Source organism: Apium graveolens, chromosome 2 (assembly GCF_009905375.1).
Source record: "Apium graveolens cultivar Ventura chromosome 2, ASM990537v1, whole genome shotgun sequence".
NCBI lineage: Eukaryota > Viridiplantae > Streptophyta > Magnoliopsida > Apiales > Apiaceae > Apium > Apium graveolens.
The window spans coordinates 224,518,429-224,590,517 of record NC_133648.1 but is presented as its reverse complement, the minus strand read 5'-3'; the positions used below and the strand labels follow the sequence as shown (position 1 = coordinate 224,590,517).

The 72,089-nt window shown below is 34.1% G+C and overlaps 1 protein-coding gene across 1 annotated transcript; it reads right to left on the bottom strand.

The window, feature by feature from the left end:
• Nucleotides 1-38,514: 38,514 nt before the first annotated feature.
• Nucleotides 38,515-42,829, bottom strand: LOC141708131 (glucan endo-1,3-beta-glucosidase 14). The gene is made up of 4 exons (XM_074511613.1): nucleotides 42,644-42,829; nucleotides 40,988-42,030; nucleotides 40,775-40,877; nucleotides 38,515-38,852 (listed from the first exon to the last, which is right to left on the bottom strand). Exons 1-3 carry the CDS (start codon nucleotides 42,687-42,689, stop codon nucleotides 40,818-40,820), a joined length of 1,149 nt encoding a protein of 382 aa, XP_074367714.1. The 5' UTR covers nucleotides 42,690-42,829; the 3' UTR covers nucleotides 38,515-38,852; nucleotides 40,775-40,817.
• Between the last annotated feature and the right edge of the window lie 29,260 nt (nucleotides 42,830-72,089).

Below are 72,089 nucleotides of genomic sequence, written 5' to 3'. Positions count from 1 at the left end.
GCATCCAGTTCTAGAGAAAACATTCCATCTGCAAGGAAGTGGACAAAATCACATACACCTGATTTGATAATTGGAAATCCTGATGCAGGTGTCAGAACTAGAACAGGTACTTCAAATGAGTGTCTATACAATTCTTTTCTCTCTCAGACTGAGCCAAAGAAAGTAGAAGAAGCTCTTCAAGATGCTGATTGGGTGCAAGCAATGCAGGAAGAGTTGAATGAATTTGAAAGAAACAAAGTCTGGACCCTAGTGCCAAGACCAAAGAATAGATCTGTTGTTGGTACAAAGTGGGTATTCAGAAACAAAACTGATAGTGATGGCATAATTACAAGAAATAAGGCAAGGCTGGTTGCAAAAGGATATTCTCAACAGGAGGGAATTGATTATGATGAAACATTTGCACCAGTTGCTAGGTTAGAAGCCATAAGGATATTTTTGGCTTATGCTGCTCACAAAAAGTTTACTGTCTTTCAAATGGATGTGAAAAGTGCTTTTCTCAATGGAGAATTGGAGGAAGAGGTATATGTTGAACAACCTCCAGGTTTTGTAGATACCAAACATTCAGATTATGTCTACAGGCTTGATAAAGCACTTTATGGACTTAAGCAAGCTCCTAGAGCATGGTATGAGACTTTAGCTCAGTTTCTTCTGGAAAGTGGATTCAACAGAGGGACAATAGACAAAACACTGTTCTACCTCAACCATGGAAAGGACTTACTTCTGGTCCAGATTTATGTTGATGATATCATTTTTGGATCTACAAATGACAAACTTTGCAAGAAGTTTGCCAAACTAATGCAGTCAAGATATCAGATGAGTATGATTGGGGAACTTAGCTATTTTCTGGGCCTTCAAGTCAAGCAGAATGAGGAAGGCACTTTTATTTGTCAAACCAAGTACACCAGAAACTTGCTAAAGAAATTTGGAATGCAAGATTGTTGAAGTGCATCCACTCCAATGGCCACTGCAACAAAACTGGATAAGGATACCGGTAAATCAGTAGATATTACTGACTACAGAGGTATGATTGGCTCTCTACTCTATCTAACTGCTAGTAGACCTGATATCATGTATGCTGCCTGTCTTTGTGCAAGATTTCAAGCAGATCCAAGAGAACCTCACTTAACAGCTGTAAAAAGAATCTTTAAGTATCTTAAAGGAACAGCTGCTCTGGGATTATGGTATCCTAGAGAATCAGATTTTAAACTAATAGGTTACTCAGATGCAGATTTTGCAGGTTGCAAAATTGACAGGAAAAGCACAAGTGGAAGCTGCCAATTTCTTGGAGGCAGATTGGTTTCTTGGTACAACAAGAAACAAAAGTCAATTTCCACATCAACTGCAGAAGCAGAGTATATTGCTGCAGGAAGCTGTTGTGCACAGATTCTTTGGATGAAGAATCAATTACTGGATTATGGGTTAACATATTTCAAAATCCCTATTTACTGTGATAATCAAAGTGCTATTGCTATGACAGGTAATCCAGTTCAACACTCAATGACAAAACACATCAGCATCAGGTATCACTTCATCAGGGAACATGTGGATGAAGGTACAGTGGAATTGCATTTTGTTCCCACAGATCTACAGTTGGCAGATATCTTCACAAAACCATTATGTGAAGCTACTTTTACAAGATTGGTAAATGAACTTGGAATGGTTTCAGGTTCTTTCTTTAAATCTGCTTAGACTTGTTCTGTGTTATCAGACTTTATGCTCAGTATTTACAGAATTAATATCATTGTGTATTCTGTGCTTAATTGATAAATGTCTTTAAGTACTGACTGTTGTCTGATATATGTTTCTAAACTCTGATAAGTGATATGTTTGTTCTAGTACCTATTCAATCCTATGAGGATAACTGTGCTAGATACTGACCTAGTAATCTTCAATAAACAAATGACTCCATGGAAGAAGTAATTATTTCAATGGAAATCTTATGACACTAGCAAATTCTGATAACTGAGCTTAGTTAAGTTCACTTTGTATATCTTATTACTAAGTCACAAATTAGAATAATGCTACTCATCTATTAAGTTCTGATACTAGTTAAACTGCTGAATGTACTAAGTGCTGATAAACCTCCCTTATCAAAAGAAAAAGCAAAAAGATTAAAGAATAAAATCAGGTACTCCTTTGAGATCTAGAGTAAAAATGTGAAAGGGACGACCCAAGTGCATTGCTGGTATTAAGTAAATATGCATTAGAAAAGCAAAATATTTTCTTGGTGACTTTTCACACTCTATGATTACTGGAAAAATACTCTGATAATAGCATAAATTCTAATAAACAGTCGTGACTCACTTACACTGAGAAGCCACTGTAAAATAGAATTTCAAAAGATGCATAAAATGAGCACAAAACAGTTGAGGTGGACTCAAGCATGAACTCATTCATCAGTAGGTTTCAGGACAATGACAGATCTTTAGCAAAATTTTAGTTTTGCCTTATTTCTAAGATATACTGAAGTGAATCAGACTTTACTCTTTGTCTGTTTTTAGCTTAATGCACACACTAATCACTCCATCTGAATGATGAAAATTTCTGTGGTGGTCTATGTTATTTTAGATAAACAGTCATTGTGTCATTTTTGCACAAATTCTGAGGACAAGTTCTAGTTACACGTTCTGATGGTTAAGTTCTGACGTTCATAACTAAGAACTTGTATGAGGATTTACTAAGATGAGCATTCTTTTTTCGAGTTAAGAAATTATGTTCTGATGACTGTTAAGTTCTGGTATAGGTCTAAGTTCTGATTTCTCAGTCTAATCCTTTACTTGGCTTATCTTTGAATGAAATTTAATAACAGTCTCAGTTTGTACTCGCATATGTTGAAGTGGAAGATTAATAGTCACCATGATTAGGATTAATGGTTTTGTACTTGAACAGTCCACTGTTTCTTGTGTCTTGTGCGGTCTAGACCATGATTCCTCTTTCCAATGACTGTTATTCTTTTTCAAAGTCTAGGGAGACGAGGTAGAATTAATTCTACCTGTCAGCATTAAATATCTTTGCGTCTCTTGGCATTCTTTTGCCTATATAAACAACCACTTCACATCAGTCTTTCCATCACATTCTTCTCACACACTTATCCTCCATCTTCTGTCAAAAACACAATGGTTCGATACAACATGTTTTTGAACACACAAACCTTCACAATGGAGCTCAGTTGTGCCGACTGGCAGCAGGACTGGCATGTAACAGCCATTCCTGAGGAGATCTGGGACTCTGTCCCACAGGAGGTGCTGGCTCACCTTCTATTCTTCGAGATGGATTATCATCGCCATCTGGAGCGCCTGGAGGAGGAAAGGCGGGAAGCTATCCGTCAGCAAGAGCGAATCATACGACTCGCCATCTTGTTCGTCGAAGATAGGAAGAGGAAGATGACTTAATCTCGTCTTCTTCCTGTTCTTCTTCATCCTCAGCTTTGTCAGGCTTCTTAGCTAGGACTAAAGTTGTTGACGTTAGGATTAGAAGCTTAGGGAAAATCTTGTATTGATGTACTTTCTATTTCATATATGTATTGACTTGATATATTAATGAAAACTGTTTTTACTTCAAGATTTTGTCTCTGAGTTATTTTATCTTGTGTTGTTAAATCCTGCTTGATATTCTGATGACCATTTAAATTTTGTCTTTATTTAAGTTCTGATTCTTTGTCAGCACTTATTTCATCAAAATTATCTCGGTCATTTTTAACATGATTCATTTTCAGAATATTAATGTTGCAGTGAAAAATAATTCAATCAGTGCTAACGGTTTAAATTTTGAATTAAAACTGTGTCTCTTGATAAATGGAACGGTTTTTCCTTGAAACAAGGCAACTGGGTAAGTAATCATTCCTGTTTTCTCGAGCCCAGTAACTATCCGTTATTACTGCATGTCTGACAGGTGTCCAACGGTAACATTTTTTTTCAGAGTATAAGAACAACAGAGAGAAGATTTCTTTAATCTTTTATTTTCTTTATACTTTATCTCTCTTCTTACTTTTACTCTCTTTCTCATTCTTTCTCACGTTGGTTTTTCATACAGACATTATCTCAAACACCTAACAGGCATACTTGAATCTCAACATTTTTTCACATGGCACCAAAGGATTTAATCATTGATGGAGCAAAGTTTGTTCCAAACAACTATTCTGCAATTCTTGATCATGCTGAAGCTCCATCTGAATTGCACTTTGTGCAAGATCTTCTTGCACATAGTGAGGTTGGGTACGCCTTAACTCAGCCTGAATTATTTTCAAGTCAACAAGTTATGCGGTTCTGGAGGACTGGAGTTTTTGATGATGGTGGTAAACGAGGCACTCCCAGTATTATCTTCCAAGTGGGTGATTCATCCTATGTAGTCACTCCTGGTACATTACGAAGAGCATTACATCTTCCAGAAGATTGTACCTTCTCTATACCAGAGGAATCAGAACTTCGGGGGTTAATGACTGATTTGGGATATGAAAAGAGTCTGACAAAACTTGGACAGTTGAAACGGGCTAATATTAGAAGAGAATGGAGTTTCTTCTTCGATTGCATCACCAAGGCTTTTGGCAACAAGTGTTCAAATTTTGATGCTATTCCCATTATGAGTCAGCACATCGGGTATGCAATTATCAATCAAACTCATTTTGATTTTGCAACTGCTTTAATTGGTTTTATTGGGGATAGGATGACAGAGGATCGAGATGTTGTTTATTTTGCTAGATTCTGTCAACTTATTTACACTTATTGTACTGATGAACCTCAGTTAGTCAGCACCCAAACCCCACCTTTTAAGGTTGCAAAAAGGTACTTTAATGATCTAGTAAATGCTGATACTAAGAAGAAAATGGTTAGATCATTACAGATTCCTAAGTCTGTAAAACAGATCCTGGTAAATGCTGATCTTGATACCTATAGATCTGTTTACTCTGATGTTCAACCACCTCCAACCACCCAAAATCCATCAACCTCAGAACCTACCTCTCATTCTACTCAACCTACCCTCAGAACTTATCTCCAATCCTATCTCTCCACTTCACAGACTGCTCAACCTTCTTCTTCAGCACCTACTGTGAAGCCTACATCCTCTAATCCAAAGAGAACAAAGACTGTTCCTCACACACCTCAAAAGAGGAGGAGAATTACTTTGAGAGATGAATCAGATTTTGAGGATCAGATTCCTTCTTCAGAACCTGTGGTCAATGAAGCTGAGAAGGCAACTTCTCAGAAGGATTCTGCAATTGGGGGTTCTAGGCTTCTCAAGAGGCTTAGACATATGACGGTTCCTGAAACTCCCAAGGAATCCAAATCAACAAGGAAGTACAAGAAACAGAGGGCACAAAGGCCAGTTTCAGATGATGAGGAGGAAGCAGCTAAGGAAGGGGATCAGGAATCTCTGATCTCACAAGACAAGGAATTTGCTCCAATCACTTCTTCTCCATCAACTCCATCTCAGGAACCTGTATCTGACAAGGCTAATTCACCTTCTGTGTCTCTTGTTGATCCAGGCACAAGTGCTGAAATTGATATTCAGAACCTGGTTGTGCCTGAAATACTTTTCTTAGAAGCTCCAACAGCAAATAATCCTTCCACAACACCTGTTACTGATGATGTTCAAACTCCTGCGTTATCACTAACACCTTCTCTGCATCAAGATGCTGATGATCAGATTTTAGGTGAGCATCAGGATATGGCTGTTGATCAGAACTTAATATCAGATCAGCAATTAGAGGATGCTGAAGCCTCCATTGCTACTCACACTGTTGTCTTATCAGAAGATACTGATTCTCTAAGTTCTGATGCTGCAAATGTTGGAGATACTGGTGAGGCTGCTACAACTGTAGATGCTGATGAAGCAGGTCCTTCAGGACATACTCCTCCACTGACTCTTCCTAAGTCTGAACTGGTAAAGGAGTTTGTTATCAGGGATGCACCAGTACCTTGGAGTGAAACTCCTGCAGGTCAGGAGTGGACTAAGGAATGGAACTCAGTTTCCTGTGTTCCAAATGCTTTACATCTTGCTGAGCACTTGACTAAAGCTGATGAAATGTTACATTCTGATGATTTTAAAACCCAGCTTAGAGTCACTGCATTGAGTACTAAACATCTACAAGGTCTTTATTCTAACACTCATGCAGAGCTACACAAGATTCAGGAGAACTCTATCAAACAGGAACAAGTTTGGAAAATTGATAAGAAAAAGTTCTTCCAACCTACCATTGACAAGGTTGCTTATATTGAGAAAACTCAAGAGAAGCAACAAGCTCAGATTGATCAAATTCTGACAAATCAAGCTTCTCAGCAATCGCAACTTACTGAAATCCAGACCTCAGTGGAACTACTTATCTCTCTTTTATTACCTGCTGATGCCAAAAAGGGGGAGAAGGTAATTAAGTCCAAATGCAAAACTAACAAGACACTACAAGGAAAGGATGATGGAAAAGATGACCAAGGAAACTCTGGAATGGGTAGTGGTCATAGTCAAGGTAGAAGGTTTACATCAAGACAAGATAGTCACAGAACAAGTTCTGATACTGGGAAAAGAATAAGTTCTGCTGCTGGTAAAAGAATAAGTTCTGATGAACTTCTAGATCTTGATAAGGAAATGTTAAGACAGTTATTTCTTCAAGAAAATCCAGGGATGGACTTGGAAAGTTTAAAGGAAGAAGAAGCCAGACTTAAATCAGAGAAAGTCACATCTAAATCTGAAGCTTCTGGTAAAAAGTTACTTCCAAAACCTAAAGGCATTGTGATCAAAGAAAGGATACATACTGAAGAAACTTTGGCTAGATCACAACCACAGATAGATCCAAGATCCAAGGGTAAAGAAAAGGTTGGTGAACCTATCAAGCCTTATGTACCTCCTGAGGAAGAAGAAATTACTGATGGAAAAGATGATCTTGCTCTGACTTCAAGAAAAGTTCTTAAAACAACCTCTGACATGGCTCAAGTTGTTCAGAGTCAAGAAATTATAAGTTCTGATATTCAGAAGAAGCAAGTAACCTCTGACAGTGCTCAAGTTAACTTGATATCAGAAAATAGATCTAAAACACTCCTACCAGGATTCACTAAAGCAAAACAGACTCAATCTTTGAAGACTACTCCAAGTGGTTTTGAAGCAAGAGTAGTTACTGGAAAGGAAGCTAGAGATAAAACTGGATTGGGAAGTGTTGATGAAAGAAGAGTACACAACACTACCGATGATCCAACTTCCTTGAGTGAACCAGGTATTGGAGCAACTCCTGAGAGATTGAATCAACTAGAATCTGTACAGATGGTTTACCATACCTACTTGAAAGAATACATCATGTTGTATTTCATGACAGATGGTAGGGTTTATCATATAAGACAAAATGCCATTCCTTTGAAGTATTTTGAAGAATTGGAGCATGTACTTTTCTTACTTCAAGTGGATGACAGAATAACAGAGACTACTGCAAACTACTTAAAAGAACAGATTCAGAGACAGAAAAGGCTTTATTCTGTTAAGTCTGACAGCAGATATGTTCCAAAGTACAGAGATCACAATGGGGATATTGTTGATATGAAGCCTAATACTGCACAGATCAGAACGTATCTTGGTATTAAGGGACTTGAATTCAATCTTGAATCTGACAAAGCTTATGTCATAAGACTAGACCAGGAGTTAAGGAAAGCAAAGATTAATGATCTCAGAGCTGCAATCTTTCAAACTGGTGAAGATATTGCAGAGCTTAAAGGTGTTAAAAGGAGAATGATTGATGAACTAAGATATGCTGAGAAATGTTTGTTGAAGAACTATCTCAGAACAACTCCTGACATCAGAGAGATCAGAAGTTGATGAAGCCAAGTCGAAGATCTACAACTGCTTAAATTCTGATATTTATGCAGATTGAAGTTGTTATCAGAAGTTGAAATTGGTAAAACTTTAAGGACTGTAAGTTGTAGTTATCTAGTCTATTTCTCATGCATTTGTACTTAATGTTTTTGACATCATCAAATATCTGTTTAACTTGTATATTTTGTTAATTTACAAGTTGGGGGAGATTGTTAGATATATTTGATAATGTTATGGCTAATATGTCTTATGTTTAGCTTTCAGATCTTGTGTGAACAGGATAGATCAGTACTTAACTGTTGATCAGTACTTATACTGGAAGTCAGGACTTAAGGATATCAGTACTTATATTATCAGGAGATAATCATCAGAAGATAGATATCAGAACTTAAGTGCTGAAGGACGATCAGATAAGGACGGTAGCTGATTAAAGGAAAGAAGATAGATATAAAACATAAGAAGAGATATGCATGAAGAAGGAATTCCGTGAAAAATGGAATACTTGGAATAGAAGATATCTGATTGATATATTTTAGGAAGCAGAATTATATTCCATATCAATTAGCGATTATCTTGTAACTGTGTAGTATATAAACACAGGCATAGGGTTTACACTATGAGTGTTATCATTATCGAAGTTATTATTATATATAACCCTAGCAGCTCTCGTGATATTTGTTCATCACTGAGAGGTAACAGTTCCATATTGTAACAGAGTTTATTGTTTCAATAAAGTTTGTTTTCTGTTACTCAAGTTCTTTAAGTTCGATTTGAGTGTACTATACACTGTATTCACCCCCTCTACAGTGTGTGTGTGACCTAACACAAAGAAGAAACTCTTGAAAGGTGGTTGATCCAGGGTTTACGGGCAAGTGTAAGTTTTATTGTAAAAAGTTGTTTATATTATATTTTATTATAGTTTTGTATTTTATTTGGGCCTAGTATACTTCATTTCGAAGTTATACTAGTGGGTTTAGTTTTGAGTTGGAATTTATTGAAAAGAGTTTTAAAAGAAAGTGAAAAATTTATTGATGGAATTTGGATTTCTTGTTTCTATCACTGTAACCTTAAAAGATCTTGGAATGGTTTGGGGTCATTTATGATAATTATCTTCCGCTGGCATTTATTTATTGATTTAACAGGTTAATTTGGATTGAAGTTTTATAGTGACGACCAAATCCTCTCACCCCAGATTTGGGGGCGTTACATCACATGCAGGGGCATAGTGATAAAGTCAACCCTTTCTCTGATGGTTCTGTTCCTCTGTTCCAAGTGGATTGGTAGAGTCAACATAAACTTTCTGTTTGATCATCGGATAAATTTTGCCCTGTAATTTCAGTTCACTTAACAGTCTTGTATTTCTCACAAAGAGTGAAGATGGTGTTTGACTGGGCTATAGTTTAAACGCTTCATATTGAGTCGTTAGGATATCCATTCTATTTTCTTTGACCTCAGGAATACCTTCAATTAACAGATCAATTGTTTCCCACATTTTCTTTGCAATATTACTTCCTAGGACTTGATGACTCATATCTTTGTTAGTTGATTAAACTATTATAAGTTGAAGGTTTTTGTCCAAATTAATCAACTGCTCGTCAGAATCCGTACATTTAAACGGATCCCTGCGAATGGATGTCGAAAGATTTCTTCCACTAGAAGTAGTTGTTGATTCAGGAACTATATTCATCGGAACATAAGGACCATTCAGTAATATCCCAATGCATAATGGATTCGAAGCTTTCATGAACAACATCATCTTTTTCTTCCATTTTTAATTTTCTCGTTCAAATGGGAGAACTTTGATACTTTCGATCCTTTGGTTGTTTAACATCTTGGTGTAATAAAATTATTTAAGATTTAAAAATTTCAAGATCAAATATTTTTGAAAATTTAAAAATTTCAAGAAATTTTTTCATGAGCTTGTTTGATTTGGTTTCTTTCTCCGGATCTTGATTTGTATATGAATCAACATGCTTTGATACAAATTGTTAGTCCCAATGTATCGTAGAAGGGGGGTTGAATACGATAACTATAATTTTTTTGATTAATTTCAAGTTCTTCGCTAAAATTACAGAATAAAAAATAGGCACAAAATAATTCGAGTAATATATTATATTAATATAAACCTTGAGTTTGCTACACTCTAATAAATAATAATTAGCTACAACAAATTCAACAGCATAACGGTATGTTCATAAGCTTAATAAATATTATCTTCAATGGAGCTCTCGTAAAATATAATTGGTTGCTGAGGAATCGTAAAATACATTTGGTTACCGAGGAAGATGATTACTGAATTGAATACACAACAACTTCTTTTTGTGTAGTCTTTTACTTCCTTCGACACGTGGCACTTTGAGAGCCAAACATTCTTTAAAATGCTTATTTTCTTTCTATAAATTGACAGCAATAATAAATCCTGCAAATCGACAAGCTTCACTTTGATTTCTACAAATCGACAGTCTATTTTTAGAAGTCGATAATGTGATTTCTAAAAATCGACCGGGTCTTTTTCTCAGAAATAGACAAAGTTAATTCATGGAAATTGACAAAATAATGGTCGATTAGTAGAACTTGCAAATTGACACTTTAAGTTGTCGATCTGATCTCTTTCCTTGTCGATTACTAGTCTTCAACATGCAGATTGGGGCCTTGGGCTGAGATATATTTGGGCCTTAAAAATTTTTATCATAAAAAATTGCCTTTTAACAATTTCAGGATTTGTATATTTCTTTCGTTCTCTATTCTCTTCAACCCAAGTCCTATCTTTAACTGAATTCTTCTGATTTAAACTTAAAGAACCATTTCTTAATATGCCGACGCTTAGTGCACTGGTCTGGTTCACAAACGACTAACATTGAAGTGATTCTTTTTGTTTTTTTAACTCTTCAATTGATGTCTGTCATCTGTAGCTTTTTGAAATTTATCCACTGAAATCCTGAGATTTTAAATACTGTATATTAGTAGACTTCCTTATCACTCTATCCTTTGATATTCTATTCTTCACGGAGGCTTGGCCATATTGATGAACTTCCTTTTCATGACTTGGTTACGGACCTAGTGCATTAATTCCATATTTTGATTCTTTGTATTTATCCGATCTTCGTATTCTGGATTCTTGTGCTTCACAATTAATATTGTTTACCTATTTCTGGTTCATGTTGAGTTATACTCCCTCGGCTACATATTACTTGTTTTGAAAGACATGCATGTACTATAACAAGACTAAGTGAAATTGACAACCCTAAGTAAGTTTTATTGTAATCTAAGTTTGCATTTTGTATTGTAACACTTAAGTCTGTAAAAATATAAATGGAGCGGACTGGAGTCTTTTTCTGTAAACATTATCAAGCCTAAGAATTCTATCTGGAAGAAGATCAAGAAGATCATGCCTCAGAAGAATTATGAAGAAGCTTGGAGTTGAATAAATCTGTTTTGAGGAAAATGTTCTAAGTCAAGATCTCTACAAGTCACAGATTAAGTGTTATATTAGTGTCATTCGAGAACTCCAAAATGACTTATAGAGAAGTCAGGAAAGCTACTAGAGAACTCAGAGATATCGACAAGCCAAATTGAAGACATGAAGATTGGAAATATCGACAAGTCATTTCTTCACTAGAGAACTCTAGAGATAACGATAAGTCAAAATATCACTAGAGATCTTTGAGATATAAATAAGTCAAAATATCACTAGAGATCTCTGACATATTGACAAGTCAAAATATCACTAGAGATCTCTGAGATATCGATAAGTCAAAAAATCACTAGAGATCTCTGATATATCGTGTAAGAACCCAAATTTTTTACATCGGTAAAAGACCTTTATATATAGTAACCTTGCGGTTTAATAAAAACATTTGCGAACACACCATATATGAGTTTTTAATTTAAGATTCTGAGTTGATATTGTGATTATAAGTACCAAATGAGTGTATAACGCTATTAGTTTTCGAAGAAAATGAACTTTGAAAAACGACCGTATCTACGAACCATCAAGGTTTACGGAAATCACAATATAAATACAAATTCAAAATCCTACAAATTCAAATCCAAGTACGATACTTCAAAACATAAAGAACGTATAAGAAAGGATTTACACCGCGAACCGTTTACAAGAATTTATTACGAAAACAAATAAGCGACCGAGCGAACGTGTAAACGAATAAATGAATGTATCAAACCAAGCTAACTATACTAGCTAACTATGGTAAAAAACTAACCATGGTCAAGTAACTAAATAGTAACCTAGACTAGATAGAATGATAACCTAAAGGCTAGTAATAGTAAATATAAAGTCTAAACTAAGTACAATAGCTTACAAACCTAGGATGCTAGCCAAGATATTCATGGATTTAGTAGTTCTAGGATATATACCTAATCATATCTCACAAATATTCCAAGAGAAGCATTTCCAAGAGGAAACAAAACTCTCTCTCTCTCTCTCCCTCTTCAAAACACAATGCTGATTTCAACAACACCATGAAAATAAAATTTCATATCTCATGTTCTACTCATTCAAAAATCACCATATTTTAACCAAAGATTCCTCATATCATGTACAAGGTACGTTTAAAATTTCAAGGCCATTGGATTAGTATATCATAGTCAAATCCTTGCTCAAAATTGGTGGTGAATAGAAACTACGAAAATCTCTTTTCGTTTTCTTGATTTTCAAGGCATGATTTAGGATCCTTAAGCATAACCAATCCCTCCAAAGATTCAACCATAAAGAAGACAAAAACTTCTACAAATTACGAACTTTGTAAATAGAAATGATCGACTTAAAAAAAATTAAAAAATCATGAAATTTTTACAGAGAGTAAGAAATAGAGTTTTTTAACTTTCATAAAAATTTCAAGTAAAAATATTGATTTTTTAATTTTTATAAAAATATCGGAGTCGAGGTCGCGCAGAGTTAAAACACCCAACACAACCCACTGTTAAAAAAAACTGCCACTTCGTGTTTTTTTACCCCTGTTACCAGAAAACCATTTTCAAATAATGTGTTTTAAACATTTTCTAGATCATGCACGCGAGAATGGTGCATCAACTGAGTGTACGGTTTGAAAGATATCGACGTTTTAGTGAAAATGGTTTGAATAGTAAAACTCCGTAGTTGACCGAACTTTTGAAATGCTTTTCACCTAATTAAATTCATTTTATCAAAATGAAATTTTTATGATAAATATTAAAAGCACTCAATAAACTCCTCGAGGTGGTTTCGTATTAAAATATTAATTTTAAAATTTATTAAAAATGTTAGAGTGCGAGTCGCGTAATAGTAACATTTGTTAAAGTCAACTCTAGAAGACTACTTTGACCGTCCGTTTTGACCAATGATTGATACTTATTTCGAGTCGATCGAATATTGAAAATTATGAAGTATTGTACTTATTAGGAATATAACTTGGTGATGGAATTAGGAATACTAATGAAGATTATGATATTTGTTGATTAGAAAACCCGGAACGAGAGGAAGTCGGGAATCGTATCTTGGACTCCAGGCAAGTTTTCAAACCCTACATTTTAAAACTGTTGTGTTGTGTTTGTTTTCAAATAAATGTTATATATACATGATGTGGTATTACGATATATTACGAATTGTGATATATAATATCGTACTATATGTTACTGATCTTGGTATATGATTATTACCGAATTTCAATCAATGACGCTAGAGAGTAGCGTTATATATATGCGTTGTATATTTTAGACCGAGGGTCGGTCAGTATAATTTTATGAAAACTGTTGTGAATATGTTGTGCACTTGATGATTACCTAAAAAAAATATCTAAGTAGATTTTACTTAGTGAAATAATGTAGCACTCGACGGATAAGAATTATAGTCCCGACGGATAACTCAGTTTGAGTACCGACGGATGAGTAATTTATTATCCATCGAGTGAGTAGCTTATATAATGATAAGTTTGTAGCACAGTGTTGTATGCACCTTTGTATAGAATCTGTAGTAGCATATAAGTCATGTTGACTTTAACTAGATATGCAGAATAGGTTGATTAACTGTACATAAGCAATGTCTTGTAATTCTGTATAAGTGAAATGAAGTCAAGTGCCAAAATAGCTATCAACGGATGCGTAACAAAGCTTCGACGGATGATCAAATGACTTTCAACGGATGTTCAAAATAGCAGTCAACGGATGATCAAGTAAGTCATCGACGGATGATCTGAAAGTCGACGGATGATAATATCAAGATTCAAACATCAGTTGAACAGTGAAAGCTGACACACAGCCGTCGAGATTGGATACAAACACTGTGGAAGCCCATTAACTGGGTAATAAAGGACAAAAAGCAGCAAAGATCAAGACTGTTAGATTTTATATTTATTCAGTTATTTTGACTTTGTAATCTTGGTAATATATATAAACCAAGAGAGTAGCAAATATAAAATAACTAAGAAAACTAAGTGAGCTTAGAAACAAACACAGAGAAATCTTTGTAAGCACTATCTTTAGCATTTCCTGTGTTCTTAGTTGTTTTATCTTGTAAAAGCAGCTGTGAACATTTCTACACACAGAGTTCTCTCGATATATTAATATATATCTCTGGTGGAATTGTTTAAATCCACCAGAAAGTTTTTAAAGACTCTTGTTTTTAATTACTCTTATTTTGATTCATTAAAGTTTATATTCCGCATTGTGCTAATCAAAACAGATATATCTATAATCGAGTTGAACATTTTTATTTCAAGAAAAAGATAAAAGAATTCCATTCAACCCCCCCTTCTGTAATTCTTGCTATATTGTTAAGGGACTAACAATTGGTATCAGAGCAAGCTCTTAATCTACAAAGAGTTTAAAGATCAAAACAATTCAGCAAGATGAACAAGAAAGATGTTGGAATCAAGATTCCTTTTCTGGATAAAGATAATTACCATCATTGGAAGGTAAAGATGCATCTTCATATGCTTTCTCAAGATGAGGCCTATGTGGACTGCATAGAAAGAGGCCCTTATGTTCCAATGAGAGCTGCAACAGGAAATGAACCATCAGTTCCAAAGCCAAGGCATGAATGGTCTGATCCTGATCTTGAACAAGTCAGGAAAGATAAAAAGGCCATGAACATTCTGTTCAATGGTGTTGATGCAGATATGTTTGATAACATCATCAACTGCAAGACTGCCAAGGAAGTTTGGGACACAATACAGATAATCTGTGATGGTACTGAGCAAGTAAGAGAAAATAAAATGCAGCTCCTGATTCAGCAATATGAGCATTTTCACAATGAAGAAAGTGAGTCACTCACTGACATTTTTAGTAGTTTCCAAAAGCTACTAAATGCTCTTAAATTGCATGGAAGAGTCTATCAGACTAAAGACTCCAATCTGAAATTTCTCAGATCTCTTCCAAAGGAATGGAAACCAATGACAGTCTCATTGAGAAACTCACAAGATTATAAGGAGTTTACTTTGGAGAGACTGTATGGCATTCTGAAGACCTATGAGCTTGAAATAGAGCAGGATGAAAGAATGGAGAGAGGAAAGAAGAAAGGAGGATCCATTGCACTAGTTGCTGAACTGGAAAAGGAGAAGGAAGTGAAGATGGAAGCTGTGGAATCAACTTCAAAGGCCTGTGAAAGCAAGGGTAAAGGGCTAGCTGCAGAAAGTGAAGATTCTTTGAGTCAAGATGACATGGAGGACATTGATGAGCACCTAGCATTCCTTTCAAGAAGATTTTCCAAGCTCAAGTTCAAGAAGAACTTTGGAGCTGCCAAGCCAAATAGAAACATGGTGGATAAGTCAAAATTCAAGTGTTTCAAATGTGGCTTGGCAGGGCATTTTGCAAATGAGTGTAGAAAGTCAGATTCTAGTAAGAAGAGATTTGAGTCTGTGGATTATAAGCAAAAATACTTTGATCTACTCAAACGAAGGAAAGGGCTTTTATTACACAAGAGAATGACTGGGCAGCTGATGGTTTGGATGAAGATGAGGAGATCAGCTATGTCAATCTAGCCCTTATGGCCAAGTCTGATGAAACAGAGACAAGTTCCTCAAGCAATCAGGTAATTACTACAAACCTTGCACATTTATCTAAAGCTGAGTGTAATGATGCAATAAATGACATGTCTACAGAATTGTATCATTTGCGTGTTACACTTAAGTCCCTCACTAAAGAAAATGCTAAAATCAAAGAAAACAACTTGTTTTTGAGTGAGAGGAATAATGTGCTTGAGTCTCAGTTTGTTGAGTTTGAGAAACTAAAAATTGAGTGTAGAATTGCTAAGGAGGAATTAACTGAGTCCTTGAAAAAGGAAGAAATTTTAAAGAAGCAGCTCGATCGTGAACAGGAGGTGATTAAAGCATGGAAAACATCCAGAGATGTTCATGCTCAAATCACCAAGGTTCAAGGAATTGAGTCCTTTTGTGATGAAGCCTGGAAAAAGAATAAGGAGAAACTAGAACCTATTTTGGTAGATGGATTGCTGACAGATGTAGACTCGACGGATGATGAGGACTATCCGTCAGATAACAAAATGTGTTATCCGTCGAATGATAAAAATCCTCATCCGTCGGCTGTGAACAAACCCATTAGTAATGCCAAATTAACCAAGCTAAATGAAAAGTATGGGTCTGTTTCCAAGAACTTTGTTTCAGGGGAGTCAAGTCAAGTCAAGAAAGGGAAAAAGGCTAATGTTGGTCACATGACTATCAAACAGTTGAGTGACAGACTTGAGAAGATAGAGGTAAAAACAGAAACTAAAAGAAAAAATAATAGGAATGGTAAAGTAGGGATTAACAAACATAACAACTACACACCTGACAAATATGCTCCTAGAAAAATCTGTGTCAAATGTGGTAGTGTAAATCATTTATCTGTTAATTGCAAATCTGCCATGCCTACTCCCATGTCTGTTCAGCCTCAATTCTCTAACATGAATGCCATGCCTCCTATGCCTGTTAATGCTATGCCTACACAGAACATGAATGCACAGTTTGCTAATATGCCATTTGCACCTAATCCATATTATGCTGCATACAATATGCCTCAAATGCCATTTAGCATGCCTTACTGGAATAACATGTTTGCACCAAGCATGCCATTTCCTGTTAGCCATAACATGCATAATAATTCTGTAGCATCTAGTGGTTTCAAAGGCCCAACCCAAATGACTAAGGAAGAATCTGAAATTCCTAAGTCAAATGAGTTAAAACCTAAGAAACAGAAGAAGAAAGCTAACAAGGCAGGACCCAAGGAAACTTGGGTACCAAAATCAACTTGATTTGATTTTGATGTGTGCAGGGAAACAGAAGGAATTGGAAGATCAATTTCCAATGGAATCCACTAAAGCTGAAACTCAAGCATCAAAGCCCTCTGTGGTATTTGAAGACATAAGGGTGGTAGACCCCTGCAGGAACATACATGGAGAGCCTATTGTGCCAAAGGATGAGCCAATAGAGTGGGATAAATTACCAATTCCTGACTTCAACTTGCCAATTCTCACCAAGCCAAGAAGGACAAAATCAAGGGCAGTCAAGAAAGTGAAGCTGTCACCTCTCAAATCCAATGCAGTAGTCAAAGCTCAACCCAAGATCAACAAGGAAGACTACTTGTACTTGTGTGACATCAAGGAATTTTCAGACCTAAACCTTTATCTGGAGGAGCTGGATGAGGTAAGGGCAATTGATGCATACAGAAACCTACCTGAAAGGTTGGTATTCAAATACAAAAGAGGAAGGGAGATTCAGTGGCCTCTTCACAGGATACTTCAAGAAAGCGAAGCTGTGTTGATCAAAGTCTATTCATCCTTCAAGAAAAACTTTGGGTTTAATGTAACTGCAAGAAGGTTAGTATTGAAGAAGATTGAAGAGCTAAGGAGTGTTAGAGCCAAAGATGCACTACCCTAAACTCTTATCATCCCATACACAGGGAGAAGAGTGCATCTAAGGCCCTACTGGCTGATGGAATTCATGGATGACAAGGGTGTGAGAAGATTCTTCAGACTAGAAGACCAATTGAGTATCTCTAGCAATGAGACTCTTTTGGAAATGCAAGAAATGTTAGATCTCTCAGAATCTGATGAATTAGAATTCCACAGACAGCTCCAGAATCAAATTAAAGAAAACAACAGAAAGCTTGGAAGAAGATCCAGACCTTCAAGAAACTAGAAAAATCGGCTCAGGCTAGAGGAGCATCTTGAATTGACTGTGAGCCAAACCTTGTATACCTTGTTTAAATTGAAGCACTTTCAGTTTTATCTACTTATCTTTAAAGATATATGTTTAGGATGTTTTGTTATCATCAAGTGTCTCTTAATTTATGGCTACAATTCTAGTAGACATAAATTGGGGGAGATTGTTGTGAATATGTTGTGCACTTGATGATTACCTAAACAAAACATCTAAGTAGATTTTACTTAGTAAAATAATGTAGCACTCGACGGATAAGAATTATAGTCCCGACGGATAACTCAGTTTGAGTACCAACGGATGAGTAATTTATTATCCATCGAGTGAGTAGCTTATATAATGATAAGTTTGTAGCACAGTGTTGTATGCACCTTTGTATAGAATCTGTAGTAGCATATAAGTCATGTTGACTTTAACTAGATATGCAGAATAGGTTGATTAACTGTATATAAGCAATGTCTTGTAATTCTGTATAAGTGAAATGAAGTCAAGTGCCAAAATAGCTATCAACGCATGCGTAACAAAGCTTCGACGGATGATCAAATGACTTTCAACGAATGGTCAAAATAGCAGTCGACGGATGATCAAGTAAGTCATCGACGGATGATCTGAAAGTCGACGGATGATAATATCAAGATTCAAACATCAGTTGAACAGTGAAAGCTGACACACAGCCGTCGAGATTGGATACAAACACTGTGGAAGCCCATTAACTGGGTAATAAAGGACGAAAAGCAGCAAAGATCAAGACTGTTAGATTTTATATTTATTCAGTTCTTTTGACTTTGTAATCTTGGTAATATATATAAACCAAGAGAGTAGCAAATATAAAATAACTAAGAAAACTAAGTGAGCTTAGAAACAAACACAGAGAAATCTTTGTAAGCACTATATTTAGCATTTCCTGTGTTCTTAGTTGTTCTATCTTGTAAAAGCAGCTGTGAGCATTTCTGCACACAGAGTTCTCTCGATATATTAATATATATCTCTGGTAGAATTGTTTAAATCCACCAGAAAGTTTTTAAAGACTCTTGTTTTTAATTACTCTTGTTTTGATTCATTAAAGTTTATATTCCGCATTGTGCTAATCAAAACAGATATATCTATAATCGAGTTGAACATTTTTATTTCAAGAAAAAGATAAAGAATTCCATTCAACCCCCCTTCTATAATTCTTGCTATATTGTTAAGGGACTAACAAAAACCCAGAAGTATTCCAGAGGTGTTTTATTTAAGAATATTAATACTATATTAGAGCGTGATGTATAAGTTGTAAGACCGAGAGTCGGTCAGTTTTTATAAAGTATAAACCCGGGAATCATCCCGAAGATATTTTGGACGATCAAAAGTCCGCACTTATTTTATACCAAGGGACTCGATGTCCACTTGTGAAGTATTAAATACCTCAAATTTGATTTAAAACGATTTCCAAAGATCTTTTACCTCAATTGTATTTAACTAATCGAACAATGAATATTATTTCAGATATTCATTTAAATAGGGGAAGTATTCTCCTATAACTATTTATTTCAAACTCTATTAATTATATTATTAAAGATTACTTTAATTATCTAAACATAAATTAGTTGAAGAATATTATTTTAGATATTCTTTTAAAATATAATTATTCGAGGATTAATTATTTAATTATTAATTATTTATTAAATGATTTAATATAATGTAAGAATCATAAAACCTAATTTAAAATATTTTCTAAATTTCAGAAAGTCATTCGAATAAATTCAAATCTTCGAAGAATATTATCTCGATTTATTTTAAATATTTTGAATATAGTTTCAAAAGAAACTCCCCCTCATTTGTCTATCTGTTGATAACGGTCGACTCACATTATCTTAGTACTTCCTCCGAAAATTCTCGGAAGTACATATATATACATATGAGATAAGTTGTACCTATCACCAAGAAAAACGCTTGGAGAACTTCGATATGATTTGAGTTCTTGAGATATGATAGGATTTCTTAAAGGATATGGTAGGGGTAGAGATCCAGTATTTCGTGTATTGGTGAGACTGCCAGTACCGTGGGAGACGGTACTATGTGTACCTAAGGACCTGCGAAGTGTGTGTATACCCGAAAATGGGACATATAGCCCGTATGCGGCCAGGGTGATGACAAGGAGTTTGGACATCATCCCCTACTAGTAGAAAGGTTACTAATTTTTGTCTTATGATTGATCATCGTAAGCGGGGGCTCCAGTGAATGTCCTATTCTTCCAATTGGAATTGAGATTCAATACCGTAACCCAAGCCTATATGCTGCGTTTACCATTAAGGTATTTGCTTACTAATAAGTCAATCAAAAAATCGTTTTAAAAAGAAGTGTGTATCACCAAGAAAACTACTTTTAATAAATACATATCCTTGTATGGATTAATATAATTTCTTTAACAGTCTTTTCATACTGTTGGTTATTATGGCTGAGCATTATGCTCACTCTTGATTTCTTTTTAATGTCACAACACAACAGGTTACAGTATACCAGTGTGGGACTTAGTCAATTGAAATCGTGGGGAGAATCCCTTACAGCTTTGTCTCGGGTGGACCAGAGTATTCAGATAGGTATAAGATATCATTCGTAATTATTATAACTTCATGTAGAGGTTACGGATAATTGTTTGAGATCCCGTAAAGTACATTTGAGTTGTAATAACAGATGATACTTATTGTATGTCATTTCTAAGGCTATAACTTGTGAGTGTGTGAGATTGGGGGTCTGTGATATGGAATTATTGGATTATTGAGTTAATAGAGGTTATACATGACTGAAGGATTGCGTGACGACCCAGATTCCTGACCCCGTATTTGGGGGCGTTACATAAATCATATCAGAGCAATAAGTTATAATACTTAGAGACGAGAGTGTTAGGAGTTTTTCTAGATGCGAGATTTCGTAAGAGCTCATATAGAGTTCATCATTGGACTACCGATGTAGCCCCAAAGTGTAGGTTAGGATAAATGTATATTTGAGGTATTAAAGTGTGACTAATAGAACCTTTGGAGATTATCAGAATGATGAGAAGAAAAAAATTTGAATCATATATGATTTGGCAAGGATGTGGATGTAGAACTCGGAGCTGAGTCTCCAGGGCATTTGGGGTAAAGACGGTATTACCAACACCATATATTCATTTTGGTAACACGAGCCCGGTTACTTGTAGTTCCTTATAGGTTGAGGGGGCATCCCATGTGAGAACCATGAAGTCTAATTATTAATATAACAGATGAGGTTACTACCCAACTAGTTGAAGGTATTATTTTACCAATGAGGATAAGAATACTGTAAGAATAATGAATTCAGCAGAGATAGTGTCCAATATACCCTTGAGGATTTTATTTCCATTAAGAAAGATTTGAACATAATATACGAATATTATCACAAGAGGAGTACACTACATGATATTAATAGTGCGCTTAACATTTAAGGTTATGATGGTTTAGCTCAAAAAAATCAAGAGCATCGAGAATCGATGGCATGTCTACAACTACAACGAGCGATGGTTCGATCTTAGAACCTTTTAAAAGGATAGACCAGTTAATCTAGAGCGGAATTCCTCGATAGATATGATGTCAGAGACTATGTATATATATACTCGTAGACCTCTAATATATTTGGTAACATATGTTCAATTACACACACATGCCACCGAACTTATGAACTTCATTGAGATCCCTGAGTGATCTCTTTGATCTGTTCCCAGGGAGAACTTTCCACTTGTAATTAGTAACGGATGCATGTAGAAGGCCCCTATCGATTTAACAAATGTTTTTGGAATAATTCTGAGAAAGGTCTTCGAGGTAAAACACCGGAATGACAGATATATGTGCGAAAGTCAAATTAAAAGCGATTTTAAAATGATGTTGAAAGTAACACTAGCTGAAACAAGTTTTTACAAAGACGAAGAGGTGGTATAATACTCAGATGGATAATAACGAGGGTTAGGATAATCAGTGAAATATTTTGACATCTACTCACTGTCACGCTACTCCCTCTAAATTGTTGATCATTCATATTGTCTTGATAATTCATATCAGGCAATCCTTTTAGTTCCCTACTTTAAACTTTTAATGTGACCATCTTGAATAGTCTTTCTCCGCATCAGGACTTGTTCAATTCTTTTAGTTGATCCATGAACTTTCATTCATAGATTATGATCTTCTTGTTCGGCTCAGAGCTATTTATACTTTATTTCAATTATTCATGGAATTTTAATAAATTTTCCTCAATTCATCAACGAATATTCATAATGAGTATCTTCATTTGATTCTTCTTTCATACTTACTTTTCTTAGTCGAGATTCTTAATATTTAATAAATTGTTAAAAACATGGATGATCTAATATCCATAGATTCCTCAGGAATCCTTTTCTTCTATTCGGGAGGAAATTGTACATTAAACTTTGAAATCATAGTAAGGATATCAATTTGATATTGGTATTCCGAATTCAATTCTATTTGAAAATCTGATAAAGTATGTGAACGAGGGCACCTCTGAGTGTACCATTTTATTGGAAAGAAATATTTGATAAGAGGCTATCGATCGTTCTGATGCCAAGACCACTCGATTCAGAGTTATAATTGTCTTTCTCGGACCAAATTTGTAAATTCTTTATTTCCAAATCGTCATCCGGGTAGTCACAAATTTCTTCAGTGATTACGATGTTGAGATTTTTTTACAAACAAACTGAAATATGCCTAGTTATATATGTTCTCATGAATGACTAGTTAATTGACCTAACTAGTCGAAATTTTAATTAATACGATAGAAGCCTAGCTAATCGTCCTAGCTAGTTGTTATGGGCCAAACCAATTGAGCTGGCCATTTTCTTAGCCGGTTGATAATATTGCTTGATATGGACTAGTTATTATTTTGCTAAGTTCCACTTCCAAACAAATTATTATTATTCCATAGTGCATTATATATGGAAAATTTAATTATTAATGAAATTTTTAAAGAATTATTTAATTGGGACCTAACTAGGTCGCCCACTCAAACGAGAATTCATTTCAGTTTTATGAAATATTTTGTTCATGAAATATTCTATTCTTTCGTTTATATGACGAATATCCAATTAATATCATAAAGTGATTGAAGAACAATATACTTCCTTATTTGTTAATCATTGAATAAAATTCCTTCTTTCAAAATAGCATCTCTTTGAAACCTCAATGGTTAACCTTTGATTGAGGATGTTAATCGAAATTTCTTTCATTATTAGAAAAGAAAAGTATTCTTTCAATGGGGATATCCTACAAGTACAATTTGTATGATATTATTATTCAACAATCATTGCTTTCAAGGGATATTCTCTATAATATCATAATATAAATTCTAAGGACATGGAAGGATAATCCTTATTGTATTCTTCCTTCCAAGTTATAAATCTTTTGAGTATTGCGACTCTTTTATTCAGAGCTCATTATTTCTTCAGATATTAGATTTTGAATCTTGTTAAGATTGTCTAAATTGCATCAATATCGTGAAAAATATTTTTCCAAGGCTGATTGCCTTCCGAACAAAGAGAGGTATAGTTGAGAATCAATTGTTATAATATGGGATTGAAGACTCAGTGCTTAGATGGTGCAATCGGAGCATCGTGATGAGTAAGTTGTTTTAACAAGGAAATACCATGTTTAGTTATCATCCTAACGATCTTTAACATGGTTATAGAATAACGATAATAGAGATACCAACGTGATTAGTGAGGTACGCTTCTATGAAATATTTCCAGGATAGGTACTAATAAATTCGGGAAAGACCAAACATGTATGAATTCGAGGAATAGGATTTTCAAAAAGTGAAGGTAATATTAGTAACAACCCCATGTTAGAAATACTCGACGATAAAAACAAGATTTTGTGTGAAGTGTAATGATACGTCTACGCAGCTTAAGGACCATGATATAAGGCGTCCTAATAATGATCTAAAATAATCACGATAAGGTTCACACTATAAGGGACGAAGAGTTTAGCTTACGAGGAAAATATGGATTTTTTTCTCCCAAAGTGTATACTTACACTGGACACGAGGTAGAGGCTATAGTCAAATTGAAAAAGGATTATGATTGAGAAATCTATTATCATCAAGGAAAGGCCAATATAGTGGCCGACACTTTAAGTAGGAAAAGATAGATTGAGATTAACAAATTTCAGGACAATTAATGAGGAGGATTGCACGAATGAATTTTTAAGATTAAGACAATGTGAAGAGAACCCTTTATTACGTTATTGAAAGAATTAATGATGCCTAAAAACTTAAAAGGATGTTAGTCATGACCGAATATGAAAAGGGATGTCATTGAGTAGTTAAGTAAGTACTCAACATGATTGAAAGTAGAAACGGAAAGGCGAGAATTAAAATTTTGGCAATTGTGGCTTGTAAATGACCCAAATGGGAGTAAAAGTTTATTATAATATATTTTGAAGGAGGATTATCAAGAACCAAGTAAGACGTCGTGCTATTTGAGAATTTGGAGTTAGAGGTTAAATAAGACCGCTTATTGTTTTATGCAAACGATAGGTCTCCACCCGATGAAATTGTAATAAACACGGAAGAGATAATTGTTGAAAGAAAGACCCCGTGGCAATTGTGCCAGGTAAGAACCCAAGATTTAATTTCATAACTGGATTATTTTCCAAAGTATTTATGAAAAAATGAATAGAGGCACGACTTAGAATTCTCAAATCAACAAAAAAGGTGAGAGAACTATCTAGACCATTGAAGATACATCTAGCGGCTTGCCTTTTATTTAGAACAGTTAGTAGAATCGCCTATCGTTAACAGAAAATTCGTGTAGATATATTTACCACACGAGCATACATAAAATAGCCGATGATATCCCTTATTAAGGACAACATGGAAGAATGAAGGATGTTATGGTTAGAGCTGACTGAAGGCAAAGAAGATCATACATGCCCTTTAAAGGCCACTAGTAGTAGTTTCCAATAAACGCGAATACGTCTAATGCGCTAGCGAGAATAACAAACACGACCCGGAAGGTATCCACTACTAGAAATTATGCATTAGACATCACCCTTTAGACATCGGTCTTTAATGACACCGATGCTAAAAGGGCTCTTTTACATGTCTGTAGAAGAACTGATGTCAATTACTAAAGTATGCATCAGTTGATCCTTTAACCGATTTCTATGATTCGTGTTTAAAATTTTTAAACGCGATCTTCCCATTCTCTCCCCCCGCCTTAACCAATTTTTTGTCCCCGCCTTAGCCAAATTTTTGGTTCCCTCCTGATACACTCCCCTTTATATATTTTCCCCTCCCGCCTAGTGATAAAATAAACATAAAATTAAAAACAAAATAAAAAACAAATTTTAAAAGCATAAAAACAAAACGGGGCTCAGACTAAATCATTCATTCACTTCCCCTTTCTTTCACAGGTGCTCAAGTGTAAACCCTAGAGCTCAATATTTTCAATTATCTTTATCCCTCCCTTCAAACTCCTCTCAATTTGTTCACATCTTCCCTTTTCTTTCCTATTATCTTTCTTTTAATTTTTCTTTTTTTCCTTTTGTTCAATTTTTTGAACAAGTCTGGACTTTAATTAAGGAGTTAAGTGTGTTCGTGTTTGAAGCGTAAAGATCCAAAGCTTGAGAAGCGAAGTTTGTTTGAGCTTAAAGGAATCAAGGAGCTTATTGTTCGAGCTTCAAGGAATGAAGGAGCTTATTTAGTACCTAAACTATTTCTGTATAATCCTCTTAGGGATGAAAATGTATTCTTTTCTCTCCCTCTCTCTCTTGTTTATGTTTAGCTCCATGTTTTAGATACAAGTGATTTTGTATTTTCCAACTGAGTTTTGATAGTACCAGTAGTATTTAATTCATGTTGATTATATATCTATATGCGGGAACAGTCAAACTAACCATCACATGTCTTTTTTAAATTGTTCGATTTACTCATTTGCTTTGATTTATTGAACATGATAAGAGCTTAAAGTATGAAGTTTGAGCTTAATTGTTCTTGGTTCCAGTTTTATTTAGAGGTTCGAGTTTCGTTTGGAACTAATAGGTATTTGCTTGTTCGAGATTAGAGTTTGCTTGGTTATATATTTAACCTATTTTAAATTTTTATTTATTTGACTATCGGAGCTTTAAACTGAGAATTTTCCAATTTATATTGTTGTTGGGCACAAATCGAATGATTATAGGACTAGGAGAGTACTTCATCATACTACTGGGTTGTCAAAATTTACCCATGAGCTTCATTGTTTTCTGAATATTACTTGTGCTCAGGTCAGTTATTGTAATTTGTGTGTATTTCTTATTCTTTTTTATATTTGAAATTGAATGGCACATTCGATTCTTGTCAAAGGAAAAGGAGTACACTATTTGTGCTTAAATTAGCTAGCCTGAATTAGCCTTGTGTTAAGGTTTTATTCTCATTCATATGTATAATTATTTTGCCACGCATTATGTGTAAATAGTTTGTGCATGATCAGTGTTTATTTTTATTCACTTGTATAATTTAAAGGATCCAGAGAAATTAGTTTTATATTATACATACAATTGTTTATTGATGATTTGAGGAGTGGAGTTATAAGTAAGTACGATCACTACTAAGTCATTTGAGTTGTGGTAGTGAGCTAAATTTCGTTGACATCTCTGACAACAAATTAACAGATTGGATGCCTTCTCTAGACAACAAAATGAATCAAAATCCATGATGACTTTACCATGGTAATTATTAGATTCTTATTAAGATTTTCTCCCTTAATCACTAATTATCATACTTTTTTGTGTTGATAGGGAACCAGGAAGATGGATTTGACAACAATTTAGTACTCAATAACTTTGAGGATCAGACAAGAAATATAGGCGAAGCATCTGGGGCATCATCTTTTAAACGAACAAGGTCGTTGGTTATTGAACAAGATCAAGATTGTTATGGCCTCTGGAGCAATTCATCATCAAGGTAAAATACTCCAGATTTAGTTAAACCTGAATGTTACATTAGTTTTCTTTCAAAAATGATGTTAAAACCAAAATTGACATCGGTTCTATTTTCATAAACAATATAAATGCTGATTTATACATTGTGAATTAATAGTTAAGTTTCAGAATTAGATCATATAAAAGCTATTTAGAAAAGATTGTAATGTAGTTTCTGTTTAAAAATAGAGAATATACATCGGGTTTTAAGCTAAAACCGATGTTAAAGATGTTCCCATACATTAGTTTATAACCGATGTCATATGGGGGTACCTTTATTTAAAACTGCATAGACATCGGTTAGGAAAACTTTTAACATCGGTTTTTGGCCGATGTCTATTGAAGGTTTTCTAGTAGTGATCGTAGTACTATAAATTTTATACGGGGAATGATTACTGAAGTCTGACCGATAGCAGAAGCTGAGCGTTCCATGATTCTAAAATGTGTCAATCAATTGCGTATGAAATGGTGCTTCCTTCAAAATGGCAACAGGAAGAGGATGTGCCTTACATTACTACAGGTTGAAATGTTAAATCTGATGCGAAGCGTGTAACAGGAGACGAGCGTGTAGAAATGGCACGAGAACTTCTTACATAAAATAATCGACAGAGATGATGCACCAAAAAGGGAAAACGTTAAGTCATACGGACCATAGTTGAGTCAATAGACCGAAGAAATTCCTAGAACTTATCAGAACCCGACTAGTGGCAGCCCATGATAAACAATAAAGTTATACGGACCAGAACTATAAAGACAGAAAGTACAAAGTAACGGACCAAGTATTGTTGAAAGTGCCTCCCGGGTAGGGAGTGATGAGATTCTAAAGGGAAAGAAATGTTGAACCCTGGGTTTATTAGACCAGTTGAAATCTTTAAAGGACTAAGAAAGTTGGCTTATAAATTAGCACTATCGTCGAATGGTAACCACGTTTATAACGAGTACCATGAATCGAGTGGAAATATATTTGCCGGATTAGTGGAAATTTTATGAAGAGATCCAATACTGCGAAGTCAACGTGAGAACTCGAGGTGGTCATGTGAGAAGCGTATCCCCGCCTATTTCTAAACTGATTCCGTGACGGAATCCTTTTAAGGGGGAAGACTATAAGAACCCAAATTTTTGAAATCGGTAAAAGACCTTTATGAATAGTAACCTTGCGGTTTAATAAAAACATTTGCGACCATACCATATACGAGTTTTTAATTTAAGATTCCGATTTGATATTGTGATTATACGTACCAAATGAGTGTATGTAAATACTATTAGTTTTCGAAGAAAACGAACTTTGAAAAACGAACGTATCTACAAACCATCAAGGTTTACGGGAATCATAATATAAATACAAATTCAAAATCCAACAAATTCAAATCCAAGTACGATACTTCAAAACATAAAGAACGTATAAAAAAAGATTTACACCGTGAACTATTTACGATAATTTATTACGAAAACAAATAAGCGACCGAGCGAATGCATAAATAGATAAACGTATCAAACCAAGCTAACTATACTAGCTAACTATGGTAAGAAACTAACCATGGTCAAGTAACCAAATAGTAACCTAGACTAGATAGAATGATAACCTAAAGGCTAGTAATAGTAAACCTAAAGTCTAAACTAAGTTGAATAACTTGCAAACCTAGGATACTAGCCAAGATATTCATCGATTTAGTAGTACTAGAATAAATACTAAATCATATCTCACAAATCTTCCAAGAGAAGCATTTCCAAGAGGCAACAAAGCTCTCTCTCTCTCTCTCTCTCTAAAACACAATGCTGATTTCAAGAACATCATGGAAAGAAAAATTCATATCTCATGTTCTACTCATTCAAAAATCACCAAATTTTAACAACAGCTTCCTCATATCATGTAAAAGGTATTTTTAAAATTTCATGGCCATTGAATTAGTATAGCATAGTAAAATCCTTGCTCAAAATTGGTGGTGAGTAGTACCTCCGAATATCTCTTTTTGTTTTCTTGATTTTCATGGCATGATTTAGGATCCTTAAGCATAACTAATCCCTCCCAAGGTTCAAACATAAAGAATAGAACCTCCCAAGCTACCAATAAAGGTATAAACCTTCATCCAAACTTTGTTTAAGTTTTAAGTTTCAAAACAAAGTAAGGATCTTGGATATAAATATGGTTTTGATGATTGATTTGATATTATCTTGATGTTTAGTTAGTTATATTAAGGTTGATATTTTTTGCCTCAAGTACATGATGTTATTAATAGGATTTAGTGTTGAGATGATGGTATGGTGATTGTTGATAGTTGGTTGATGATTTAGAACGTAAACGAAACTTGGATCGTAATTGTAACGTCATTAAAACAAACAAAACACAACTTAAGTTTCTGCAGTAGTTCCTGAATGTATAAACTGTATTTTCTTGAAAAGTTAGACTTGATTATGATATACAATGTTATGAGTATCATTTAGGCACTTGAATCGCTTAATTTCAATTTACGGATCAAAAGTTATGACCGTTTTAGTAAATGTGATTTACGCGACAAAAACTGCTACAAATTATGAACTTTGTAAATAGAAATGATCGACTTAAAATATTTAAAAATTATGAAATTTTTACAGAGAGTAAGAAATAGATTTTAATAATTTCCATAAAAAGTTCAATTAAAAATATTGATTTTTAGTTTTATAAAAATGTCGGAGTCGAGGTCGCGCGGAGTAAAAATACCTAATGCAACCCACTGTTTGAAAACTGCCACTTAGGGATTTTAACTCCTGTTACCAGAAAACCATTTTCAAGTAAAATGTTCTAAATTTGTTCTAGATCGCGCACGCGAAAACGGTATATCAATTGAATTAACGGTTTGAGAGATATCGACGTTTTAGTAAAAACGGTTTGAATAGTAAAACTCCTTAGTTGACCGAACTTTTGAAATGCTTTTCACCTAATTAAATTAATTTTATCAAAATGAAACTTTTATGATAAATATTACAAGTACTCAAGAAGCTCCTCGATGTGGTTTCATATTAAAATATTAACTTTACGATTTATTAAAAATGTTATAGTACGAGCCGCGTAATAGTAACATTTGGTAAAGTAACTCTAGAAGACTACTTTGACCGTCCATTTCGACCAAGGATTGATACTTATTTCGAGTCGGTCGAATATTGAAAATTATGAATTATTGTACTTATTAGGAATATAAGTTGGTGATGGAATTAGGAATACTGATAAAGATTATGATATTTGTTGATTAGAAAATCCGGAACGAGAGGAAGTCGGGAAACGTATCTTGGACTCTAGGAAAGTTTTCAAACCCTACATTTTAAAACTGTTATGTTGTGTTTGTTTTCCAATAAATGTTATTTATACATGATGTGGTATTACGATATATTATGAATTGTAATATATAATATCGTACTATATGTTACTGATTTTGGTCTATAATTATAACCGAATTTCAATCAATAACGCTAGAGAGTAGCGTTGTATATATGCGTTGTATATTTTAGAATGAGGGTCGGTCAGTATAATTTTATGAAAACCCAGAAGTATTCCGGAGATGTTTTATTTAAGAATATTAACTCTATAATAGAGCGTGATGTATAAGTTATAAGACCGAGAGTCGGTCAATTTTTATAAAGTATAAACTCGGGAATCATCCCGAAAATATTTTGGACGATCAAAAGTCCGCACTTATTTTATACCAAAGGACTCGATGTCCACTTGCGAAGTTTTAAATACCTCAAATTTGACTTAAAATGATTTCCAAAGATTGTATTCCCTCAACTATATTTAACTACTCGAACAATGAATATTGTTTCGGATATTCATTTAAATATGCGAAGTATTCTCCAATAATTATTTATTTCAAACTCAATTAATTATATTATTAAAGATTACTTTAATTATCTAAACATAAATTAGTTAAGGAATATTATTTCATATATTATTTTAAAATATAAATATTCGAGGTTTAATTATTTAATAATTATTATTTAATTATTAATTATTTATTAAATGATTTAAAAATCATAAAACCTAATTTAAAATACTTTCCGAACTTCAGAAAATCATTCGAATAAATTCAAATCATCGAAGAATATTATCTCGACTTATTTTAAATATTTTGAATATAGTTTCAAAAGAAACTCCCCCTCATTTGTCTATCTGTTGACAACAGTCAACTCACATTACCTTAGTACTTCCTCCGAAAATTCTCGGAAGTACATATATATATATACACATATGAGATAAGATGTACCTATCACAAAGCAAAACGCTTGGAGAACTTCGATGTGATTCGAGTTCTTGAGATATGATAGGATTTCTTAAAGGATAATGGATGGGTAGACATCCAGTACTTCGTGTATTAGTGAGACTGCCAATACCGTGGAAGACGGTACTATGTGTACCTAAGGACCTGTGAAGTGTGTGTATACTTGAAAATGGAACACATAGCCCGTATGCGGACAAGGTGATAACAAGGAGTTTGGGCCCACCCCTACTAGTAGAAACGTTACTAAATTACGTCTTACGACTGATCATCGTAAATGGGGGCTCCAGTAAATGTCCTATTCTTCCAATTAGAATTGAGATGCAATACCGTAACCCAAGCCTAGGTGCTGGGTTTACCATTAAGGTATGTGCAGACTAATAAGTCAATCAAAGAATCATTTTGAAAAGTGGTGTGTATCACCAAGAAAACTACTTTGAATAAATACATACATATCCTTATACGGATTAATATAATTTCTTTAATAGTCTTTTCATACTATTGATTATTATGGCTGAGCATTATTGCTTACTCTTGCTTTCTTTTAAATGTCACAACACAACAGGTTACCGGTATACCGGTGTGGGACTTAGTCAATTAAAATCGTGGGGATAATCCCCTACAGCTTTGTCTCGAGTGGACCAGAGTATTCGGATAGGTATAAGATATCGGTCGTAATTATTGTAACTTCATGTAGAGATTACGAATAATTGTTTGAGATCCTGTAAAGTATATTTGAGTTGTAATAATAAATGATACTTGTTGTATGTCATTTCTAAGGCTATAACTTGTGAGTGTGTGAGATTGGGGGTCTATGATATGGAATTATTAGATTATTGAGTTAATACAGGTTGTGACGCCCTCCGCACCCGGGGTCTAGATTTGGGGGTCACTCGCCAATAAACCAAAATAAAGTAATCACAGCGGAATAATATAATAATTATGACCCCTTGCATGCAACTGGATCGATCACAGGTTATAGTATGAAACATGCACTATTACAAACCAACTGTTATTACAAACCATAAGTCTAATTAGTTTTACAAATTATTTAAATTTTATTACAAACCTCTAGACTTATCCAAGCGTCCCAAAATAGTCTACCTAGAAAACACACCCACTATCTATAAGCACTCGAATGCTGATCAAACCTGGATCTCAAGCCTGCTCTGGCTTAGCTGAAAGATTAGATTGATAAACAAGTATGAGCGAAAGAAATGCTCAGCAAGCAGTATAACATGTGTTTGAAATGATAAACCACGTTCTGATAATAATTGAACAACAGAATAAAATCAGTAATATTTGGTTAATAATAAAAGCTTCATAAGCTATCAACAATAAACGATAATTTTTAGATTGGAATCTAACTCCGACGGACGTACTATCATATGCTGATCAGCCCGTGTGATAGCACAAGGTCATGATTCATAGAAACATGTCCCCAAAACACGAGTACTCAATTAAAAAGGCAATATACCTGCCTGTGGCAAAAATAGTGTCATACTATTTCATATAACACAAAGAAATAGCCCCCCGCTGGACCGCCCGTCCCGGTCACTTACGCATTCATCCAATCCATAAAACATTTTGATCAAATGAGTCGATTCAAAGGACATCCTTAACCATATAACTCCCCAATTCTCATGGTCCAGAGTTATCTCAACAATCGATGGCGAAATAACTAGAACAATTAGTTATTCGCTAATCTCAATTCAATGTTCTACTGTATAGAGTAATTTATAGGAACATATAAAACGTTTAACTATTCTGAACTTAGAATAGTATGGAAATCGTCAGAATAAAATTTAGAGTCAATATCAATTGAATGCTAAATGAAGATATAGGTACTTGCATAATATGATTCGAAATAAACGTCACTTGACCAATAAGTGAAGTTAGTGGTACTTTCCTGGTATGCTCGATAACCTCTTACTATAACTCTGCTTATCGCTGCTGGCTACTATCTCCGTCTAACACTTGACTGCACTCCTTTCTACTTGATTCTATAAACAAAAGGACTATCTTAATTGACAGAACTAGACTCCATCGACGTAACTATACATCTTGACATCTACCCGATCGTTTATAACTAGCATGGCATTTTAAACTGTAAACAAATAGCATATATATCACGTAACATGTAATCATGGCATTTGTATAACACGTAATCACATATTTCGTGTAATGCATAAATCAGATCATTAAAAGATACGTCTCAGTGCATTCAGAATAAAAATTAGTTCAATATTAGCATTTATCGATCAAATACCGACTCAAACTGATTCCCAAATAAAATGACATTGCAATACAAAAGAAATTAGGTCTCAAGAGTATTTTTATTGGAAGCGCAATATTTTTCTGAGTCTGTACACGTTCGATTTGTATTAAACGGACGTACGGTTTAATTATTATGAATAAAATAAGAAATAAATAGATTTAAATCAATTAATAAAAATATTAATTGATTTTTAAATACCAAAATATAATTTTTAAAACTTTAAAATAATTTTTAGAAATAATTTGACTTAATTATAAATAATTTACATTTATTTAACTATTTATAAATAAAATTAATTGATTAATTAATTTTTTTTAATCAATTAATTAGATTTATAAATAATTAACTAAAATAACTATAAATAATTAAATCAAATTGCATTTTTGAAAATAACTAAAGGAAATAATTTTAGAAATTTAAAATAATTCAGAAAATAATTTTTTTGGTTTTTAAAATAATTATTAAATGATTTTTTAAAATAATTTAAATGATTTTTAAAAATAAGAAAGTAAATTTTGAAATAAAGTAAAAAGAATTAAATCAGAAACAGGTTCTTGGTTTTGCATTTGGGAAAATCAGATTGAAAACGGGTCAGGGTTGGGTCGATTTTCGGGTTGACAAGAACCGGCCGGGTCGCCAAGAACAACCCGCCGGATTTCTGGAAAACCTAGAAACCGGTGAGTTCTCCGGCGGCCCTGTCAGGTCCGGCGAGACTCCGGCGACATAAAAACACGGCTTTCCTGGCTCTGTTTCAACTGATTTTGTTATCCCTACGATCCTATTTCAGTCCATAATCATCCCTACCAGTCCAGAATCTGCAAATATCATCGGAGTTGAAATCTCCGATCAAAACCCGAGTTTTTCGATGAATTCAATCGGAAAAAATGATTTCACTCCACCCGATATCAAAATCAACGATTAATATACGGATTTGAAGCTACGAACACCAGGAATACGTTCATCTAATCAAAATCAAGCTTAAATTCAAGAATCATAAGCAAATCCGATTTAAAATTTTACAAAAACCCAGAACTCGGCTACATCGATTCTGAGCTCAAACAATTCAAATAATTATACGAATCTGTTCTAAACAACATCAGGAAGTTTATTCAATTAACAAAAGCAACCAACAATCATTAACAGTCCAGAAATTAAGAAATTAAAACGAAGAACTTAAAACTTCGATTTTACAAAATACATCATCTTAAATCATAATACCTATACCAAAAGAACGGCCGAGAATCAGGCTTTGATTTGCAATTGAAATCACAGCAAACGGATGCTTCTAGCTATATCAATCGATCGAATTTGTTCAAGAATAAACCCTAGAACCCTAAATCCCCAATTTCCATTATCCTGAATTTTTGTTTTATTTTTAATAATTTCTGAAATAAAATAAAATACAATAAATCTGCTATTTATACTTATAACAAATTATATCCCCTAAATTATTTAAGGGTATTTTTATCCTTTAATTATAATAATTAAAGCCCCAAAATAATAATTACGGGGAATAATTTCAAAAATGATAAAATATAAATTTAATATCAAAATTTCCCAAAAATTGCGAATAATTCAAAAATACAAAAATAAAGGGTATTTTAAATACGAATAATTTTATAAAAATAAAAACACGGATTTTGTGGGGTTTGACGTCCCGGTGGGGTCCCGGTCCGTTGATTTTTGAAAAACGGAAACGATCCCTAAATTACCAGAAAATCCCGGAAACACGTAAAATGCATTCAAACGGGTATGACTTGAAATAAAACAGATATCTTAATAAAGACGCTAAGAAATACGCGTCACGATCGCAGATAGGTTCATATAATTGCAGTTTAAACATATATTAATCAATCGAAAAATTTTCTGGCCCGCACGAAACACATATAACCACTGTACATCTAATATCATGGCAATGATCACTTTAAATTTGTAAAACACATAATACATATTTATTTAACACATAATATTCACATAATTTCCCCGGATATTACATCCTTCCCCCCTTAACAGGATTCTGTCCTCAGAATCAGCCTAGGAAAATAAATGAGGATACTTGGATCGCATTTCGCTTTCCAACTCCTAGGTCGACTCTTCAACCTTGGGATTCCTCCACAAGACTCGCACTAAAGATACAGACTTATTTCTAACTACTCTTTCTTTCTTATCTAAAATCTGCACTGGTTGCTCTACAAAAGACAGATCTGGCTTGATCTCGATTGGCTCGTATTCTATCACATGATTCGAATCAGGCAAATAACGCTTCAACATCGACACATGGAACACATTGTGAATATGCTGCATGTGAGGTGGTAACGCTAATTCGTACGCAACTTTTCCCACACGCCTCCAAATCTCAAAAGGGCCAATATAACGCGGACTCAGCTTTCCTTTCTTTCCAAATCTTGATAAACCCTTCCAAGGGGAAACCTTCAGTAACACTGCTTCACAAACTTCAAATTCCATATCCTTTCTGGCAGGATCAACATATTTGCGTTGACGATCTTGAGCTGCTATCAATCGTTTCCGAATAAGTTCTATTTTCTCTTTTGTCTGCTGGATCAATTCTGGACCTAAAATCTTTCTTTCACCAACTTCTTCCCAATATATTGGAGATCTGCATCTTCTCCCGTATAAGGCTTCGTAAGGCGGCATCCCAATACTAGCATGATAGCTGTTGTTGTAGGAGAATTCAACTAATGGCAAATGTTCATCCCAACTTCCTTTAAAATCTAGCGCACAAACCCTTAGCATATCCTCAATAATCTGAATCGTCCTTTCACTTTGACCGTCTGTCTGCGGATGATACGCGGTACTCATATTCAGCTTCGTTCCGAGACAATCTTGAAAACTTCTCCAAAATCTTTAGTTAAATCGAGGATCTCTGTCTAAAACTATGGATACTGGAACTCCATGTCGGGTTACAATTTCCTTAAGATATAACCACACCAATTTATCCATTGAGAATCTTTCGTTGATAGGAAGAAAATGCGCCGACTTCATCAATCTGTCGATAATAACCCAAATAGCATCATGATTCGCCCTGGTCCTCGGTAATCCAACTACAAAATCCATCGCGATATGTTCCCACTTCCATTCTGGAATGTCCAATGGTTGTATCAGTCCACTAGGCCTTTGATGTTCCGCTTTGACTCGCTGGCAAGTGTAACACTTACTTACCCATTCTACAATTTCTTTCTTCATGCTCGGCCACCAAAAGTTTTCTCTTAAGTCTCGGTACATCTTCGTACTCCCGGGATGAATTGAATATCTGGAGTTGTGAGCGTCTCGAAGAATTTCATCTTTCAGCTCGGCTACATTGGGTATCCATATTCTGGAAGAAAATCTTAATATCCCTTTATCATCCTTTTGACTCCCTATCTCTTCTCCTGTCAAACTATCTCGTTCGTGGCTCATTACTTCTTCCTGACATCTTCTTATTTTCTCTAATAGTTCTGGTTGAAAAGACATTGCACATAAAACCTCTGTAGACATACTTGGGATACTGACCTCTAATTCTAGCTTCTCAAATTCCTTGATCAACTCCTCTGATGAAATTATCATATTTAACCTTTCTTTTCTGCTCAGAGCGTCGGCCACCACATTTGCTTTGCCTGGATGATAGTTGATAGTACAGTCGTAGTCCTTGATTAGTTCTAGCCATCTTCTCTGCCTCATGTTCAACTCCTTCTGGGTGAAGATATATTTCAAACTCTTGTGGTCCGTGTAGATCTCGCACTTTTCTCCATAAAGATAATGCCTCCAAATCTTTAACACGAACACTATAGCTGCCAATTCAAGATCATGAGTTGGATACTTCTCTTCATGTGATTTCCACTGTCTTGAAGCGCAGGCTATCACCTTGTCATGCTGCATCAAAACACATCCCAATCCTTTGTACGACGCGTCACTGTAAATCACAAAATTTCCTTGATCATCTGGAAAGACTAGTACTGGAGAAGATACTAATCTATTCTTTAATTCTTGGAAACTCTCCTCACACTTCTCATCCCATTCAAATTTCTGGTTCTTCCTGGTGAGCTTTGTCAATGGCGTAGCTATCTTCGCGAAATCCTACACAAATCTTAAGGTACGTAGGCATATTAAAATGGGTGAAAAACCAAAACTTAAGGACCACCCCTAACCCTAATCAATCTCGCCCATTAATTCAAAACAATCACCATATTCCATTCATTCTTCCGGAAAAAAACCATCATCGTAGATTTTGATTCTGTCAACAAATCTCAAACTTTATTGTTAACAAATTTAAGAAGTCAATAATTTTTACACGGGATCACAGGTTTTAGATGTTTTTCATTTTTCAGTGCTCGTGCAAAAACCTAGAACGTTAATAACCTTTAGAAATTAGAGGGAATAATATTATATTTATAAAAATGTTACTTCAACTTTATCTCAGATCCACACTTTTGTAATGCACGTCGCTTACAATTTTTTTAATCCTTGATACACATTCGAAACGAGTACTAATCGTAATCTTTTGAATATTTGTATCTAGTGGTCCAAATTGGCTAGTTTATTAATATTTTTTTCACAATCTGTACTATCTATACTATATTATATAATAATCGGAACGAGTTATAATTTGATTTAACAGTTATTCCTTATCTTGGTTATTAAAAAAATAAATAAATAGTTTTATATATCCGCTAAACTTCTAAATTATTAAACTATTACACACATAATCTACTTATTCTACTAAAATACAGTCACAACTTATCATATTATTAAAATAAATAAATAGGGTTATATATCCGCTAAACTACTAAATTATTAAACTATTAGATATAATATACTTATCCTACTAAACTACGACCCTAAGCTATCCTATTATTTTTTATATAAATTTATTATTATATTGTTATTATTATATATTTAAATAAATATTCTAAAATTATAATATAACAGAATAAATAAAAAAATTAAATATTAATGGAAACACCTGCATAGCACGAGATTTAAAGATAGTAATTTAGTAATATCATGTGGCGCGTATTAGGCTTAAATCTAGTTTATTAATATGTTTTGTCAATAATTAAGTAATATCATGTCACATGCGGGCATCAGAATTGCAGCAGGACGAAACAACTCAACTTGTCAAATTAATGGGAAATGTTCTGTGATCCGACTTGTGCAGTTTCGTATCAACAACAATGAACTAAAAAAAATCTGTGTATTCCCATTTTCAAGTTTTTACATAAACATTTGATTTTTTGGAACTTGTTCTGTGGCATTAATTTGTAAACAAGTAGATTCTGTTATTTACTTGTTGCCGCTCCCATTTTGTAGAGATGATTCATGATATGTTGATCTATAAATTTAGAAATATAAAGTTGTTATGTACGCTTGCATTCAACTTATGAAAAAAAAATCCTGGAAGCTTCCTTGTGGGTTGCTACTTGCTTCCCTGCAATATGGAAGTAGAACAAGATTACATTACTGTAGGTAAACTGTGTGTACATTCTTCAAATGTGAATCATCTTAAATATGCTAATGCAATGTCAAATTCCTTCCGATTGATATTTTAAGCTACTCTGTCACATCTATGGCACATTACTAAGTTACGGGATGTGACTGATTTTTATTTAGAACAAATTTTCAAGTTTCGGCAACTAGGAATAAAGAAGAGGAATAGTAACTTGAGCAAGAATTGAATCTGATTAACTATATAGTAAGAAGTTAAATTTTGAGTCTTGACATAAATAAGTGCTAAATTTGAATATTTCAGTGAGGGCTCTAGCCCATGGTGCTACACCGGCCTCGCCCCTCCCCAACCAAAATAGATTGTAAAGCAGGATGACCCAAATTTGCTCTTGATTGGCATATACCAGGAGGGGTACAATATTTACTATTTAAATTTTAAAAATTCATTGCAGGCGATAGGTCCCTGGTGCTACATTTGGTTCGGCCCTGACCGTAACCAAAAAGTTAACACAGCGCAGGAACAGGACGGCTTTTGCTACCCGGTAGGTATAAATGAAATTATGGTAGCTTAGCAGTCACTATGTAAAGTTTGCCAAATCGGTTCGTGGATCCAGCTATCTTATCCTCCTTGGACCATAATAATGCATGATTAACTTAAAAGGCAAAACTTGATATGAATACTAGGGATGTTAAAAGCAACATTAAAACTTCTTGGGGTTTCAGCATCAACAAAAGTAATGTCAACACTCCTACAAGATGCCTGCAGAAAGATAGATACTTCGGGTCTGATTTTTTGCTCGAGAATATTTATATAGTGGAGCTCCACCATATTATTAATAAACTCAAGGATGATAGATATAGGGGCCATAATTAATGGGCGTTGAGTGATAAAATTTCTATCGGAGAACCCCACCATCCACAGAAAGTTGTTTATGGATGTAAACTTGAAATTGACTTGAAAATGGGACCAGGATAAGAAAAAAATGATATAAGTGATAACTCTACTGGAGGCTGATGCAGCATCTTGGCTTCTTTCAAATGATCAATCTAATAAGAAGACAGAGATTTGTCATCTATACAAAAATATTGGCATAATGAAGGCGAGCATTTTATTTTGATGGTTTATTTTGGAAAAAAAAAAAGACAAAAAGGTAAACAGCCATTAGATGATGCTAGTAGTGGCTTCTTTTCCCTGATCGATCCAAGTTTGGACTTGAGCTAAGTTGGAGACCAAAAGAATTTCCCACAGTGTGGCTGGATGAGATTCCAATACATTATTGCAGATGGAGATAAGAGGGGATGGCTACTTGTAGCATAATCTCAAGTGAACAATAATGGGTGCTAAAGGTGTTTGGATTGAAGATGTATTAATTTTGAAGTTTAAACACAATGCACCTTTCAGGACAGAACATTTTTATCTTACAAGTAAAAAACAGGTTGCAGTTGCCCGGTAATTGAGACTACACTGATAAATAAGCAAGTTGGAGGTCTTTAAGGAAATAATCTCTCTTTTAAGTAGGGGTAAGGTCAAGCATAAATCTTTTTCTTTTTTTGCTAAGTAGGTCAAAGTAGATCTTAGCCTCCACGAACCCTACTTCCAAATTTGATATACTGGACATGTCTGGTTTACAAATACATGATTCTTAAATTTTTGGGCATAGTTTTGCGTTTCTTGTAACAAATTCTGTTTTTTTTTTAAAAACAAAATCCCACTATCAATGTTCAAAGAAGAATATATAAGGTCATTTCTTTACTCAATATAATAAGGATTCCTCTAAAGTAACTGAGGCGTAACTACATGAAAGTGCAGTATAATTTGTAAGCAGAAAAGGCTGCAAGATACATACCTGAACTTGTAGCTAGAACTAAAAATTCATAATTAATGAAAACAATCAAAGTTGTTACCTCCGTGATATTTGAAAAATGATGAAACTAAACTTCCCCGCTTTCATTTCAAGTTGAGTAAAATGGCTAGGGGAACAAGGGCAAATATGATCAAGGAAATTCCCTGAATACAATAATGAAAAAGTTTAGGCGTTGCATTTTTGCGTAAGCTGTGAGATAAAACAAATTTACAATAACATAGCATTTCGTGAAAATTAGGACAATAGTTCTTACATTTTCCTGGCAAGCAGAGTAAGAGTCTGAGTATTCAATACGTGGAAGGTATCCATGTACACCAATGTCATAAACCGGATTGCCATTAGGATAGTACAGCCCATAGTTCCTTTCTGATGACGGGCCTGGCTTCAGATTCTCATTAAAAAGTGCAAAAACGTATACGTCGATTGGTACCCATGGCCTTGCTGGAGTACCTTGTCTTTCTTCTATCCTTCTTAACAAATTTCTATTGTACAATCCAGCATTTTCTACTGTAGCTCCTACCTCGTTTGGATCCCCCTTCGAGGGCCAGCCGGTTTCAGAAATTTGAACATCTACATCAGTATGGCCCAGTGCACGCATTGCTGAATAAACAGAATCAATTTGTGCGTACAACATATTATCATAGTTGAGATCTGTAATTGGATCTTTCATTCCTTGATTAGGCTGGAAAAGCACGTAGGCTAATGAAACTTGATCCGGGCTATCCTTGTATGCGAAAAAAGGATATGCATTTATAAGAAATGGAGATTTAGTCTGAGAATGAAAACCAAGAATGGGCTCTATGTATTCTGTAAGATCATCTCTAAAACTCCCTGCAGATGGTGGGAACGAATTAGATAAGATCTGAAGAGAATGTGCAGTTGTTACATAGACTTGTTTGCTTAGGCCAAGATTAAAAAGAGCTCCATAAACCGATTGCATTGCAGGAAGGAGATACGGTCTTAATTGAGTAGCATTGCTTGCAAAGACCTCATTTCCAACAAGAATGCAGGATATCTTAGTCCGACTAAGGTGTGGCTGAAGATGTTGCTGAATCCAAGTTAGAGCTTTTGTCGGGTCATTCATTGTTTGAAGATACTCATTCCCTAGTCCAATTATAAATTCGACCTTTGAATTGGAAAATGCAGTTAATACATTTGGATCAGCATCATAGAGCTTTACTCTGCTGATATTTAGAGAATTAAGGAGAGAAGAGACACGTGAGGGAGAAGGCAGATTGTTTGCGATTTGGCCATAGTTAATTCCAACTCCAAGGCCATTGATCCTAACAAAATAATCTGTAAACAAATTGGAAAACTTCTAGCTTCAATTTGTTATCCACGAATAAAACAAAAATACTAATGAATATGTCTCACTCGGAAGCATGGTCTGGTACCTAGCACAAAAATCTTAATTATAAATCAAAAGAGTTGAACTACATATAAATAAAGAACTCAAAAGAAGAGAAACCAGGACAAATTATCACTCATTAAAGACAAGGGAGATATCATATATTTATGTACATGTAAACCACTATGGATGTTGGTAGCAGCAGCATCAATTGCAATTGCAATTCAAGTTGAGTAAAATATTTTCTATCATATATATATATATATATATATATATATCATTAAATTTACAGATAATGAGAGCTCACATTTATCAGAAGAATATACAGGGTGACAAAGACAACACCTCCTATTTTCTGAATCTTGAATAACAAAGAAAAACCTTGATTCAAAAAATTTCAACAATAGTATGTACTTGATTTTTCGAAGAAAAGAAAGACAAAATCATAATGAAGCAACATGTGTTTTGCACTTTATCAACTTGCAAGTCACCATATGGACCTAAGAGGGAGAGGAGCTAAAAATGAAAAGAAACTGAAAGTAGAATCAAGCATAAAAGTACCTAAAAAAGAGAAAACAAGAAGAAGAGGCCAGAAGTGAGTTGCCATTTTCTTCGCTGATCTCCTCTGATTATTCTGCTCTTCTTCAACTCCTCAGGCAGAATGGGCAGTATGTGAATGCATATAAATATGTAATAATATATTCTCTCTGGATGTATTATTTTAGTTTGAATAGCATGTAGACTACAGGTACTTCCCCTTAACACATACTTATCTATTATATATCTAATACACCAACAGGGTTGGTTAAGCAAATTAAATCATAAATACTCTAATTAATACTCATAAAATATTTATTTCAATCATTAATAGTCATTCATTATAATATAATTAATACAAATTAATTCATATAACCTTTATTACCTCTATTAAAACATCATTAATATGCATCATTACAATATTATATTTTTCACCATAAAAATATACATACAGAGTACTTAATAAATATATTTTTTTTAACGCAAAGTAAAAAATTTCATTTATTCGCCAACTCCAACCTCATATACTCGTAAAGTTGATTAGGAATGTCATCACTCCTATCAAACACCAATCTGGATGTGAATATGATGTCTAGCAAACACAAACCTAGATGTGAATATGATATGTTAGCAAACACATGAGCTACCATATTAGCAGACCTACAAATAAAATACGATTTAACAACACCTAAAAGCTTAAGAGCTCTACAACACTCATAGACCACCTTCCCAAATGTTGAATTCGCCACAACTGATCACCGAAAGACTTAAGAGTACTACAACACTCATCAACTACCTTCCCAAATGGTGAATTCATCACAACGGAGTTTCGAACTTTATAAACAAAAAATTAATTTAAATAAATTAGATATTAACCCTTACATAAAAATTCTTATAAAATTTATGTTATTTCATCATGATTAATTAATACCTATTAATTATTACATAATTAATATACATATTTACCTATAACTAATTACTATAAAGATGCATGCATACATACATACATTAATATATATATATATATATATATATATATATATATATATATATGCACACACACATACAATACATACATGTGTATATATATATAATAATTTAGTTAGCGATTTAATTTTTTTAAATATAAAATAGAATTGTAATTATTCTTAACTTAAGTTAAATTTCAAAGCAATAATCCATACACTTTTAAATATTAAATTTAATAATAGAAACAAGTGAATTATGAATATAAGGTAAACAACAACAACAACAACACATAACTCAACATGCTAGGCGCCTTGTGGTAGAAAATGAATATGTATGTATGCATCTATGTATGTTTGTGTGTATATATGTAAGAAACTTTAGTTTATGATATTCATAATTCATAAAATATAAGACCATGTTGGTTTATATTGGTGTTTTGTTGCGTCCCTACATCATGAATAAATAATGTCGACTAAAATATATAATATTTACAGTATTTATACTTGAGAAACTTGAGTACAAAATCATGTAATTTTATAAAAAGTGGCAATACATTTAAATTTATTATTACAAAAATATTATTACTCGTCATTAATCTTAATGATATCATCACACCCTACCAATGATTTTTCATTACATGGTTGGCTGTCATATACCATATATTATATTAATACTAATTTTTAGATCTAATATAAATATTTACGAATTAATATTAAAAAAATAATAAAAAATGTATGTATTAAACATGATATGGGCATCATAACCATTTATACCTCTAACTGAATAAATATTTATATATACTCATATCATACTTTAAGTATTATTATATTTTATGATACAAATAAATTCAAATTTATATGAAAATAATAAATTAAGGACTTTTATATGTGCAAATACAATATAAACTTCTACCTTAATTAAGCTTATCAATTACATTCTTAACATAACATAAACATACAAAATGATCCTGATCACATTTTAAACATACAAACACATTGCACGGGTTAAAACTTATATTGTATTTAGATAGTGGACCTCTAAAATATATTCTTATTTTTTTCTATCTTCTAAACTAATTAATTTACCATATTCTCCCTTAAGCGATGTTGCTTACTTCTTTGAAATGTATGGTAGAAAATGAATATATATGTATGTATCTATGTATGTTTGTATGTATTTAGTTTATGGTCTTCATAATTCATAAAATATAAGATAATGTTCGTTTATATTGGTGTTTTGCTGCGTTCTTACAACGTGAGAGAATAATATCGACTAAAACATATAATTTTTGTAAGGTTTATGTATCAAATACAACCAGGAGGCGCCTAACATGTTCAGTAATGTGTATTTGTTGAAAGTGTATGAGGGGACATGAAAGAGTTACTAAGCTCATTAATATAAATTGATAAAGATTTGAATTCAAATAAAAATTATAAAAATATAATTATATGCGAATAACTTACTGTATTATGCATTAACTCAAAGTATCACAAATATTTTTATAATAACCCTCATGGATCACCTTTAGCGGTGGATAACAAGAAATATCACTACAGACCTTTATTTTAAATGTCGACGAACCCTTTTTGACGAATGCTATCAAAAACGAAAATGTACTCATATACATAAACAAATACGTCATCATTGAAAACGAACAACGTAAAATATTGTCAACAACTGTAACTAAAATAACATCAACTTGTGCAATTTAGGGCATGCCTGTGCATTGCACGGGTTATAAAGCTAGTTGTTCTTATGAATAGATTTATTTTAGTTTAAGAATTTCAAAAATATCTAATTTCATTCTGTTTTTATATACGATTCCTTTTTTTTGGATGGCCGCACATACAAAATATCTGGATAAATGGTGTTCATACATGTTCAATTTCAGTTCAAAAATAGAGTGACCTGCATGTTGAAGGTAAACCACCGTCCTAGCTCTAATACTATACAAGCTTGCGGGCTAGAAAAAAACTCTCTCTAACGGGAGTCGATCCCCTTTTCAGATTTAGGGTTGTATTTGCCTCTTCCATTTTCCATTTCACTCAACTACAATACCATTTTCCCCGATTAAGACCACCTTTTATTTTTCCGTGATTTGCAAATTTTTTAACAAACATCCTCCCTGGTGAAATTTAATCTTTTTTGAATAATTTTTTTGATAGATCATAATATAATTATACGCAAATACGATTCCAAAAAATTTAATAATATAAACAAACCAGATTCAGGAAGAGTCACGGGTCTGTTGATGATATATAGTGGACTCCATAATGACTTGTCATCTTAGAACAATTTTTTTCAATTATTTCGTTTGTGAGTACAAGAAATATTCTCTAATCATGACCCATATACTCCTCTCCTTAGGTTCTCACACCGACATATTGCTTCCGGCACACACCAAACTCCTTTAGGGCGCCTGGACGTGTGTCTCAGTCCTAGGCGACCAGGTGCCAATATTGAGAAGATTTCAACAACTCGGATCCAAGGTACAAATCCCTAAGCCTATAAAAGATTCCAAAAAATATGTTTCAAGGGTTACATTCTTTACTCATTAATATACTATACACATAAATCACAGATTTACATAATTCCTATACTATCGTTGTTTTTCAAAAACTTGTTCTCATTCTCACGCCGGAGGTGTCGCGAAGACACCACGTCGCCACCCCCTGTTTTGAAGGAGCCCAGCCAGCATCTATATCACACTATTCTCCTATCACAGTGCCCGAGTCCGAGTTGGTAAATAAAAGGACACCGGGATTAGATACAGAGCTATCAATCTTATGGTATCTTATCATCAAGTTTGTTGATCGGTTACTCTTTTGGGTTAATATATTTTATTTAAATTATTTGTGTGTTTTGGTAATTTTTTTGTTTAAAATAATTTATATACCTTTTAAAAATATCTGAATTTCATACATCGAAACTGGGACGGTGATGAATTTCACTAGAACTTACATTTAAGAATTCATAATTGGGGTGTACGGTTGATGTAACTAAAAAATCCGTGTTATTTTATGTGTCATACGGGTGTAGGTTTGGTTACTGATTAAATTATTATAATTCTTTTTAGGTAAAAGAATAATTAATATGTTAAACGGTTTGAAAATAAGTTGACTATTTGTTTAATTTAACAACCAATTTATGTTGTCAGTTGGGAGATTTGTCACCTGCATTGTATGAAAAACATGTACTGAAGTTGAATACGAAGAGTAGTTTATGTTTTATATATTAAGTGTTAGAAAATGATAATAGCAAACTAATGTCAAAATTAATCACGCATATTTACTTGTAATATATTTACATTTAATATTTATAACTTTGTAATAATATATGTTAGGTCCTTAAAATTATCGAAATTATATTAAATTTCAAAATTTTTAATTTCAAATTTTTAATATAAATTTAATATTGAAATGTTAACGATAAGTTAACTTAGGAACGATAACATAGACACAAGATCTAGTATACAATAAATTATAATTTAAATAATTATGAAAAAGATCAATAATGTAATAAAAATTTGTACTAAAACTAAACAAATATATATGTTTGATATAAACCAATCCTTTGCAAGAAAGATATCTCTGTCAGAAATTACATATTCATTTTTTGTATTTTTCGATTAACCAAGTAATAATAAGAACTAAGAAAAGAAACTCATAACATTTTTAAAACAAGAGACCGGAGAAAATGACAGGAATCTGAAGAAATAAGTACGTGTTTCAAACGGATCGTCCTCAGATCACGCGCTCTGCCCTCCGACTCAAAAGGTCGGCAACTGATTACCACTATTGCCTATGTCTTATATTCTTATATGCCGATCTTGATTAATATTTATATATTTTATTTTATTTTATATAATTTTATTATTCTATATAATTAATTAATACTAAATAATGATTATGTAATTATAATTTTATTGTGTATTGTTTCAAATTAAGTTCAAATAGTATAAATAATATATGATTGATGAGACCTTATTCATAAGTAATAATATAATATTTGTTGTTGCTAAGATTCGAACCTGAAAATTTATATGTTTTTTATAAATTATAATATAAATGTTTGTTCTTGACGGGATTCGAACCTGAGAACTAATATATATCTTTATAAATAATAATATAAATATTTGTTTTTGACGGGATTCGAACCCGATAATTTGAAGAGTGTATATTTTTTTGTAATATAAATGTTTGGTGTCAACGAGATTCGAACCTGGGAACTTATATGTATCTTTATGAATAATAATATAAGTATTTGTTATTGACGGGATTCGAACCTGAAAACTTGTGGAGTGCATTGTTTTATTATGTGGATCTAACTGCTCTGATTATTTGATGAAGAAGATCTGACGGTCGTGATGGATAACTAAAATGAGGGGTTAAACACGCTACAAATTATACCCTCTTTCGGTGCTTATAATATAGTATAGATTAGTATGGGTTTTTTTTCTGGTGGGACACATGTAATAATTGCGTAAATTTATAATTTTGGACCAATTTAATTGTTGAAGTTTGTGTGAATGCGATGTCCATCACTATTATAAAATGAAACCAATCAAGATATACTAAAATTTTAAGTTTTCGTGCTTACATGTATACATGAACACATAATAAAAAAATCGTATTAATAATATTTTGTAACCAATTTATATATACACTACAAGAAAAACGTTAATAAACATCGGTTCAGGAATGATGTGTAAAATGCTAAAAACCGATGTATTAGATATACTAAGACCTCGGTCACTTACTGATGTGTAAAAAATAAACAAAGCCAATTGTACCTATACAACAATGCTTCTGCACATTGAAACGATGTATTTGACATATTAAGACACCAGTCATTAACTGATGTATGTGGTTATATATTTACCCAATACACACACACACAACAAATATATAAAAAACTAGCATAATCAATCACAGATAAATGACAAAAACTTTCATTTATCATTATCAAATTAATGCAAAGCATCCCAACATGCAACATTGTTGAAATCAAAAATATAATTTTCAAATATACAACATTATCAAGTCAAGTGGGGGATAAAAAGCTATGCTGAAAAGGCTGAGAGCTTCCTCTGTTGACACCATTCTGCTTTTCACTGGTCCCTAATCCTCTTGTAAATGTTCATTAACTCCCTCATCCTCCTGCAAATGTTCATCAACATAAGACTTTCACAAGCACAACTGATCAGTTCATAAAAAATCATGTACGCTATAGGTTGGATCGATTATAGTTTTTTGACAAAAAATTGAAAATTACTTACCGTGAACGATACGCCACACATTATACGGTGATTTGTCACCAAGACATCCCATCCATGTTTTGTCATCTTGAAAGCAAAAAGTTTAATATACTGCAACATATATAGAAAATGAACTAAGACCAAATATCTCCCATAAGGCCACAACCATAAATAGGCCAGTGTTCCATATAGTAAAGTGGGATAACTTCTCATTACATATATTGTTGCTCTTAAAATTTAGTAAAAACGCTTTCATACTTGTGTGATATAGGTATCTGCATAACATTTATCTATTGTGGCATCTCAAGGTTCATCATACTTAAAGCAAAACCTTACCAATAAATATCAATAAAGATAGGTAAACATAGGTTACCTCCTTGGTGTTTCCATCAGAGAACCTTAGTGAACTACAGCAAGAGAAGTAATACTTACTTCTATTTTCAGTTCCTTCGTCCCCTTGATTCGTCAATACTGTCAGCATGATTTGTGTTAGGGTTAGAACACACGCTAATATTCATGCAAGTATACGTGATCGCAAGTAATATAGAATTAATTCTAGTTCGTTCCCACAGGGACTGGTTTAAGTTAATTTTAATCAATGTACTTATGCAACAATGACATGGTTATTATCCAATGCTAAGACGAGTAACAAATTGAGATTGTTTTAACTACTCTTAACTAAGAGATTATACTAAAGAACATTAACTAAGAGAATAAAGAGAGTTGAATACTATATGACACAAACATGGGATTCTAACTTCATTAAATACTTCATTCAATAGCCTTTTCGTTCTTAACCTTAGCATGCAATGGTGCTGACACTAATCAGATAACACGAAACTGATAAACGCCAACCTTCGTTGTACGAATACCATAATATCAGACATCCACAAAAGAGATAGAAGCTGAATAGACACCAATGATATTGAAACCCTATATGTCTATAAAATTTGACAACATAACGGTTTAATGCACAAGTTATCTATCAGGATTACATAGGGCAAGTAAGATGGTTAAAATTACCTATGAATCATGCATATCAAATACATGAACCTATGCTAGCATGATAAGTTCTAAACCCCTAAATTCACTTTTGCTTCATTAGAGATTAACACGCTATCTTATAAGTTCGCGACGCTCATAAGACGAATAAGCACAACCAATACTAGGATATCATACAATCACCACACACTAAGGCATCAAAACGAATTATCTAAAAAAATCCATAAATAAATCCTCTAGAACCCCACGATAACGATTAGCCCATAATCGGACTCATCATCAACGTGGGTTCGGATGAAAGCATGGTATAATAAACGTAGTCTTTATACTGAATAAATAATAAATCAAGTACGAAACAAGAGTATAGGTTCACGAATAAGAAAACTAGCATCCAAAGTTACAACTTAAAGTAAAGAATCACAAGAAATAAACTAGATCTTCTTCACCTTGGTTGAATTTTTCTCTACGGTCTTCTTACGCCTTCTCCTTAAGCTCTGGTATGCCTTGTTATGAAAAACAAACATACGTTATGTTTATATAGAAGCCCATGCAGATTAAAAGTCTTTCGGATCAAAATCAGAGTAGAAACAGGATTCCTGGAATTCAACCCGGCGCAGGCGCGTGCTTCACCAGCATGGGCGCACTGCACTTCTGTAATCCTGGCGTGGCCGCACGCTACTACAGCGCGGGCGCGCTGACACTCTGAAGAAAATCTTGAATTCTTCTTTTCTTGTCAGTTTGAGTTGGTCTTTTCACGAGCAATCTTCTTGACACCATCCTAACACCATATTAGGATCAAAACAATGTTAGATCACCTGAATTCCTGTTAAATGCCTGAAATGCAAAACACTATAAAAACACGTTAAAAACGCCAATAACTTGAGTACAAAACACCAATTCAAAGCTTTACGGAGCGTTCTAAGATGATATAAATGCCACTCAACAATTTGTATTGCCAATATCACTAAGCGAAGAACTGATTTCAAAATAATCAAACTGTAGATTTATAGGTTCCGCCTTTCCAATCTGTAGTGGACCATAGAGAGGGTTCCCACAACTCCATTTTCAGTTGAATGACCCGCAATTGGCTTCCCATTACCATATATTGAGTCAACAGGCCAAGCCCTTGCAACAAAATGATCAGTGTTTAGAAGAGCCGTCATATGTCGATTAGAACCTTGCCTCTGAATTAGCTGAAACATTCTTTTGGAACTAACAGAGTTTTCAACACATTGATACATGTACTCTTCGTTAATATCAATAACAGTGTTTGTGGTAGAGTCATAAAGTTGATCCCCTGACTTACGCCTTCATAGGCAACTGCAAACAGTTGCATGGATATGTATTACACTTTTATCAACCTTGGTATTATTTATCTTTGATACCAGATGTTTATTAGCCCTTTTCCAGAGATATTCTTGGATTGTTCTGATGTTTCGTATATTTCATGTACTTATTCTTTTGGGGATCAAGTGTCATGTACTTTGCATGGACTGCAAATCGTTCCAAGTGTTTCCCTTCGTTAGTAATATAGATATGAATGGTATGATTGACATATGCTTTTTCATAAGTCCCATCTGCATAAGCAATCTAACTGGAATTACTTATTACCAATGAAGGAAAACTATTCTTTTAAAATGTCAAATATGCATAGTAATAATACGAAAAAGTTAAGGCTCAAATGAATGTCCTCAACAAAATTATGATTGTAACATATAAAGTTCTAAACTTTATGTACATTAATCTATCAGTGGAAGAAGTAAATAAATTAAGAACTTCTAACAATAATAATGCCGTAGTAATTGAAAGAGATGTGTCCTAAGTCCAATCATGTATGATGATTTAGGAATAACTTTTATGTAATCTGTTTTGATTTCATTGATATTAATAAAAGACTTGTTTTGGTTTTATTGCGGGCTTTTTCTATTTAAGTGTCTAAATAAGATATACCATAGTTTAGAGTAAAGCTTTTTATGGATTATGATGAGATCATAATAATGAGACCTAAAAGATGATAACTCTAAACTTAAATATTTCCTGGTCATAGGATTACTAACTGGTAATTAGTAATCCGCAAAGATCGGTACATACTATGCTTGCTTCATTATGAAGGATGTTTGTTCTCATAGACATTTGTGTGGTGACACTATAGCTAGTATGTAGGTGTTTATTATAGAATAAGTTCACTGAACATGACTCACACAGCTGAACAACTGATGGAGTTCACTCACGTGTTAGCAGTTGTTCATATAGTGATAATTGTACAAGTATCCTTAGACTTGAGGTCATCATAGTCATCTTGTGTACACTGAACTATGCTTTGGTTTAGTTCCTAGTCTCCAGGGAAAATTATAAGGGCTCTACTGGGTATAGGAATTTGTACACGAAGATAGTGTATGATCAATAAAGGATATACCCCTTCCAGTGAAGGAAGAGAATGTTCAATATTGATCCACTTATGCTAGTTCAGGAATCTCTGGCCAGAGTGAATGAAATTAGAAAGGAGTTTCTAATTTACATTAAATAGAACTAAGCATAGTGAATGAGAAAGAAAATGATTAAATAAGATAGGCTTGACACAAGTTCCATGCCTTGTATTTACTTGTGACATTGCAGGGTAGAAGGAATTGATTGTACGGTAACTACTCACTGAATAGGTTCTTGGCATTCTAAGCAGTGAATTCGTATTATCCGGATAGTCACGATATGCTGAGAAGTATCCCTCATGATGTAGAATAAATATGATTAATTAATTAATTAATCATATTTAATGAATTAGAGAATTTATATAAATAATGATAAAATAGTTTTATTATTATTTATTTCTACTACCGGCTTAATATTGAACCTACAGGGTCACACCATAAAAGAGAATGATTTAATGGTGGAGGAATTAATTAATAATGACTGATAATTATTTATTTGTGAAATAAATAATTAATTAGCAGATTTAATAATTGATTAAATGAGATTTAATTAATTCTTAATATTATTAATTAAGAACTTAATTTTGGAAACTAAATCAAGTGAGATAATTATTTTTCTAAAGTGTTTAGAAAAGGGATTAATGATTAAAAGGTGTTTTAATTATTAGTTAATTGGTTAATAAGAATAATCAATTAAAGGGTTAATAATAATAATATTTTATGGAAAATTTTCAGCTGAAAATTTTGCCTATAAATATACTATTATAGACCCTATTTGCCTCAACCCAAATAATTAACCCTAATTCTAAAGTAGAACAAGAGGGAGGCAACTAATTCTCTCAACCTCTTCCTCCTCCATTACATTGATCTCTTGGTGGATACCGGTGGAGTGCTTCACACTTGAGTAGCAGCTGCTAGAGATCTCCGCTCATCGTTCTTGGATCACTATTAAAGACCTCCATCTTTCCATTAACGTAAAGCTTCTTAAGGTAAACATACTGAACTACGAATTAAATATTATTTTTCGCATGGATCCTGCAGAGGGTTTCGGTTTTTTTTTTAAGATTTAAATTTACGTTTTCGTTGCGTTTATGTGCTAAAAACCCTTCAATGGCATCAGAGCTACTTGCGAAAAGTTTTTAATTCATTTTTGTGTTTAACTGTTTTCGATATATGAGCTTGTACGTGATTCGCTATGATTTGATGTTGATATAATATGCTTATATATGTATGGTTTTGAATATATGATATTAATGTGAGTTGTATAATTATAAGATAATTATGTAATCTGTATATATACTGATATATACATGATTTATGTTTGTTCTAATTATGAGAATCATATTAGATACGGATTCTGAATTGGCTGCTGCAGATTTGCTGAAATCTGGGTCTGGTATCCGATTTACGCAAACGAATATTCTATTCCATAGGTAAATGAGCGTCTCAACAAAACTGATAGCTAAAGCTATCAACGACTCTTCTGTAAGGCGTTTGACGTCTTTGACTACCCGTAAACAGTGATTCTTGTTTTTCTGATTTGATTCTGATTTTTCTGATTTTTGTCATATTTTTTTTATGATTAGATCATGGATAATATGATATGTTAAGATCAGATTATGTGTTTTAACATGCTTTTATGTGTTGTATTAGCATGGTGGATGGTTATGGCCTTTCGACCTTAGTGTAATGGTTTTGGTTTTGGTTTTAAATACGACTTGCATGTCGTCAATCTTTGTAATCATAAATCTCGAATGTAACTCTAGTTATTCTTGTAAGTTCAATAGGTTAGTTTTACTTTCAATCATGTAATATAATTGAAGTCTCAAGAAGGCTATCCAATGGAGGTGATACAAAGAAGAAGACGAGGCATACATGAAGTCTAAACAAAGAAGAAGACTTATGTAATAAGTAGTTGTATTTATTTCCATCACCATATCAGATTGACCTTGATCTTTATCATGAGCTTGATAAAGATCACATAGGATGGGGCCATAACCAAACACATTTACTTTATTGCACTTTACATTTACTTGTTTATTTAATTTTATATATGAGATATATGCCTATGTTTACCATGCGATGATAGATTTAGGTGAACTTAAATCAATATAAGGCGTGCTCTAGAAAATCTAGAATAGGAATCGTTTCTTGCCTTAACAATAATATTATGAATACAATCATGAGATTCTTGTGTTTATGAAACACGTAATTAAATACGAATTTTCAATATTGAGAGAAAGGATGATTATGTCAAAAGCAGATTTCTATCTGTAAGAAAGGGGTATTAAGTGACGCCTCTTGACAATGCTCCCCCCGATCTGGGAATCATCTGATTATCGATTATTGATTTGAAATATTTAATTTAAAAGGAAGAATCTCTTTATAATATGATTATGATTGTAATATAATATAATCCCTCTAAAATTAAATAATATCAAGCAGTAATTGGCTAATGACACAACAGGCTTGTGTCGGTCAAAGCCTTCCAACATGGTAGAAAGTAGTTCTTATTTTTAAATCATTGTCGTTTCGTGCTACAGCCGAGGGCTTTGATTTCGAAATAAGAAATACTTGTCTATTACATAAAGATGTGTACATTGAATTAGAATCTAAAGGTCGTTACGTGCTACAGCCGTGGGCCGTTGGAGACTGATTCAATTGTACGAAATGTTGGGTTAGACTTGACTTAGAATATTGAGTTTATCGTGCTACAGCCGTGACTCAATTATTCAAGAGGCTAAAGTTTTATTAGGGAATAACATAAGATGTAATTGACAAGAGTTGTCTGCCTATTGAACATCACATGACGTTTCGTGCTACAGCTGAGGTTGTGTGATGGAATGTAGGATCCCTATTCCCACCAGCATTATGAATGCTTAATTTTCACTTAGGGGTTGTATAAATTAGATAAACTAGTGGGAGCCACTTATGAATAAAGACCCGATTCATATAGTGTTTTGAAATGAAATTGAATATTTGCTAAGTGTTGTTATGTGTTCATCATTTACAGATTTACTATATTCGTTATGTCTTCTGCACTATCACTCCGGAGTATACTAGATGCTCACAAGTTGACTGGTCCTAATTTTGCTGGCTGGCTTCGAAACTTGAGAATTGTTCTCAGGGTTGAGAAGCTAGAATATGTGCTTGACTCACCTAAGCCTACTGAACCTGCTAGCGATGCACATAATGATGAACATGTTGTGTATCGTAAGTGGATAGATGATGCAATATTGCTCAATGCATCATGCTAGCTTCCATGAACATTGAGCTACAGAAGCAACATGAGCATATGGATGCTCACACTATCCTTATGCATCTACAAGAGTTGTATGATGTGGCAGGGAGGACAGCTCGATATGAGATATCGAAGGAGCTGTTCGGTTGTAGGATGTCTGAGGGATTATCTGTGAATGACCATGTACTTAAGATGATCAATTTGATTGAACATCTTGGACAACTTGGTTTTGCCATGGATGGGGAGCTGAGCCAAGACTTGGTCTTGCAATCACTTCCAAGTTCGTTCTCGCAGTTTGTTGTGAACTTTCACATGAATAAGCTGGATGTCAGCCTGCTTGAACTCCACAACATGTTGAAGACTGCAGAATCGAATTTTCCCCCTAAGAAGAGTTCTGTTCTTCTAATTGGTGAAGGTTCCAATCCTAAGAAATGGAAGAAGAACCCTTCCAAGAAGAAGAAAGTAGGTGAGAAAAAGCCGGTTCCACCAAAAGCTGAAGACCCTAAGAGCAAAGTTGTTTGCTTTCACTGTAACAAGGTGGGGCACTGGAAGAGGAACTGCAAGGTTTACCTTGCAGAATTGAAGAAGAAGAAGGGTAGTGAAACTACCACTTCTGATTCAGGTATGTTCATTATCGAAGTTAATATGTCACTAAGTCAAATTTCTACTTGGGTATTAGATACCGCCTGTGGTTCTCATATTTGCAATTCGTTGCAGGGACTAAGGAGAAGTAGGACTCTTGAAGAAGAGGAGGTGATTCTACGGATGGGAAATGTAGCAAGAGTTGCTGCTGAAGCTGTAGGATCATTTCATTTACATATGCCTACGGGCAAGACTATTGTTCTAAATAATTGTTATTTTGTTCCCTCGATTGTGAGGAATATTATTTCTATTCCATGTTAGACTTGGCTGGATTTTCGTTTGTTATTCAGAATAATAAATGTTCAATTCTTAGAGATAACGTTCTTTATGGAAGTGGTATTTTAAACAATGGTCTGTATGTATGTGACGTAGAGCATAATTTACTACAAATTGAACATACTAATAAAAGAAAAAGGGATGATGAAAATCTCACTTTCTTGTGGCACTGCGGACTTGGTCATATTAGTGAAAATAGACTGCGGACATTGCATAAGGAAGGGTTACTTGATCCCCTTTGATTTTGAATCATATCCTACATGCGAGTCTTGTCTATTGGGTAAAATGACCAAATCTCCATTTAGTGGACATAGAGAGAGGGCTGCAGATTTGCTAGGATTGGTACACACAGATGTATGTGGACCAATGTCTACTCAAGCCATGGGTGGATTTTCTTACTTTATTACTTTCATAGATGATTGATCTAGATTCAGATATGTGTATTTGATGAAACACAAGTCTGAAGCCTTTGAAAAGTTCAAAGAATATAAGTATGAAGTGGAGAAATAAACCAAATATACTATTATAACTCTTCGATCAGATCGAGGTGGTGAATACTTGAATGGAGAGTTTCTAGCTTATCTTAGAGAAAATGGTATAGTCTCCCAGTGGACTCCTCCATATACTCAACAGTTGAATGGGGTATCTGAAAGGAGAAATCAAACTTTGTTAGACATGGTTCGGTCCATGATGAGCTATGTGAATCTTCCAGTATTCCTGTGGGGTTATGCATTGGAAACCTCAGCATATTTACTGAATAAGGTGCCTTCCAAATCTGTTCCTCAAACTCCATATGAGATATGGAAAGAAAGGAAACTGAGTCTTAAACACGTTAAGATTTGGGGATGTCCAGCTTATGTCAAGAAAGTTGACCCAGATAAGTTGGAATCTCGATCTATAAAATGTAATTTTATGGGATATCCTAAAGAGACTTTAGGGTATTACTTTTACACCGATCATCGGGTGTTTATCTCCAGACATGCTACCTTCTTGGAAAAGCAGTTTATCCTTGAAGGAAACAGTGGGTGCAAAATTGAACTTGATGAAGTTCAAGAAGCACAAACTACTACGGATCAAGTGGAAACACTTGTTCAGACTGAACAACCTTCTGTGGAACAGCCCATTCGTAGGTCAGGGAGAGTGTCTCGGCAACCTGAGAGGTATTATGGCCTTGTCATTGAGAATGATAATGAGTTGTCAATCATTGATGATGACGACCCTGTGACCTATAACGAGGCTATGAATAGTGTTGACTCAGAGAAATGGCATAGTGCCATGAAATCCGAAATGGAATCTATGTATACCAACCAAGTATGGACTCTGGTTGAGGCGCCTGAAGGTGTTAAGCCTATTGGGTGCAAGTGGGTATACAAAAGAAAGATTGGAACAGATGGGCAGGTGGAGATCTATAAGGCCAGGCTCGTGGCAAAAGGATTCAGATAAAGGCAAGAATTTGACTTTGATGAAACTTTTTTGCATGTAGCCCTGTTAAAATCAATTCGGATTTTGCTTGCGATTGCTGCTTACTACGACTATGAGATCTGGCAAATGGACGTGAAAACGGCTTTCCTCAATGGGAAACTTGAAGAGGAAGTGTATATGACACAACCATAGGGTTTTCTTTCCAAGGGAAATGAACACCTAGTGTGTAAGCTGCTGCGAACCATATATGGTTTAAAGCAAGCTTCTCGTAGATGGAACATCCATTTTCATGAGACAATCAAAGAGTTTGGTTTTATTAAAAACATAGATGAACCATGTGTCTACAAAAAGGTTAGTGGGAGCGCGGTAACATTTCTTGTATTGTATTGAAAGAGGAGACGTTAAGAGAGTTGACACACATAACAACGTAGCAGACCCCCTCACAAAGCCACTTTCTCAAAGTCACTTTTATCATCATAAAGACAAGATGGGTATTAGATACCAGAGTGATTGGCTTTAGTACAAGTGGGAGATTGAAAGAGATGTGTCCTAAGTCCAATCATGTATGATGATTTAGGAATAACTTTTATGTAATCTGTTTTGATTTCATTGATATTAATAAAAGACTTATTTTGGTTTTATTGCGGGCTTTATCTATTTAAGTGTTTAAATAAGATATACCATAGTTTAGAGTAAAGCTTTTTATGGATTATGATGAAATCATAATAATGAGACCTAAAAGATGATAACTCTAAACTTAAATATTTCCTGGTCGTAGGATTACTAACTGGTAATTAGTAATCCGCAAAGATTGGTACATACTATGCTTGCTTCATTATGAAGGATGTCTGTTCTCATAGACATTTGTGTGGTGACACTATAGCTAGTATGTAGGTGCTTATTATAGAATAAGTTCACTGAACATGACTCACACAGCTGAACAACTGATGAAGTTCACTCACGTGTCAGCAGTTGTTCACATAGATATAGTTGTACAAGTATCCTTAGACTTGAGGTCATCATAGTCATCTTGTGTACACTGAACTATGCTTTGGTTTAGTTCTTAGTCTCCAGGGACAATTATAAGGGCTCTACTGGGTATAGGAATTTGTACACGAAGATAGTGTATGGTCAATAAAGGATCTACCCCTTCCAGTGAAGGAAGAGAATGTTCAATGCTGATCCACTTATGCTAGTTCAGGAATCTCTGGCCAGAGTGAATGAAATTAGAAAGGAGTTTCTAATTTACATTAAATAGAACTAAGTATAGTGAATGGGAAAGCAAATAATTAAATAAGATAGGCTTGACACAAGTTCCATGCCTTGTATTTAATCGTGACATTGCAGGGTAGAAGGAATTGATTGTACGGTAACTACTCACTGAATAGGTTCTTGGTATTCTAAGCAGTGAATTCGTATTATCCGGATAGTTGCGATATGCTGAGAAGTATCCCTCACGATGTAGAATAAATATGAATAATTTATTAATTAATCATATTTAATGAATTAGAGAATTTATATAAATAATGATAAAAGAGTTTTATTATTATTTATTTCTACTACCGGCTTAATATTGAACCTACATGGTCACACCATAAAAGAGAATGATTTAATGGTGGATGAATTAATTAATAATGGCTGGTAATTATTTATTTGTGAAATAAATAATTAATTAGCAGAATTAATAATTGATTAAATGAGATTTAATTAATTCTTAATATTATTAATTAAGAATTTAATTTTGGAAATTAAATCAAGTGAGAGAATTATTTTTCTAAAGTGTTTAGAAAAGGGATTAATGATTAAAATGTGTTTTAATTATTAGTTAATTGGTTAATAAGAATAATCAATTAAAGGGTTAATAATAATAATATTTTATGGAAAATTTTCAGCTGAAATTTTTTCCTATAAATATACTATTATAAACCCTATTTGCCTCAACCCAAATAATTAACCATAATTTTAAAGTAGAACAAGAGGGAGGCAACTAAATATCTCAACCTCTTCCTCCTCCATTACATTGATCTCTTGGTGGATACCGGTGGAGTGCTTCACACTCGAGGAGCAGCTGCTAGGGATCTCCGCTCATCGTTCTTGGATCGCTATTAAAGACCTCTATCTTTCCATTAACGTAAAGCTTCTTAAGGTAAACATACTGAACTATGAATTAAATATTATTTTTCGCATGGATCCTGCGGAGGGTTTCGGTTTTTTTTAAGATTTAAATTTACGTTTTCGTTGCTTTTATGTGCTAAAAACCCTTCAGTAATTACTCGTGAAAGGAAATCAAAGTTCACTAATCATATGATAATTTATAAAAGATCCTCCTTTTTGAATAAATCGACCAATAACGAAGGCCAAATCTTCTACAGGCCTTTGGTGGTTTGGAAAACCAAATTACGAAAACCTTTAAAGTGGGTCATGAAAATAAGCAGGGAAGTAAAAACATACACACCATCATTTATAAGGAATTACTATGTGAATTTGGTGTTAGGGAGTCGATCAATATGATGCAACGGAAAAACAAAAAATTTTTAATCCCTATCGCGGGAACTATGTATAATGAATGGATAATTATGGAGAATAGATGTTTACTTTAATATAACTTTTCTTCTGATTGTAATGAGCATTCTGATCTTGATGAACCAACTCAGAAGCCCTCCTTTCAAAGATCTGCTCTCTAAGGTATTCACACGAACGTCCGATCGTCCAATGATCACCGGAGCCGGTACTAGCCGATTTGGTTGCCTCCTTCTCTCTCTCTCTAGCCTCTCTAAGATGTAGAGCTGCTAGGGTTTTTTCTCAAAAATGTGATTAACTTCTTAACCCTAAAAATATACATCTTAATGTATACATAAAGGGAGAGAGGAGATTCGGGCCTAACCCTAATCATAATGGGCTTCTAAAAGGACCCATTCTGATTTTGGGTTTATATTATTATTAAATTAGAATTCTAATATATATATACAATTAATCAAGTCTTACTTAATTAATTTAATATTTAAATTAAAAACAATAAAATATTTAAATTCATAATTTAAATAACACTCCGTTTTAAATATTCTTTGTGTGTGACCCTTTAGGTTATTATTACGCTGGAAATAATATTATTTTCTAATAATAATATTATAAACAGTGATAGTCATCTAGTAATACATCATTGCTCCCCAAGTAATAATAATAATAATTGGTGATTCAATTAAATCTTTCGTGAATAATGTATAATGTAATATAATCCTTTTAGCCTTTGTAAGAACCCAATTTTTTGACATCGGTAAAAGACCTTTATGAATAGTAATATAATAACTCGAATCTTTGAGACCTTGTAAAATGCTTAATGAATAGTAACCCTGATAGAAGAGAAAAACTTTTTAGCCCACACTATGTTGTGCATGAGAAGTCGAGTTTCGGAGTTGATAACATGATTATACGTACCAAATGAGTGTATGTAAACGCTATTAGTTTTCGAAGAAAACGAACTTTGAAAAACGACCATATTTATGAATCATCGAGGATTATGGGAATCACAATATAATTACGAATTTAAAACCCTACGGATTTATATCCAAGGATAATACTTCAAAATATAAGGAATAAATACGAAGGGATTTACGCCGCGAACCGTTTACGAGAAAGTATTACGAAAATGTTTAAGCGACCGAACGAACGCGTAAACGATTAAATAAACATATCCCACTAACTAACCATGGTAGAAAAGTAACCATAGTTACTTTATCAAATAGTAAGCTAAGAGAGTAGAATGATCATCTAAGGGCTAGAGAATAGTAAAGCTAATGGCCAAGCTAATTAGCTTAGCTTGTAATTTAAAAAGCCTAGCTAGTTTTGTCCAAAGATTTGCCAACAAAAATCAATCCTAGGACTTATACTAGAAGAATAAACAAGATATCACAAGCATTATTGCAAGAAGCAACCAAGAAGCAACACAAATTCTCTCCCCCTCTCCCAAAACTCCATTCGGCCCTATCACAAAATAAGAAGAAATCGAAATCAAAATACCAACCTCTAGCCATGGAAAAAGTCCCCCATTAATTCTCAAGCTTCATACCACATAAACTAAGATAAGATAAATCTTTGAGCTCTTTTTATCAAGGTTTGATGGGTGAAATAAATTCAAGAAAGATGATAGTGAATAGTATGAATATTAACTTTTCTTTGGCTCTTGATTTTAATGTTTGTTTTAGGTTCCAAAAACCCTACCAAGCACTCCCAAGACTTCACCATCATCAAGAACACATCTCAAGCTCTTAAGAAAGGTATAAATCTTTGACCCATCCTTACTTAAGATTTAAGTTCAAGATTCTTTTGGAACATAGTTGTAAACCTAGTTTTGGTGGAAGTATTGTTGTAATCTTGATGTTTAGCTAAGAAGATTTAAAGTTGATTGTTGTTGCCTCAAGAACATGATATTCTTGAGAGGAGTTAGTGTGGTGATGATGATATGTTGATTGTTGGTGGTAGTATAAAAGTTTAAGGCATAAACGAAACTCGGATCGTAACCGTAATCTCGCTAAAACGAACAAAATGTAACATTAAGTTTTTGCAGAAAGTTCTGAAGATGTGAACTGTAGTTTCTTGATAAATAACATTCGATTATGATAGAAAATATTATAAGGATCGTTTAAGCGCTTGAATTGCTTGATTCTAATTTACGGATCAAAAGTTATGGTCGTTTTACTAAAAGTGATTTACGCGACAAAAACTGCTACGAATTACGAATTTTGGAAATAAAAAGGATCGAATTAAAAATGTTCATAAATCATGAAATTTTTACATAAAGTAGTAAATAAGTTACTTAAGTGCCATAAAAATTTTAAGTGAAAATAATGATTTTTTAATTTTATAAAAATATCGGAGCCGAGGCTGCGCGATTAGAAAACCATAGAATCCATAAGGGGAGCCGACAATGAAAATGAAAACGGACTTAAGATACTTCGAAAAAGGAAGCGACCGTAATATGAATGAGGACTTAAAGAAATGATAAGAGTAATATAAGTTGAGAGGGTGCATAATAAGTAGCACATGAGTGCGAGTCACCGTGAATTAGAACGGGACCTAACAAAACGATTTGTGTTTATGGTCATAGATTTCGAGCGGACCCTAGAGCATCCTCCACCTCGAAATACCCAGGCAAGTTTTCAAACCCTATCTTTTGAGAAATGTTGTGTTGTGAATATTTTACAAACTGTGATATATGCATGAGATTGCTTTGAACCTGTTGTGGATATGTTGTGAACTTGATGATTTCATTAACAAAACACCTTAGTAGATTTTACTTAGTGAAAAATGTAGCACTTGACGGATAAGGAATATAGTCCCGATGGATGACTCAATATAGTCCCGATGGATGATGATCAATTAATCATCGAGTGAGTAGCTTATGTAATAATGAGTTTGTAGCACATTTCTGCATACACCTTGTTTAGATTCTGTAGTAGCACTCAAGTTATGTTGACTTTAATTAGATATGCAGAATAGGTTGATTAATTGTACATAGATGATGTCTTGTAATTCTGCATAAATGAAATGAAGTCAATTTTCAGATAGCTACCCGATGGATAAACAACAATGCCACTCGACGGATGATCAACAAGGCAACCCGACGGATGATCATGTACCCAACGGATAATCAATTCAAACATCAGTTGACAGTGACAACACAGTCACATGCGTCGAGTGTATGCAAAAGGAATGTGGAAGCCTATTCAACTGGGTTTTAGAGAACAAAGAAGCATTGCCATTTCCATGCTATTATGAATATATTCAAAGATGCTGGAATAGAGTAATGAAGCTGCATAGTATTAGACTTTATAGGTTTTGTTTTATTATCTTGTCTTATTACTTTGTAATCTTGGTGATATATAAACCAAGAAGTAGCAAACAGAACAACAAGAACACTAAGCAATTATATTTCCCAGAGAAACATTTGTAAGCTGTATTCTTAGCATTTCTCTATAAATTTAGTTGTTCATATTTGTAAGCAGCTGTGAGCTAATCTTGCCACACAGAGTTCTCTTGATATAATATATATCTCTGGTGGATACATTCAAATCCACCAGAAAGGTTTTAAAGACTTGTGTTTTTAATTACTTGTGTTTTGATTCATTCCAAGTTATTATTCCGCACTTTGCAAATCAATTCACACATATATATATTTTAAGTTAGAACACTTTTAAACCAAGAAGAAGTTTCAAGAATTCCATTCAACCCCATTCTGTAATTCTTGTTGCATTGTTAGGGACTAATAATTGGTATCAGAGCAAGCTCTTGATAAACAAAGAGTTTAAAGATCACAACAAAACAGCAAGTTGAACAAGAAGGATGTTGGAGTCAAGATTCCTTTTCTAGACAAAGATAATTACCATCACTGGAAGGTAAAGATGCATCTTCATTTACTTTCTCAAGATGGGGCCTATGTAGATTGCATAGAAAGAGGCCCTCATGTACCAATGAGAGCTGCAACTGGAAATGAGCCATCTATCCCCAAGCCAAGGCATGAATGGTCTGATCCTGATATTGAACAAGTCAGGAAAGATAAGAAGGCCATAAATATCATGTTCAATGGAGTTGATGGTGACATGTTTGACAACATCATCAATTGCAAAACTTCCAAGGATGTTTGGGATGCAATATAGATTATATGTGATGGCACTGAACAACTTAGAGAAAACAAGATACAGCTACTAATTCAGCAATATGAGCACTTTCACAGTGAAGATAATGAGTCTCTCACTGACATTTTTAGTAGATTTCAAAAACTACTAAATGCTATGAAATTGCATGGAAGGGTCTATCAGACAAAAGACTCCAATCTTAAGTTCATTAGATCTCTTCCAAAGGAATGGAAACCTATGACAGTCTCATTGAGAAACTCTCAAGATTACAAGGAGTTTACTTTGGAGAGACTGTATGGCATCCTGAAAACTTATGAGCTTGAAATAGAGCAAGATGAGAGGATGGAGAGAGGAATGAAGAAATGAGGATCCATTGCACTAGTTGCTGAGTTAGAGAAAGAGAAGGAAATGAAGATGGAAGCTGTTGAATCAACTTCAAAGGTCTGTGAAAATAAGGGCAAGGGGCTGGTAGCAGAAAATGAAGATTCTTTGAGCCAAGATGACATGGAAGATATTGATGAACATCTAGCATTTCTTTCCAGAAGATTTGTAAAGCAAGTTCAAGAAGAACTTTGGAGAAGCCAAGCCAAATAGAAACATGGTGGATAAATCAAAATTCAAATGTTTCAAATGTGGTTTGGCAGGGCACTTTGCCAGTGAGTGTAGAAAGTCAGATTCCAGCAAGAAAAAGTTTTAGCCTGTGGATTATAAACAGAAATATTTTTAGTTGCTCAAACAAAAGGAAAGGGCTTTCATTACACAAGAAAACGACTGGGCAGCAGATGGTCTGGATGAGGATGTCAGCTATGTCAATCTAGCCCTAATGGCCAGGTCTGATGTAACAGAGACAAGTTCTTCAAGTAATCAGGTAATCACCACTAACCTTGCATATTTATCTAAAGCTGAGTGTAATGATGCAATAAATGACATGTCTACAGAATTGTATCATTTGCGTGTTACACTTAAGTCTCTTACTAAGGAAAATGCTAAAATTAAAGAAAACAATTTGTTTTTAAGTGAGATGAATAATGTGCTAGAGTCTCAGTTCATTGAATTTGAAAAATTGAGAATTGAGTGTAAAATTGCTAAGGATGAATTAACTGAGTCCTTGAAGAAAGAAGAGATCTTGAAGAAGCAACTTGAACGAGAACATGAGGTGATTAAGGCATGGAAAACGTCTAGAGATGTTCATGCTCAAATCACCAAAGTTCAAGATATTGAGTCCTTTTGTGATGCTGCCTGGAAGAAGAATAAGGAGAAGCCGGAATCCAATTTGGTTGAAGGATTGCTAACAGATGTAGACTCGACAGATGATGAGGGTCATCCGTCGGATAACAAAAAGGGTTATCCGTCGAGTGATATAAATCCTCATCCGTCGACTGTGAACAAACCTGTGAGTAAAGCCAAACTTGTCAAGTTAAATGAGAAATATGGATCAGTTTCCAAGAATTTTGTTCCAGGAGAATCCAGTCAAGTGAAGAAGGAGAAAAGGCTAATGTTTGTCATATGACTGTCAAGCAATTGAGTGACAGACTGGAAAAGATTGAGGTTAAAACAGAGGCTAGAAAGAAAAATAATAGAAATGGCAAAGTAGGAATTAACAAGTATAACAACTACACACCTGATAAATATGCTCCTAGAAAAATCCGTGTCAAGTGTGGTAGTGTAAATCATTTGTCTGTTAATTACAAAACTGCCATGCCTACTTCCATATCTGTGCCGCCTCATTTTTCCAACATAAATGCCATGCCTTCTATGCCTATGAATGCTATGTCTATACAGAATATGAATGCACAGTTTGCTAATTTTCCATGTGCACCTAATCCTTATTATGCTGAATTTAGTATGCCACAAATGCCATTTAGCATGCCTTACTGGAATAACATGTTTACTAATAGTATGCCATTCCCTGTTAATCAAATTATGCATGATAATTCTGCTGTAATGAATGGTTTCAAAGGTCCAACTCAAATGACTAAGGATGAATCTGATATCCCCAAGTCAAATGAGATTAAACCTAAGAAATAGGAAAAGAAAGCTAACAAGGCAGGACCCAAGGAAACTTGGGTACCAAAATCAACTTGATTTGATTTTGATGTGTGCAGGGAAACAGAAAGAATCTATGGTACTTGGATAGTGGCTATTGAAGACAATGACTAGTGATTCTACCCTGCTCACAGAGTTCAGAGAGAGAGCTGGTTTAAGTATTACTTTTGGAGATGACAACAAGGGTTATACTTTGGGATATGGCTTGATTTCAAAAGACAATGTCATCATTGAGGAGGTTGCCTTAGTGGATGGTCTCAAGCATAATTTGTTGAGTATCAGCCAGCTTTGTGATAAAGACAATTCAGTAACCTTTAACTCAAAAGCCTGTGTTGTGATAAACAAGAGAAGCAACAAAGTGGTTCTCACTGGTGTGAGAAAAGGAAATGTGTACCTAGCTGAATTCAACTCATCAAATGCAGAATCTGTTACTTGTCTTCTCAGTAAAGCAAGTCAAGATGAAAGTTGGCTATGACACAAGTAGCTATCCCATTTAAACTTCAAGACCATGAATGAACTTGTAAATAAAGAACTGTTAAGAGGTATTCCTCAAGTGGAGTTTTCTAAGGATGGATTGTGTGATGCCTTCCAAAAGGGAAAGCAGATCAAAGCATCATTCAGAAAGAAGCTTGATTCAACAATTGAAGAACCTTTGCAACTACTTCACATGGATTTGTTTGGACCAGTCAATGTGTTGTCCATCTCAAGGAAAAGATTTTGCCTAGTAATTGTAGATGATTTCTCAAAGTTCTCTTCGACAAATTTCCTAAAGTCTAAAGATGAGGCTAGTGAAATCATCATCAATCACATAAGGCAAATCAATAATTATCCTGATTTTAAAGTTAGAAATCAGGAGTGACAATGGAACTGAGTTCAAGAATTCTGTCATGAGAGCATTTTATGAAGAAAATGGGATTTTCCATGAATATTCAGCAGCAAGAACTTCACAACAGAATGGAGTAGTAGAAAGGAAGAATGGATCACTTATTGAAGCTGCAAGGACAATGCTTGAAGAATCTAAATTACCAACATATTTCTGGGCTGAAGCTGTAAATACTGCATGCTACACTCAAAATATTTCTCTGGTTAATCAAGCAAAATGCATGACTCCCTATCAATTGTTCAAGAACAAGAAGCCAACTCTAAATTTTCTTCATGTCTTTGGCTACAAATGCTATATCTTGAGAAATCAAACTAATCAGAATGGGAAGTTTGATGCTAAAGCAGATGAAGGAATTTTTGTTGGATATGCTGTTGGTAAAGAATATAGAGTCTACAATTTAAGAACCAACATTGTTGTGGAATAAATACATGTTATGTATGATGATAAAAAGATTGAAAGACTGCAAGATGGAGATTACCATGAAAGCCTCAAATTTGACAATGTGGAGATGGTTAGTGATGACAGTGATGATGAAAGTGATCAAGAAACAGTTCCAAAGGATAATACAGAAAAATCCAATACCAATGAAGCACAAAATTCAACATCTGTCGAGTTGCAAAATGCTTCATCCATCGGGAGATAATCTGCTTTATCCATCGGGAGACAACCAGCTTCATCCGTCGGTACTCAAAATTCACCATCCGTCGGGTCATCAAAAGAAGCTGGAAGTCAGAATAGATCACATACAGAAAGTTCCCCTTTCTCAAATCAAAGATCCATTAACTCAGGGGGAGTTTCTAACAATCAAAACTCAATCACACATCAAGACAACAATGAGGCCTCTTCATTTATAGCTAATCTACCTCAACAAAGGAAATGGACAAAGGATCACCCCTTTGAGCTCGTCATTGGTGATGTATCTTCCAGAGTTCAAACAAGAAGAGCAACTCAAGAAAAATGTCTATACATCAGCTTTCTTTCTAAGGAAGAACCAAAGAAGGTAGAAGAAGTTTTGTTGGATCCTGATTGGATTTTAGCTATGCAGGAGGATCTAAACCAATTTGAGAGGAATAAGGTATGGAAGCTGGTGCCCAAGCCTAAAGGAAAGAATCCAATTGACACCAAATGGGTATTCAGAAACAAGATGGATGAAAATGGCATAGTAGTTAGGAACAAAGCTAGATTGGTTGCTAAGGGCTATTGTCAACAAGAAGAAATAGATTTTGATGAAACATTTGCTTCTATTGCAAGACTTGAAGCCATCAGAATCTTCTTAGCCTATGCAGCCCATGCCAATTTTAAAGTCTATCAAATGGATGTCAAAAGTGCCTTTCTGAATGGAAATTTAGAGGAGGAAGTCTATGTGAGTCAGCCTCCTGGTTTTGAAGATCCATATTTTCCAGAATATGTTTACTATCTTTTGAAAGCACTTTATGGACTGAAGCAAGCACCTAGAGCCTGGTATGACACTTTGTCAAATTTTTTTTTAGAAAATCACTTCACTAGAGGTACTGTAGACAAAACTCTTTTCTTTAGAAATGTTAATGGCTCTAGTATACTTGTTCAAATTTATGTAGATGACATTATTTTTGGCTCTACAGATGAAAAACTTTGCAAAAGTTTATCAAATTGATGCAAAGTAAGTATGAAATGAGTATGATGGGAGAACTAACTTACTTTCTTGGTTTGCAAGTTAAGAAAGTTAGTGATAGAATAATCATTAGTCAAACTAAATACATTTATGATCTTTTAAAGAAGTTTGATCTAATGGATTGCACATCTGCAAAAACTCCCATGGTCACTGCAACTAAGCTTGAATTAAACACTACTGAAAAGTCTGTGGATATTTCAAGTTATAGGGGCATGGTTGGCTCACTTCTGTACTTAACAGCTAGTAGGCCAGATATAATGTTTGATACATGTTTGTGTGCTAAATTTCAGGCTGATCCTAGAGAATCTCACTTAGTTTCTATTAAGAGAATTTTCAGATATCTCAAGGGAACAGTAAAACTTGGCATTTGGTACCCTAGAGATTCTGGTTTTGATCTAACTGGTTATTCGAATGCAGATTATGCAGGTTGTAGAATTGATAGAAAAAGTACAACAGGAACCTCTCAATTTCTAGGAAACAAGCTTGTGTCCTGGTTCAGTAAAAAGCAAAATTCAGTTTCTACTTCTACAGCTGAAGCTGAATATATTGTTGTTGGCATTTTGCTGTGCACAGATTTTGTGGATGAAAAACCAATTGCTAGACTATGGTTTCCAAGTAGAAAGAATTCCCATTTTCTATGATAACACAAGTGCAATTTCCAACACTGAAAATCCAGTACAGCATTCAAGGACAAAGCACATAGACATCAAGTACCACTTCATAAGGGAACATGTAATGAATGGTACTGTGGAACTACATTTTGTTCCAAGTGAAAAGCAGCTTGCAGATATATTTACCAAGCCACTGGATGAATCCACCTTTTCAAGGTTGGTAAGTGAGTTAGTTATGCTAAATTATTCTTAAATCTTGTCAGATAATTTACAAGTTGTAATGCAGCCAGAAACTTAATTGATTTTTTCAGTCTTGGATGAAATTTTGGCTAAGTCAAAATTTACATCTCGACGGATGATCATTATCCATCGAGTTTGATCATCCGTCGGTATACATTTTGTTAAATAAAATCAATTATTTTTCTGGAATATTTTATGACTCGACGGATATCTGATTTATCCTCATCCGTGGAATTGTCTGAATCCTAGCCGTTAATTACCTGAACATTATCCATCGAGTATACTTACAGTTTATAAGTATAACACGACGGATAATTGAAGGAATTTTTACAGTTTATTTTTAAACGGCTATTTTGGGCAATTCTTATTGGTTACTTTATTTTACTTTATTATTTTTGACAGTTATTTTTATAGTATAAAAGCTTAATTCATTTCCATTACTTTTCTTTTATCATTCTCAAATCATCTGCTCTAAATTCTCTCTTTCTCAAAAGCAATTATCATCTCTATCTCTATAATTTTCACTCTCTAACAATGGCACCAGTCGTCAAGATCATGTAACAAACTGGATTCATCTATGAGAAGAACAACTTCACGGCTCTAGTAAACAAGGGGATTCAGCAGTCTGGTGACTACAACAAGATGATGGATTTTGTGAAGAACTGCAAACTCAACTATGCCATGCTAGAATCACCCACCATCTTCTGTGAGGTTGTTGAGGAAATGTGGTCAACTGCTGTGTACAACTCAACTGATAAGACCATCACACTCACTATTAATGGTAAAGAATTCTGTATTAACAGTGATGTTGTTAAAGCATGTTTCAAAATTTATGATAATACTGTAACTTCACCACACACAGACACTGACATTGTTAATATGCTTAACTCCATGAACTATGCACTCTCTACTTCTAAGTTAAGTGAAATTAGGAGGGTGGGTCTAAGGAAAGAATAGAGTTATCTATGTGATGTAGTTACTAAGGTATTTTCTGGTAAAATCAGTAATTTTGATTCTGTCAATATCTCTATGCTTAACATGCTTTACATGATAGTTACTGATAAGTAATTTAACTTTAGTGATCTTGTTTTGTTTGAGTTGGGATTTAAGTTAGGTGAGTTAAATAAGAGGGGTAAAAATGTTTACTATGCCAGATTCTTCATGATGTTAGCTAACCACCTCTCTGATGGAATTGTGCTTGAGAACCCAACCAACAAACTAGATTGTTGGGTTCAAGAGAGAAGAATTATTGCAGATTTGAACAGGGAAAACCATCAGAGAGAGGTGCCACTCTTCTATTTCCCTGTAATGGAAGCACCTCAGGTAAGTTAGATAAGTTCATCTATCTCTGCTATTCCAACCTCACAAATTTCTTTGCATTCTAGTGTAGCTATGGCAACTGTGTCAATGACCCAACAGTTGCCTACCCAAGCTACCCAACCATAAAAAATTTCCAAATCCAAGTCAAAGAAAGCCCCCTCTGGTATCTCTCAAAAGATGCCAGTTGCAAAATCCACCAAATCTAAAGAGGGGAGTGTGAAGGTGGGTAAGGTAGGTGAGGGACAGGGTGAACATCAAAGAAACCCTAAGGATAAGGTTGGAGAGGTGAGTGTTTCTCATCCTAGCCATACTGCAGTTTCCCAACAGACTGCAGTGCTTAATAAGGAAATTAGCTTTTTGCTAGTTGCGTCCTCCCAAAAGGATGTGATTATTGAATAAGGCTCTCAGCCAAGAGCACAGGCCAAAAGGGTAAGGGACACAAGCTCACCCCAAACCTATACTAGAAAGAAGAAACCAAAAACCCTTGGGGATGCACAGGGTTCACACACTGTGTAAACTGGTGATAAAGACACAGTCACTGCACATTTTCAAAGTCAATTTGATGTGGCTCTAATAAATGTGGAGTCACAGCCAAAATCTTTAGTAATAGAAGCACCCCAAACACCAAATTCTCCCACAAACTCTATGGATGTGGATATGATCAACACATCAATTCCTGATTCCCCATCTTTAACTCTGTTGGGGAAGCCAAAAACTAGTGCAACTGAGCATCATCTTTTGGATGATTTGTTGGCTCACTTGCCAATTCTTTCAGGAACTGTTGAGACATCTGTTCCAAAATTTTCATCAATCTGCACAGAGTCCACAATAGTTTCCACTCCAAACTCATTT

Coding starts and splice junctions, on each gene's coding strand:
- LOC141708131 (XM_074511613.1), bottom strand. CDS start 42,689: ATGGCAACTCACTTCTGGCCTCTTCTTCTTGTTTTCTCTTTTTTAG. Junction 42,031..42,643: donor TCTTGTTTTCTCTTTTTTAG/GTACTTTTATGC, acceptor ATTTGTTTACAG/ATTATTTTGTTAGGATCAAT. Junction 40,878..40,987: donor ACTCTGCTTGCCAGGAAAAT/GTAAGAACTATT, acceptor TATTGTATTCAG/GGAATTTCCTTGATCATATT.